The sequence below is a fragment of the Lupinus angustifolius genome, chromosome LG03, assembly GCF_001865875.1.
Source record: "Lupinus angustifolius cultivar Tanjil chromosome LG03, LupAngTanjil_v1.0, whole genome shotgun sequence".
Taxonomy (NCBI): Eukaryota; Viridiplantae; Streptophyta; class Magnoliopsida; order Fabales; family Fabaceae; genus Lupinus; species Lupinus angustifolius.
The window spans coordinates 14,397,516-14,469,604 of NC_032011.1; the positions used below are offsets into that span (position 1 = coordinate 14,397,516).

At 34.3% G+C, this 72,089-nt stretch overlaps 5 protein-coding genes across 15 annotated transcripts; 2 read left to right on the forward strand and 3 right to left on the reverse strand.

The window, feature by feature from the left end:
- On the reverse strand, positions 2,171-16,585 carry LOC109343463 (60S ribosomal protein L9-like). The gene is made up of 4 exons (XM_019581747.1): positions 16,581-16,585; positions 3,305-3,709; positions 2,410-2,532; positions 2,171-2,287 (listed from the first exon to the last, which is right to left on the reverse strand). Exons 2-4 carry the CDS (start codon positions 3,674-3,676, stop codon positions 2,204-2,206), a joined length of 579 nt encoding a protein of 192 aa, XP_019437292.1. The 5' UTR covers positions 3,677-3,709; positions 16,581-16,585; the 3' UTR covers positions 2,171-2,203.
- Positions 33,306-39,298, forward strand: LOC109343464 (NAC domain-containing protein 62-like). Of its 3 annotated transcripts, XM_019581750.1 has the most exons (7): positions 33,306-33,701; positions 34,326-34,603; positions 35,196-35,498; positions 37,922-37,957; positions 38,115-38,732; positions 38,812-38,927; positions 38,988-39,298. In XM_019581750.1, exons 1-7 carry the CDS (start codon positions 33,494-33,496, stop codon positions 39,082-39,084), a joined length of 1,656 nt encoding a protein of 551 aa, XP_019437295.1. In that variant the 5' UTR covers positions 33,306-33,493; the 3' UTR covers positions 39,085-39,298. The 3 variants fall into 3 exon arrangements, with proteins under 3 accessions (XP_019437295.1, XP_019437293.1, XP_019437294.1); XM_019581748.1 differs by having other exon boundaries at positions 38,812-39,298; XM_019581749.1 differs by having other exon boundaries at positions 38,142-38,732; positions 38,812-39,298.
- On the forward strand, positions 40,934-46,496 carry LOC109343465. Of its 6 annotated transcripts, none has more exons than XM_019581753.1 (7): positions 40,934-41,016; positions 41,184-41,810; positions 42,582-44,161; positions 44,910-45,098; positions 45,227-45,401; positions 45,533-46,305; positions 46,336-46,496. In XM_019581753.1, the coding sequence occupies exons 2-7, from the start codon at positions 41,192-41,194 to the stop codon at positions 46,342-46,344; spliced, it is 3,345 nt and encodes a 1,114-aa protein (XP_019437298.1). In that variant the 5' UTR covers positions 40,934-41,016; positions 41,184-41,191; the 3' UTR covers positions 46,345-46,496. The 6 variants fall into 6 exon arrangements, with proteins under 6 accessions (XP_019437298.1, XP_019437300.1, XP_019437301.1 ...); XM_019581756.1 differs by having other exon boundaries at positions 40,939-41,810; positions 45,533-45,911; positions 45,945-46,305; XM_019581758.1 differs by having other exon boundaries at positions 40,939-41,810; positions 42,582-44,057; positions 44,100-44,161.
- On the reverse strand, positions 57,990-64,635 carry LOC109343466 (nascent polypeptide-associated complex subunit alpha-like protein 2). 4 transcript variants are annotated; one of them, XM_019581761.1, is made up of 4 exons: positions 64,441-64,635; positions 60,160-60,262; positions 59,358-59,476; positions 57,990-58,592 (listed from the first exon to the last, which is right to left on the reverse strand). In XM_019581761.1, exons 1-4 carry the CDS (start codon positions 64,543-64,545, stop codon positions 58,242-58,244), a joined length of 678 nt encoding a protein of 225 aa, XP_019437306.1. In that variant the 5' UTR covers positions 64,546-64,635; the 3' UTR covers positions 57,990-58,241. The 4 variants fall into 4 exon arrangements, with proteins under 4 accessions (XP_019437306.1, XP_019437308.1, XP_019437305.1 ...); XM_019581763.1 differs by lacking the exon at positions 64,441-64,635 and adding an exon at positions 60,352-60,495; XM_019581760.1 differs by lacking the exons at positions 59,358-59,476; positions 60,160-60,262 and adding exons at positions 62,950-63,068; positions 64,248-64,359 and having other exon boundaries at positions 58,006-58,592; positions 64,441-64,623.
- On the reverse strand, positions 66,663-68,963 carry LOC109342582. Its single transcript, XM_019580538.1, has 3 exons — positions 68,570-68,963; positions 67,439-67,525; positions 66,663-67,314 (listed from the first exon to the last, which is right to left on the reverse strand). Exons 1-3 carry the CDS (start codon positions 68,840-68,842, stop codon positions 67,156-67,158), a joined length of 519 nt encoding a protein of 172 aa, XP_019436083.1. The 5' UTR covers positions 68,843-68,963; the 3' UTR covers positions 66,663-67,155.

A 72,089-nucleotide genomic window follows, 5' to 3' on the forward strand; every position in this document is an offset into this window, starting at 1 on the left:
ATGGAAATCTGTTTCCCCCATTCAGCAAGTGTCACCTGGAATCTCCTATCCACAAGATTCTACTTCAAGGAATTTCAAAATCTCCTCCTTATCTAGCCAACTGGGCTCCACGGGTCCTCCACCTAAGGACACGAATCCCATCCCATCTCCAATAGAGTCAACCGAATTGGGCTTCAACCTTGAGAACAAAGTTGGTTTTCATGGGGGAGTATTGATAAGCTAAATGAGTTTAATAATAAAAGGCACAGATTTCCCCATAAATGGATGACAAATTATATTGTCTAAAACTTTCTATTTTAATTTCCCTTTTAAGAAATTACCTTTTAATCAAGATGTTGTCAAGTGCAAGTGTAGAGCTAACATCATAATTAGAGTTTGCTTACTATATTTTAGTTGAAAAATATATAGAGCATTGTTTACTCTCTCTTGTTCTCTCTAATTTCCTGAATTATTAACACTTTATTGATAGAAACCCTTTATCAAAAACATTGTTCTTCATAGAACTACATTTTTACCCCAAACTTTATACCAATCTGTGTACCCTTTCTTTCTCATTAGTCAAAAAAGTAAAACGTGAATTAAATATATGTTAATTTTACATTTTCTGAACAATTAGAAACAAGATATGCATGAAGTGATATACATTTTGGGACAAAAGATGTGCTCCCTTCTTGAGGGCTAACATTTTTTGCTTATTAGGTATGGCGGTTCTTATGGGATGATTATGATGAAGGGAGCAGTTAGAGAATGAATAAGGGTGTTGTGGTTGTAGAATGAAGAACTCGTTCAAGGATTAGGGATTCAAATCCCTAAGGTAGGATTTGAAGGCAACATATAACTTTTTAAGTCATTTAAGAATGTGGCAACGCTGTAGATAAATGTGTGAACATCAGAACTTAACTAAGAAAAGTGGAGGGAGAGATGAATGGCAAAAATGACGGGGCTTTGAATGAATTAGTTAACTACACTAACGCTCCATGAGTTTTATTGAAATTACACAAATTATCTCTCACTTTTTTACACTAACGCTCCATGAGTTTTATTAATTTTGGTTATAAAGTGCATCAACAATTCTAAAGATATATTGTTTAAATTACTCTTATACTATATCGTAACGAATCAAAAATAATAATGAGATATCGACTCATTATTTGGATGGTCAGTATAATGAAAGTATAAAAATTAGGGGTCTGTATAGGTGTAAAAAAGTGAGAGATAGTTTATGTAATTTCGCTAAAACTCACGAAGTGTCGGTGTAATTTACTTTTAACCAAATACCTTAACCAAGAAGGTGACAATTTTGTACACAACAGTTGTCAAGAGGGCCAGTAAGACATCACAAAAGATTAGTTCCTTGGAAAAGGGCCCTTAGTATTTTAAAAAAAAATCCTATGCCTTATGAGGCATTAATATTCTAAGACCTTTCATCCTTCACCCCTATAGCTTTCAAGCTTTCTATTTTCATTCAGACCCCTAATAGCTTTCAGAGTTTTTAAATGAATAGTAATTCTATTATTAGAAAGGAAAAAGTGGAACGAAAAACAAAACCCTGAACTTTACTTAATATGCTGTTTAATACCTAACTTCACAGGAATAAAAAAACTCCAAATTTTACTAAATGTCATTTATTCCACGTAACATGAGTAACTGTACTTTTTGTTACCCACTAAACATACCAAAATTTTCAAATTTTATACTTTAACTTTTTAACCCATTGATAAAAGTTCAAAATTATGCAGCTTCTCACTTAATGATAATACAACAAAAAAGATTCCTAATTTACCATTCATTGCATTATTTAAACCAATTAATTCCACTAAACACCTATTCATTGACTTTAGCCCTCAACACAACGAGGCATGTTTGAAGATAATTTTTGGAAGAAAAGAAAAAGAAAGCTTGAAAACTATCATGGTTTCCAAACTTTCTATTCTCTCCATTTCCCTCCAAAGAGGAAGCATCACATGAAGAATTAATACTACAATAAATCTACTAAATATTTCATAACATGCAATGCATATAGAAGCAAGCAATAATTAAGTAAAGATCTTCCGAAATAATAAATTTTGTAACAATTGAAAAATTCAAAATCTCAAACAAGCTAATGAAAACTGTGTCCAAATACTCCCACTAAAAAGTAAACACTCCATGCAGAAGAGAAGCTAGACTCAAAATTAAAACCAATATGATTGTGTTTCACCATTTACTCTTCAACTATTGTTCCCTTCTCGCTAACATAGATACCATCAAGAAACTTCCTGATATCCTTGTTTTTTACATGGCATTTCTGTTGCAGGAAAAAAAGAATGTATTTAATATCTAGGATAAAAACTGGATTAAGATTTGAAATACAAACAAGTACAAAGAAGGAGAGAGAGAGAGAGAGAGAGAGAGAGAGAGAGAATTTACCTGGTTAATTAGGGCACATGACCTAGAAACAAGCTCAATATCGTTTCCATCTAGAACCAACTCATCCTTAACCTTCTCAGATCGAACAACAGAAACACCTTCAAGCATATCCACTTTCCTCACCTAAGGATAATAAGACCAACGTGTGGTTAGGCCTAGGAAACTCGTGCTAACATATATCATAAATAAGAAATTATATCTGAGGGACATAAAAATGTAACAATGATAGTAACTTGTAGGCTCATAGCTCCATAAAGTAAACAAAATCACAAAAAAAACATATTGCTGAAAATACACATGTTGTGAAAAGATTAATTTTGGGCATAATCTGTTTCATGCTTGACAAAAAACACATTACAAAAAATGATCCTTTTGGCAAAAGGAAATCTGCGGTAAAGGGTAGCCTAGTGCACAAGACTATTACTTAGTGGGGTCTGGAAGGTATATGTACTCATTCTTATACCAAAATGTGGAAAGGTGTTTCCCGGATTTCAACTCATGGAAGTCGAGGTCACTAAGCAACAACCTCACCATTGTGATGAAGTCGCCCTCTAAAAGAGGAAATTTGCAGTGCGGCTAAAAAACAGATTGTTTTGAAACCAATCATATTCAACCATTAAAAAAACAATCTACACAAACAACTAGACTAAAATGTACTTTTAAAAACATTTACAAACATAATCCCAATTCCATTGTAATCGATTGAAAATTAATTGCTTGTACATTCAATAATCTGTTTTATCATCTAATAAGAAAATTGAAAACAGCGTCCAAAACATCAATATAAGGTCGGCATCATAAAAAACAAACTATGAATTAATTAAAGAATAATACACAAATAAATCACTAGAGATCAATATACTTAATGAATTAATAAAAGAATAATAACAAGTACCTTCTTTTCACCAAGGAAATTACGAATCTCAATAGCCTTATTATCCCCAGAGATACTTGCATTAATAGGAAAATGAGCATAAACAAATCTCATCTTATAACGGTAACCCTTAGTAACACCAGTGATGAGATTCTCTACGTGGCTAAGCGCGGTGCGAATAGATGCAGAGGTTTTGCGAGAACCGAACCACGCATCAACCTTAAGCTTCTTCTTCCCTTCCTCATCGGTGATGAGTTCGAAATCAAGGTTCAAGTGCTTGAAATCACGAACCAGCTTGCCACGTGGACCTTCAACCTCAATCACCTTCGCGTTAACCTTGATGGTAACGCCGTCAGGGATGTTCATTGTTTCGGAAGAGAGGATTGTCTTCATTTTTTCTGAAGGAAGTGTTTCTCTCTGTTCTCTCTTGCGGCTATGGGAATGTGTTGCCACAATAAGAACGTAAAACCCTAATGCTAGTGTGTTTATAAAAGAGGTGTGTTATTTGCGTTTGGGCCAGGCCCACTTAACTACCATGGGTTGTGTTGAAAATAAACTAAACAAAAATGATTAGCGAGTAACTTTTTTCGGATATGCAACAATCCAGGGCTTGACTCCTATAAAAAGGTGGACTAAATTGTGTAGATTTATTAATTGATGTACTCATCTACTTTAAAAATAGAGTAAAATATGTATATATATATATATATATATACACGAATTATATATTATTACTATATTATTTATTATTTATATATAATTATTTTTGACTCCTCAAAAAAAATACAAATAAAGGTAATGATCTATTGATTGTGTGTAAATATTTGCACTCACAAATATAGACATTATAGTCTTAAAAATATCAAAGTGAGTTTAATAATATTATAATAAGCAATTGAATGTAGGTGATATATGAAAGAAATCATCACTAAAATGGTTATTCTTCTTTGCTGGTAGAGAAAATAAGTTTTGTAGAGCGGTTCTTCTTTTTAGCAACACACCAAGCAAAAACATTTTTGAAAAAGAAAATAAATGCTAGTTTGATATATTTGTTATTATATTGCTTATCATTTATGATTAGTTATTATTAACTCTTCAAAAAATTAAGTCATATAAATGAATAATAGAAAATATAATGAATGTATATAAATCTTTATATGGATGATGCATAGATATTATCCTCTTTCTTTTATCTACTTTTCTATCAATTTTGAATTGTTGAAGATAATTATCACATTTTAATACAAGGATAACAATGAGCATAGGGAAGCACGAGTATTAGCTACCTACTACTTGTTCTAAACACACAAAATTTACTCATAATTGTACGAAGTACCTCCATGCAAGTTTTTTGTGGGTTATAGTATGCACTCGCATATACAATAAGCATCCATGTGTATTTATTAGGTGCTTTAAAATTTGAGGATTTTTTTCTCTCTAAAATGGTTACTTTTTAGATATTTTGTATGTGAGGTAGGTGTTAGTCGAAAAAAGACAACGAAAAACATTGTTTCAACAAAGTGTGTAATGTGCACTACTAAATCAAACCATACAAATTAAAAAAATCAAATTCAATAAGATGTTAACATAATTTTATTTATTGCGGGTACTCACAGAGAAGGGTCATGCCTACTTATATATATCATTGTAGTTGAATGAATCCGTTTGTGACCAGTCGTTTGTGCTTTAATCTAATCATTTATTAAATTGATGAGTGTTGAGATATAATGTATGTCAAAGAACCAATTTGTCATATTTATAATAATAAAGTTATATTTATTATTATCTTAATATTATATTCATTGTTTGTCAAAATAATTAATATGGAATGTCCTTAATTAACTTAGAGATTTATTATTGTAATAAAGATTATAATAATGAGAAATAAATCTTTTATAATTTTAATTTGAATTGTTCTTGATCATGTTGAACTGACTCAAAAGAAAATTCTTAAAGGTTAATATATTACCTTTGAATTGTCAATAAGATATTCTTATGAAAAAGTATATATTTTCCTTAGACTTGAGATTATCATAGTAATTAACAAGTTATTTATTATGTTTTGATATCGGACACCAAATGTCTTATGGTTTTAGTTAAATGATTATTATGTATAATTAAATTCTTGAAGGATTAATGATTAATCGAGAAAGAATCAATCAACTCATAATAATGAGTTTGAGCTCTATATAAATAAAGACTTTGGCAAATGGGAATTAAATGAATGAATAAAAGAGTTTCTTAAATTATTCGCTGTGCGTTAACTTATTATAATTTGACAAATATACCATATTCTAGAGTTAACATAGAGCTCTAAAGATGGAAGAAAATAGTATATTAATCTTCTAATAGTTCTAAAGTAAAAAATATTACTTCATTTCTATCTGGTTGTTAATGAGTGTTGCTAGAAACCAACCTTGATTAGTAAATTAATGAGTTAATTTACTGTCAGTTTAGTAATGAACGTACAGGATCACACATTAACGAGTGTTGTGATTTTTGTTGGACGAGAAAATATTAGTCATTAAATTAAATAGTTTAATTTTATATATTTACTTTTAAGTGGAATATTATTGTATTTTTTGCTAGCACAAAAAATACAAATAATATTATTCACTCATCTATAATATAATTAAGTGAGACTTAATTGTAATATTTCAAAGGTTTAAAATTGATAGCCAGTTTTGAAAACAAAAAACAAAACGTTATACTAAATTAATGGGTTGTTAATTGAAACTAAATGGACTCAAGGAGGTTTTGGTTTCATATATTATAAACCGAAAACTCACGTAAATGGAATAGTAGTAAGCTACAGAGACAATATACAATGAAAAAAATTACTTTCTTTCAATCCTTTTATTTTGGTTTTGTTTGAAATATTATAATTGTATCCAACGACTCCAAGAAGCAATCAAACAACAATTATCAATATCAAACCAACACAAACAACTATCAACACCAGCAACCAAGAACCCCAAATAACACATACACTGCTACCATCCAAAATCGGGGATATACGCCTCAAGATAAGAGAACAATGTTTGATCCTATCCTCGTATCGTATGCAGACATATTCACATACCTTATGGGAGAAAGGATTATAGCTCCAATTCTAGGAAGAATTCCTAAAAATCCAGGGCCATGGTTCGACCCTAAAGTCTCATGTGCATACCACTCTAGAATCGTAGGGTATTCCATAGAGAATTGCAGAGCCTTAAAATTCAAGGTACAACACCTCATCGACTCGAAATGGCTCAACTTTAGACAATCGGCGCCAAACGTTAGTAATAATCCCCTGCCAAATCATGGGAACCATGGAGTGAATGTCAGTTAAGATGTCCATAAGGAATCTTTCCTGGAGGATGTGTCTGAAATACGCACCCCGATGAAAGTTATCTTCAAGGAAATGTGCAATTAGGATATGATTGAGGTGTTAAAAGAAACTGAATAGGGTGAAGGATTGAGATGCATGGTTTAGTAGGCCAAGTAATTGGGGATTGTGTGGAAATTAAAATGCTATTACAAAAAATGATGGATATCAAATTGGTGGTTGTGGGGAGAAGGTCGACATGCTTGAAAATCAATGTAGTAGAAGACAATGAAGATATAAAAACATTTGTTCCAATATTGGTTCAATTCGAACCAATGTTGAGTATTCCAAGGGGTATATCACTAGATCTAGCTCAACCGTAGAGGTTCCCATACCACACGAAAATGGAGCCCAAATTTACAAACATACCTCACCTTTTTCCCTACGAATTCGACAAAGCAGTACCTTGGAGGTATGGCGGGGATATATCACACCACCGGAACGTGCATTAGAGGTAACCAATGTCGTCGAAGTCAACAAAATTACCCAAAGAAGCAGAGTTTATCGACCTCTAGAGACGGGGAAAAATACAGTCACCATTTGTAAGGGGAAAGAAAAGGTCGATGCTCCAGCAATCCCTGAAATTGGCCAAGAAGGATCACCCATGGATGAATTGAAAGATTGTCAAGAGATTTTTAATGAGCAAGCCAATGAATTCCTGAAGTTTATAAAGCAAAGCGAATATAAGATGGTCGATCAGTTAAGGCACACACGTGTTAGAATATCCATACTTTCATTGCTAATGGATTCGGAGCCTCACAGGAATGTGCTACTTAAAATTTTAAGTCAGACCCATGTCAATCAAGACATAACTATAGATAAGCTAGGGGTATCATGAATAGTATTCTTGCTGACAATTTTATATTCTTCAATGATCAGGAAATACCCCGCGAAAGGATTGGTCACATCAACCCTCTCCACATCTCTGTCATGTTCCAAGATTGTGTGATTGGAAAATTCCTCATAGATAATGGTTCATCTTTGGATGTGATGACTAAGAGAATGTTGTCTAGGCTCCCTGTCAACTACTTGCACATGAGGCCAAGTGCCATGATCGTTAAGGCGTTTGATGGGTCCAAGAGAGAGGTCATGGGAGAAATTGAATTGCTCGTAAAAATTGGGCCTTGTACTTTCCAGATTCTATTCCAAGTGATGGACATAAACCCAACATACAGTTGTTTTCTAGGTAGGCCATGGATCCATGCTACAGGAGCAGTTCCCTGAACCTTGCATCAACGAATCAAATTCATCATTAATGGCAAGTTGTTGATAATAATGGGTGAGGAGGATATGCTGGTATATAGGCCCTTTGATACCTCGTATATTGAAGCAGTCGAGGAAGCACTCAAAATCTCATTCTAGGCTTTGGAAATTGCTAATACCGAGAAGCACCGATGATAGGGCCACATCCATCTAAAGTAGCCTTAATGATGATTAAGGAAGGATACCAGACAGGGAAAGCCTAGGCAAATATGGGCAGGGAGTAGAAGACATGGTGATACCCCTGGGAAACAAGAGTCGCTTCGGTATGGGCTATAATCCTCCCAAAGCCGACAAGACAAGGATACAGAAAGAGGCAAAAAGGAAAGGGTGGGCCCACATGGGGAAGTTTGAGTATAAGAAGGCATATTTCCCTATTTCACACATCAAGCCAAATTTAATCAGCGCGGGGTTTGAGTCTCAAGGATCAATGTCCATGCTTGAAGAGAAATGCTCAAACCAGTTAGAGGATTATGTCTTCCAATGCACCCCAAGCACCGCTCTCACCAACTGGGTTGAAGTCGAAGCACCATCATCAGTCTTCTAAGAAGACAAGTAATCTAATGTTGTACTCCATTAGTCATTCATAGGGCTCTTGGGTGTTGTTGTTTCTATGTTTAAGATTGAATTTTCATTTTTTCCCACTATATAATAGTACAATTTCAATGAATCAATTCATGCATTTACAATTTTCCCATCATATAACACAATACCATACGAACATTAGTCTTTCTATTTATATTTCCGTCTTCACCTTTTATTTTTCGTTTATTTTCTTTCCACAAAAACGCAAAAAAAAAATGAAAAAATGTCCAATTAAGTGCCAAAAAAAGTCAACATAAAAACTAGCATTGTCCTACTGTAATGCAGATTTAAAAATGAGTCCGAAAATAATGACCATATTAATAATCATTCATATAACTTTGACCATCCTGTAAAATTGGTAGGAGATGAAGATAGTGAAGATGATTGGGAAGCATCTCCTGAGTTATTAAGATGGGTTGAACATGAGGGCAGAGAGAATGAACCCCATGATGAGCCTATTGAGTTAGTAAATCTATGGATAGAGGATGACAAGAAAGAGACCGAAGTAGGCACTTTGATGGACCTGAGTGAAAGGAACAAGCTAATCAAATTACTACATGAGTACAGGGATGTCTTCGCTTGGTCCTATAGCGATATGTCGGATCGGGATCACAGTATAGTGGAGCACAAATTACCTCTGAACCCCAAGTCTTTACTAGTGAAGTAGAAACTGAGAAGACTGAAGCCAAGCCTCTCTCTTAGGGTGAAAGACGAAATCCAAAAGTGGTTAGCAACTGGACTCATAAAAGTTGCGGAGTACCCCGAATGAGGGGCAAATGTGGTCGTTGTACCAAAGAAAAGGGGAACTTCGAATATGCATTGACAACCGAGATCTCAACAAGGCGATCCCAAAAGATGATTTTCTAGTGCCCCACATAGACGTATTGGTGGACGACACAACAGACTAGGCACTATTCTCGTTCATGGATGAATATTCTAGTTACCACCAAATCAAAATGGCAGAAGAAGATGTAGAAAAGACCACTTTCATCACAATATGGGGAACCTATTGCTATCAGGTTATGCCGTTTGGTCTAAGAAATGATATGGCCACTTACCAGCATTCTATGGTTGCTCTTTTCCATGATACAATGCATAAAGAAGTTGAAGTCTATGTCGATGACATAATACACAAATCAAAGACCGAATGGGAGCATGTGGGAAACGTGCAAATGCTCTTCCAAAGATTACAAGATTATAATCTCAAACTGAACCTCGCCAAGTGTAGTTTCGGGGTCAAGTCGGGTCGAGTTCTCAGCTTTATAGTCAGTCAGAAGGGCATTGAGGTCGATCCGGAAAAGGTGAAAGCTATCACTGAGATTCCTCCTCCAATAAGAGAGAAAGAAGTTAGAGGTTTCCTGGGTCGGCTGAACTACATCTCTAGATTCATATTACAGTTGACAACTACATGTGAGCCCATCTTCAAGCTCATAAGGAAGAACCAGACTGACAAGTGGAATGAAGAATGTCAAGAGGCTTTTGAAAAAATTAAGCAACATCTATTAAACCCACCCCTATTAATGCCTCATGTACATGGATGATAATGTACCTAACAGTATTGGATGACTCTATGGGGTGTGTCTTGGCTCAACATGACGAATCTGGCAAGAAAGAGCGAGATATTTACTACTTGAGTAAGAAGTTCACGGACTGTGAGACAAGATATTCCTTACTAGAACGCACGTGTTATGCCTTAGCTTGGGCATCAGGTCGATTGAGGCAATATATGTTGAGTCACACTACATGGCTTGTGTCTAAAATGGACCTGATGAAACATATTTTTGAGAAATCGATGTTGACCTGCAGAATCGCCAAGTGGCAAGTACTATTATCAGAGTATGACAATGTCTATGTCACCCAAAAGGCGATCAAAGGAAGCGGACTTGCTGACTACTTAGCCAATCAAGAGTTTCCTGATGAAGGACATAGGTCAATGCATCAAGAGTTTCCTAATGAACGTATCATGAATTGTCCTCAAAAGATCAAGATGAAGACAAAAAATGGACACTCTTATTTGATGGCGACTCCAAACCAGTCGTGTGACCGGTGTTCGGCCGATAATCGGGGCGCGATAACCAACACAGACATTATAATGGAAGATAAACAACCATCTATCCATTTCCTCCATCTAACAGAGAATTCGAATTTAAAAAGCATATAATCAATGAACTGACAATTAACCGAGTAGGATCTACATGTTTGTCTATTTTTTCTAGATCTTACTAATGATCAAGATATGTCTATTGAGGAATCTCTCCCCTTGAATCAATGAGAACTTTGGACTTGCTCTGGCTTTTCTTATGAACATCTTTGATCGTCTGATCCCAAATAACACAACATCTCTACTTCTCACAACTTTATTGTTTATCGAATTGCACAGCCTGTACCCAAATTCATCCTTTGGGGACTCACAACATCACCCTAGAAAGACTTGGGGAGATTGGCATCTTGCAACATGCATTTGTTCTTCTCTTTAATTGTGTGGTTCTGATAGGAAAAATTGCAAGTGTATGATTAAGTCGTCAAGTAATAAAATATCGATCCCACGAGGATTGGAAAACTCCTTTAATTATAATAATTAATTTATACTTAACTCAAATAAGGAATAAAATTGAATTTAGAATAATTGCCAAGAATAATTATGAAAATAATCAAAATGGATTGAAATCTAATTCAGGAATAGTTCAGAGGATAAAGGTTACCACCTTTATACTCGCAAATCCTTGTTTTGCTCCTTTCCATGAACTTTAAGTTGTGAGGGTGAATTGCTCTTTGATATGTGTCATCCTCTCTCGAGCTTCGGCACATGTACTCAATTGAAGTTGCACCTACTCTCGTGGTATGATTATCAATCAAATCCTATACTTGGATCTTTCTATCTAATCGCTTCGTAGCAATCCAAGGTGAATTCCAGAAACCCCTGAGAATCCTAATACTACTCTCGTGAATTAGGATTCTTGTTTGAATAACTGAATGGTCGGATAGTTGGGTTCACCTCTTGGTCCTTCCCCAATGTATCTAAGAGGTGTAATTTGTTGACCATACAACTTACACGAATAAAACCCAGTTTAATGATTCAAATCATAACACTCAATGAAATAGAAGTAAGAACAAGTATTTATTGAATGTAAAAGGGCATAGCCCAATCCTAGAAACAAAGGGAATTACTCACTCATGATGTAGAAGAGAATCCCAAATTCTAAATTAGAGAATTGTAATGTAAAAAAAATAATGTAAAATCTTTGAGGGAGAACCCTTATTTATCCTAATTACAAAATATTGGGCTAGGCCCAACAAAACAAATCTAAAAAAATATGAATATAATATAACATCTATGACTTCTTTTGGTCCTTCGATTGTTCTTCGCATAGCCTCAACACTGAATTCAATCTTCTTGCACCCAATCTCTACTCCTTTTTGCTTTAATCCATCCAAACTGCACAACATAGCTAAAAACACCCGTTGAACCCGAACAAAGATAAATAAAAGCTAAAAACAATCCTAAAGTCCTAAATATATCCTAAAATGCAAGTTAAATGCAATGCAAATGTAGTATAATTTCACACTTATCAAATCCCCTCAAGCTTATCTCTTACATGTCCTCAAGCAAGTATTATGTCTAACTTTCACAATTATGAATGATGATATAGAAACTATGACCCAAAATAATAAGCAATCTCATGTTTATTTTGAAACAATCCAGACATCAAGACAAAACAATCATAAACAAATTTAATTCAAGTTAAGTCCTTAAGTCATAACAATTGCATGAATTAGGGTCACTCTTCTCTCATCACTCTCATGTGTTTAAGGGTCATAGTGTTTTTCTCAAAAATGTCCATGAAAGTAAATTATTATAGGTTTGATTATAGACCAAATTGACACTGACTGTATTTGAATTCATGCAAAAATCAAGAGGTCTTTAAATGGTTGTAATGGGGCCAAAGTGAATGATTTAAGGTGAGATAGTCAAAGAAAGGATAATTCAAAAGGCTTACAAATGTTTCCCAAAATACTTAAACATTTTAGACATCTGATTGAAATATTGAAATTATCTTGATAGGCCTTACTTTATCATATGACCTTTTTCAATCAACCTTTTTCAATCAACCTCTTCTCTTTTAGTATACTTTGTATTTCTTCTTTTTTTTCCTTTTTTTTCTTTTTTTTCTTTTTTTGTTGTTGAGATTTTCTAAAAGAGAATGGATGAAATTTATTTATTTATTTTCTTCTTCACCTTTTTATGGATTCTTTCATCACACATGACATTTTTACCTTTCTCATTGCTTCAACCAAACATAATAAATTACCCCAAACCCCATTTGAGTAGCTATGAAAAATCATTAAAGTTTAGGCTCAAAAGTGGATAAGTAATGAGTTTTCAATGTTTAAAACAAGCGGTTAAAGGTCACAAGAAAAAGTCTTAATTGCCTCTATCATTTTAATGCATATAGACAAGCTACAATCTTGAAACGGTCACAAATCAAGTTCTAGAATATACAATCATAGAAAATTATGCACTCGTGAAAGAAAAAAAAATGGGTTTTATGTAATTTTCAATTCAAATCATAAATCTTATTGTGTTTGGCTCAAGATTCTCACATTTGGTATATTCAGCAAAAGTTATGAAACAAAGACCTTTATTTAACCAAATTTAAATCACAATTGTCAAATCTAATGTCTTTCATGTTATTATTCTATAAGTAATTTTTTTCTTCAATGAGGGTCATAGGTCAACAATCATCATTCATGAATATATTTTCATTGAAAGCAGATAGACAATACATAGAACAAACTGGGGGATAGATGATATATGGGACATATGATAATGCCTGATATTATGAATATTCAACCTAAAAATTTAAAATCTATATGGTATACATGAAATGAATGAACTATCTAAATGCAAAACCCACTCAAGCTTAGAAATTTACATTGTCCCCAATGTAAAAATCTAAACAATAAGAGGAAAAAAAACTCACGGGTTAGGTATGAAGTGCCCTAAACTCATATGTCAATTATAAGTGGTTGGCTTCATTAGGTGTAGTGAAGTACCTGCAAAAGAAGAGAAAAATATCTCAAATGGCCATATGTCCTAGATGGACTAGGTGTAAATATCCTGGGCAGCAACACCATATTTGTTTTGTGGCCGACACTATATACATCCCTCTACAAAGGCTCCAAACTTAGGGAGGCACTAAAGCTGACACTAAAACACTAAAATTAATGAATTTAAAAATGTACCTCTAGTGTGGGTTGCCTCCCACGAAGCGCTCTTTTAACGTCATTAGCTTGACGATTGATCTTTGTAGTTCATGAAGGATCCAAGACGGCTATGTTTGTTTGTTTCTCCAGTCGCACATCTGCTAGATAACGCTTCAAACGTTGATCATTCACCTTAAAGTTTCCCTTTTCCTCATTCCATATCTCGACTATTCCATAAGGGTAAACCTTGGTGACTCTGAACGGGCCTGACCATCTAGACTTTAGCTTCCCTGGAAAGAGCCTCAATCTGGAGTTGAATAAGAGACCTAGTTCCCCTACTTGGAATTCTCTACGGAGTATGTGTTTGTCATGTTATCTTTTTATTCTTTCTTTGGAAGTACGAGCATTCTCATAAGCATCCAACTGCAGTTCTTCCAACTCTTGCAGTTGGAATTTCCTTTTTTCTCCAACAACTTTCAGATCAAAGTTTAGCAATTTGATTACCCAATACATGCTCTAGTTTCACTGGAAGGTGGCAAGGCTTACCATAAATCCACCTAAATGATGAAATACTAATAAGTGTTTCATATGCAGTATGGTAAGCTCATAAAGCATCATCAAGCTTTGAGGACCAATCTTTCCTACTCTTAGACATTGTCTTCTCTAATATGCTCTTAATCTCAGGATTTGATACTTCCACTTGACCACTTGTTTGAGGGTGGTAAGGGGTACCAACTCGATGAGAAACACCATAATTCTTCAAGAGGTTTTCAAACTGTCTTTCAATGAAGTGTGAACCTCCATCACTAATAATCAGCCTTGGGAACCTAAACCTTGGAAACATGATCTTGGTAAATAGTTTGATGACCGTTTTAGCATCATTGTGTGGAGATGAAATTGCCTCCACCCACTTAGAAACATAATCGACTGCCACCAAGATATATTTGTTGTTGTTTGAAGTATGAAAAGGTCCCATATAGTCAACTCCTCATATATCAAATATCTCCACCTCAAGGATGGGGTTCATTGGCATTTCATGCCTTTTTGATATGTTCCCCACCCTTTGGCAAGAATCACATGTAAGAACAAAATTCCTTGCATCTCTGAATATAGGTGGCCAAAAGAAACCACATTGGAATACCTTTGCTATTTTTTTTGAAGTACTGGCATGGCCTCCATTAGAGGTAGAGTGGCAACAACTCAGGACCTTTGACACTTCTTCTTCTGGAACACATCTTCTGTAAATACCAGCAGCGCATAGTCGATAGAGGTAAGGATCATCTCAGATATACTTCTTCAAATATGAGAAGAATTTCTTTTTCTATTGCAGTGTCATTTCAGATGGAAGAATCTTGCTGGCCAAATAGTTTACAAAGTCAACACCAAGGTGCCTCTACAATGTCAATGAGGAGGAGTTGCTCATCAGGAAAGTAATCATCAATAAGTATGTCCTCCTCCTCTCCACTTGGATGTTCAAGCCGAAATAAGTGATCTGCAACTGGATTATCTGTTTCCTTTCTATCAACAATCTCCAGATCAAATTCCTACAGAAGGAGAATCCATCGGATGAGACGTGCCTTGGCTTCTTTTTTACTCATCAAGTATCTCAGGGCTGAGTGATCAATACGGACTATAACTTTGGAACCTACTATGTAGGACCTAAATTTTTCGAAGGCAAACACAACAGCTAGTATCTCCTTGATGAGCAATATATTACACACTATTCATAACCTTAATTTAGCATGATTGATGATTCTTGGTGCCTAATTGACTTTGTTTCACATGGTTTAGTGTTTTAGACTTTATTGGACTAATATTCCTAAAATGAGTTAATTTAGGATTATTTGGTGTGATTAAATCTATTATCATTTTCAGATCACATTTGGCACCAACGACATTTTGGGCATTATGGAAGTCGAGGATATGTGTTGAAGTGAAGATTGAATTTTTATTTTAGGAGTTATTTTTATTGTAATTAAGCTTTGGGCCCATTGTTTAGGCCCAATTTGGTTTTATGTGTGTTGGATGGGTTAAATTCGGATTCCCCACTCCAAACACACACACTTTACTTTTTCTCACTTTGAAACATAAACACATTTTCGTTTTTCCCTCTTTTTTCTCTGCTAGGGTTTCACTCCTTCTTCATTTTTCATTTTCGGTTTGTTCTTCCATTGCCATGAAGGCTAAATTTCTGGACTAAGTTCCTTTGATAATGTATNTCTCTGCTAGGGTTTCACTCCTTCTTCATTTTTCATTTTCGGTTTGTTCTTCCATTGCCATGGAAGGCTAAATTTCTGGACTAAGTTCCTTTGGTAATGTATCCCAACTCTTGAGGTTTTGTTAATAATGCATTTTCGGTTTCTTTATTGTTGATTTCTTCTATCTTATTTCTGAATATGATTTGCTTAGTTCCATTGCTTAGAAACTGGTTGGTTGAGTTTATCTTCACTTAGTTGATTTACTCTCTCCAGTGCATGAATATTTAGTTCGTGTGAATTTGTTAATCGTTTCATGTTTATATTGATTTCGCCTAGTTTGAGGTTTAGGTTTTGGAACTTTGAATGGATTATCGCTTAGTTAATTGATTCTTAACAAATTCGGAAGTTAATGGTTGGAATCTAAAAATAATCTTTTGAAACCGAGGATTGAGTTGTGAACAAACGAACCAAATGGATTTAGCCATTTTATTACATTGCTTAACTATTGTTTCTGAATTTGATTTATGTTCATACTACACAACAACAAAAAAAACCCCCTTGTGTGTGTGAGTATAAGGTGTTTGAAGCTTTTCTTGAAAGATAATCCTTGGGAAACGACCTAGGAATCACTTCCTAGTACTGTAGTTTTAATTGTTATATTATTTGTATCGGGTATCACCTCGATCACTCCTTCTTTGTGGTGGCATAGTTGACTTGAGCTCCATCAAGTGTTTTGCTTGCATAGTAGATTTCATGCATCTTCTTGTCCTTCTTTTGGCCCAACACTGCTCCCACAGCATAGTCACTAGCATCACACATCATTTCAAAGGGAAGATTCCAGTCCGGTGATTGCAATATTGGTGCAGTGACCAATGCCTCCTTCAACCTGCAAAATGATTCTAGACAAGCAGCACTAAAATCAAATACAATATCTTTCATTAAAAGGTTAGAAAGGGGTATCGTAATTTTTGAAAAATCTTTTATGAATCTGCGGTAAAATCCTGCATGACCTAAGAAACTCCTAACACCTTTTTATGTTAATTGGTGGTGGCATATTTTCTATCACTATAATTTTTGCCCTGTCCACCTCTATCATTTTTCCTGAAATTTAATGCCCCAACACAATACCATCGCGTACCATGAAGTGACATTTTTTTCCAATTTAATACAAGATTCATTTCCTCACATATCTGCAATATTTTTGTCAAATTTGTTAAGTACTCATCAAATGAAAGTCCATAAACAGAAAAATCATCCATAAAAACTTTCATTATGTTTTCTATAAAATCAGAAAATATTGTAGTCTTGCATCTTTGAAAAGTGGCTGGGGATTTGATGAAATCCTGAGTACCCATTTAAATAACAGAAATATTCATGTGTAGCAAGCCTTTCAAGCATTTGATCAATGAATGAGAGAGGGAAGTGATTTTTCCTAGTGGTTGTGTTTAATTTTTTATAACCAATGCACATTCTCCAACCTGTGACTGTTCTAGTTGGTATTAACTCATTTTTCACAACAGTCAATCCTCCATTTTTAGGAACCACATGAATTGGGTTCACTCATTCACTATCATAAATAGGATATATTACCCCAACATCTAAAAGTTTCAGCACTTCTTTCCTAACCACTTCTTTCATATTAGGATTTAGTCTCCTCTGGTTTTCAATTGAAGTTTTATGGTTAGGTTCCATGAAAATTCTATGCATGCAAAAAGAAGGGTTTATACCTTTTATATCATCCAATGTGTATCTTATTACCTTCATGTGTATTCTCAGGATCCTTAGCAATTTTTCAGTTTCCAATTTATTTAATTTAGCATTAACAACAATTGGATAAGATGAATTAGGTCCAAGAAATTCATACCTGAGGGTGGAGGGGAGTGTTTTTAATTCAAATTTAGGTGCTTTCCCCTCCTCCCAATCTTCAGATTTGGGCATTACCTTCAAGGTCTAATCTTGCGGGTTGCGAGGAAGTGTTGGGCTTGCATTCAGAAATTTAATAACATTAGCCACTTCTTCATCAATATCCAAAGTGTCACCATCTACTATGCATCTCTCTAAGGGGTCCTTAGATTGCACTCTAGCTGCTTCCTCTTTCACAACTTGGTTCAGCATATCAACCTTGAAACATGAATCTTCAAGAGAAGGTTGTTTAATAGATTTAGAAATATCAAATTAAACTTTTTCATCCCCTATGCTTAGGGAAAGTTTTCCATTCTTTATATCAATTATAGCACCAGCAGTAGCCAAAAAGGGTATACCTAATATGATTGGGATTTGTTAATCATCTTCCATCTCTAGTATTGTAAAATCTATTGGAATGAAAATTTTCTCAACTTTGATAGGAACATCCTCCAAGTTGCCTATAGGGAATTTAACTGACCTATCTGCTAATTGAAGTGATATAGTAGTGGGTTTTAGTTCACCCACTTCCAACTTTGTGCACACAGATAAAGACATGAGACTCGCACTTGTCCCTAAGTCACGTAAGGCATGATCAAAACTAGTATATCCAATTAAACATGGGATATAAAAACTACCGGGATCTTTTAATTTAGGAGGTAATTTATTTTGAATTAAAGCACTGCACTCTTTAGTTAAAGCAATTGTTTCATAATCCTCTAGTCTTCTTTTTTAGATAAAATATCCTTAAGAAATTTTGTGTATGCAAACATCTCATGTAGTGCCTCAGTGAAGGATAAGTTGATATATAATTTCTTAAGAATATCCAAAAATTTCCCAAATTTATTTTCTAATTGTGCCTTTGCTAGTCTTTAGGGAAAAGGAACAGGTGATACATATGGTGGTGGAGCTACACACTGAGACATCTTTTCAAAATTTTGCTCCCCTTCAGGGGGTTGTGTCTTAGTATGTTCTTCGTCCACTTGTGCATTTTTCCTAATTTAAGGAATATCATTTAGTTCATTTCCACTCCTTAATTTGACAGCTTTACAATATTCATTAATTGAATTTTTTTGGTTGTCCTGGAAACATCCCTATTTGTCTATTAGGATTACTAGCTTGTTGGGAAATTTGTGTTTTCAGTATTTTACCATGGATGGTCAGGTTTTCTATTTTAGAATTTAAGTCATTGAGCATGTTTGAAAAACTTTTATTAACCGTGACTTGATCTTCAAGAAATTTATTTTGGTTAGCAAGCAATTTGTCCTGACCTTCCATTAATGTTTTAAGAGTGGGATCATTGTACCTGTGAAAACCTTGTTGGAGGTTTCCTGTTACCTGGTCCATCCTAGTATTGATGATTCAAAATGTTGTTACTCCTACACGAAAGGTTGGGATTGTTCTGCCTGTATGGTGGGAGGAATTGTTGCCCGCTCTTCTCCTTGTAGTCATAGTAGTTGCATGATTCAGGTTGTTCATTAGTCAATGCTCCATGTTCAGGTTCAGTGAAGTATTTGCATTCAGACCACTCATGTCCTTTTGCTCCACACCCCTCACTTATTGCAGTATACCCAATAGCATTAACACGATACGCTTCAAGTTTTCCAAACCTTTGATAAAGGTTCTCCAACGTGGAAATTACCTTCTCCATTTGATTGCCTGAATATTGTGCACCAGAGTCTCTTCTAGGATGGTGTCTCCTCTCATTCTCCCATTGGTGGTGATTAGAAACCATATTGTCTATGATCTTTGAAGCAACGTGAATTCCTTTGCACATAAAGGCACCACATGCTGTAGAGTCCAATAGTTGTTGTGATGGAAAGCCTAGCCCATTGTAGAAGTTCTAAACCAACATCTAAGGTGGAATGCCATGATGAGGGCAACCTTCAGTCAACTCATTTAATCTTTCCCAAGCTTCAACAATTGACTCCCGATCCTTTTCACTAAAGTTTTGGATGAGGTGCCTATAGTACACTGTTTTGGAAGGAGGAAAGTATTTGTTAGAAAAGCCTTCTCCAAAGTTTGTCATGTTGCTTAAATTTCAGCATTTTGATTCCTTAGCCACGTCGTAGCTTTGTATCTTAGGAAATATGGAAACATGTGGAGACGAATAGAATCTTCAGAAGCCCCATGAATCCTCATTGTCTCACAGAATTCCAAGAACTAATCAATATGTGCATTAGGATCTTCATGAGCTCCACCTCCAAATTGGTTTTGCATCACCATTTGGAGCAGAGCATATGGCAAAGAAAAGTTTGTTGCCTCAATAGCTGGGCGAATTATTCCAGGACGTGAACTACGAGCATTAGGGGCTGCATAGTCGCGAAGTCATTTTTCATCTCATTCGGTCATTGTTTGTACACGCGCACGTCTTTCTCTTGCTTTTTCTCTTTGTTGCCTTCTTCTTCTACGAAAAGTCATTTCTAGCTCTGAATAGTAATTTGAACTTTGCATAAATCAAATCTGTAACCTTCAGAGGTACCTAGAAAAAGGAAAACATGTAATACACTATAGTAAAGTAATGAATTAATTGAGAATTAAAGAAATTTTGACACAGTCCCCGGCAGCAGGATAAGGGTTATCGCCTTTACACTCGCAAATCCTTGTTTTGCTCCTTTTCATGAACTTTAAGTTGTGAGGGTGAATTGCTCTTTATTATGTGTCATCCTCTCTCGAGCTCCGGCACGTGTACTCAATTCAAGTCGCACCTATTCTCGTAATACGATTATTAACCAAATCCTATACTTGGATCTTTCTATCCAATCGCTTCGTAGCAACCCAAAGTGAATTCCAGAAACCCCCGAGAATCCTAATACTACTCTCGTGAATTAGGATTCTAGTTTGAATAACTGAATGGTCGGATAGTTGGGTTCACCTCTCGATCCTTCCCCAATGTATTTAAGAGGTGTAATTTGTTGGTCAGACAAATCACACGAATAAAACCCAATTTAATGATTCAAATCACAACACTCAATGAAATAGAAGTAAGAACAAGTATTTATTGAATGTAAAAGGGCATAGCCCCAATCCAAGAAACAAAGGGAATTACTCACTTATGATGTGGAAGAGAATCCCAAATTCTAAATTAGAGAATTGTAATGTCAAAAAAATAATGTAAAATCCTTGAGGGAGAACCCTTATTTATCCTAATTACAAAATATTGGGCTAAGCCCAACAAAACAAATCTAAAAAACAGGAATATAATATAACATCTATGATTTCTTTTGATCCTTCAATTGGTCTTCGCATAGCCTCAACACTAAATTCCATTTTCTTGCATCCAATCTCTACTTTTTTGGCTTTAATCCATTCAAACTGCACAACGCGTTAATCCATCCAAACTGCACAACATAGCTAAAAACACTTGCTGAACCCGAACAAAGAGAAATAAAAGCTAGAAACAATCCTAAAGTCATAATTATGTCCTAAAATGCAAGTTAAATGCAATGCAAATGTAGTATAATTTCACACTTATCAGGTTCATCTTCTCAGCTACTCCATTTAACTCAGGAGTCTTTGGTGGTGTCTTCTCCAGTTTGATATCATAAGCCTTGCAATAGGCTTCAAATGGACCACAATATTCTCTGCCATTGTCTGCTTTCAGACACTTCAACTTTTTCTCAATCTCACGTTCTGCTGGTACATGGAATTCTTTGAATGTTGATAATATTTGATCTTTACTTTTCAAGTCTTGCATCTTTTAACCTTAACCAAGTCTTGCATCATATCAATCTCATATACTCATATTACTCTTATTCATTCACCATAACCATATTCATACAATACATGTCCTCTTCTTTTGTGAAATTGTTTGGATTGTTCTTCATTAATCCAACAACACCAAGTAGCACTCTTCCAACTCCATTCTATTGGTTAGTCTTAATTCTTCTTTCCTTTCATAAGATTGAATTTTCATATGGTTAGCATTCAAATAATTTATTTTACCCAGATCTAAAATTGGTTGATAGTTACTGCTCCTTGTGGTATTTTAATGAATATAGTGCACTTAATTTTTCAAAAATATATATATGACGAAATGATTAACACGTGAGTGTAATAACCCGTTGATAGTGCAAGAACTATTATGTTGTGGAAGCATGTACTATCCTCTCTTAAAAATTATTATACCAATATGGATTCTGAATCTCTGATGAATACAGTGTAAACCAAGTATAGATAATAATAAAATCATATACTTGGTTTCATTCACTTTTTCATATGTTATAGAATAGGTTAATATTTATATGACTTAGATTTGTTGCGGAAATTGGTTAAGCATACCCTAGAATAACCAAACAAATACTTATATATGTATTATTATGTGTTTAGGTTTGTTGAAATTTATTATGTTTTGGTTATTGGTGGATGAAGTACGGCACTTGGGTCAAGTAGATGTTAACAGTTACGTTCATGATGGTGCAACAAGTTGAAGTTATGAGATAAAGTGACTAAGGTGAGGGAGAAGACCATTGTGATCTTAGAGTTTTTCATTGAAATTTTATTCTCTCTGATTCTCTCAAAAGTCGGAGAGTCTTATAGATTAGGAACTCACATGGGAACTTGTTTTCCATGTATGATTCTTTAATCTCTTTCATGACGATGTACAGAGTCTTGTATGTTTGTTTTGCTTGAAAATTTGCGTTTATGAATTTGTTTGTATTTATCATAATGTGATATACTCGCTTATAGTATTACATCGTCATGAAAGGTTGACAAATAGTTCTCTGTGTATGCATGTGAGTATTTGTGATAAAATTGATAAATATTTTATGTGCTAAATGTTTGTGTCAATGTTGTAATTTGGAAATATCTAATTGCAATGGGCATGTTGTTGTTGATTGCTATATTTTTGCAATGTTAAGAAATATATATATATAAGTTGATTGTCATATTGATATGAGAAATGCACACGTTGATAGTTGTATTGATGTTAGTTGTTATATTGATTTGGAAAATACATAAGTTTGAAATTAAGGTTTTACACATTGGTATTTGATCAATAAGTTAGTGTCTTGAGCTCGTCCTGATGACATGTCATAGTAAGAATGCAAAGGGGCTGAAACAACTAACTTATGTGCTATTTTTGGAAAGATTGAATTTGATGAGGGCCCCTTGGTATTCACACACTTGAAAGTGTAGTGAGATTTGGGGTTTTACCTAATGATCTTGGATACTAAGTTAGCGTCTTGATCTCGTCCATTGGACTTGACACTATAGAAATGCATTAGGGTTGAGATGACTAACTTCGGTGATATTTGTGGAAATAAAACTTATGAAAACATTGATTAAAAGATTTAATGGGCTAACTTTGGTTAGAGTACATACATTGTATTCTTGTAGTGGAGTTGGAGAAAATGGAAAGATACACTGATAGAAATGTCATTTGGATTTGGATAGGGGTGACAATGATGGTGATTCGTTAAGAGCCTTGAGAGATTGCTTAGGTGAGATAGTCCAGTGAGGGTCTGGTCTTATAAGTTGTATGACCAGGAGAGTCCTACATGCAAACTAAACCATCTTTGATATCCCCTTGTGCATTTCATTATCGGTAGAGAGGAATCCTGAAACGGGCTGAGCTTACCACGTAAGCACCTCAGGTAGAGGTACTGGATAACAAAGATAACTATTACTTGCCGTTGTTAAGGATATATGTACTCCCGGTTCCTTTCCCACTAGGGTCTTGGCCTTCGAGTATTGTATTTTTGGTGGTGATTGGTTGGTTGAATTGCATATTGCATTGCATGAAAGATATATTAATTGAGGATGTGAATACCCTCTTGTATAAGACACTAACTTCATGCATCATTTGCATATGTTTGACATTGTTTGATTATAGTATTGTTATAGAGTGTCTCACTTTAATGTTATTTCTCTATGCGGTCGCCGTAGTTGGTTCTTACTCCCTTTTCTTTGTCTTTTCTTTTGTCTATACTATGTGTATAAACAGGTTTGTTGCAGTTGCTCTATGGCATTCATTGATGAAAGTGTAGATTAAAAGAACTTGGTTTGTGTATTAGTTAAGTATCTTGTCTATGTTGGAATTATTGGCTCTGATTTAGGAATGTCCTTGATCTTTTGAAATGGTTTTTGTATAAGTCATGTTTTATGAAAAACATTTAAGAAGGATTCTTTCTACATAGAAAAATGTCTTTTATATATAATTATGTGATAAGACTAGATTAATGATTTTATAAATTTATAATTCAAATGGGATGATTATATAGATTATGGTTGATTTTTGAGGTTGAATATGATACCTCGTTTTTGGATAATGATAATATTGAATATTTCCGCATCTTGAACATGTTAATGAAAATGAATTTTAAATTAACTCTGATTTTCTAACATGTTACCTTTAATTTTCTATAAATTTTCATTATATTTTTATAATAAAGTCCTAATTTCTAAGTTGTAAAAATGAGGTGTTACATCATCCAACTTACCCATTGAGCCAATGTCTCACCTCCTTCAGTACAAGATTTCCTCTCGCATCTGTTAACAGCACAATATCACCAATTCCCGCAATCTTGCTAGTAATATGCTTTCTCATTTTCACAGTACCATAATCACCTTTCTTGTAATTTGAGAAGAAACTTTCATGTAGACTTACATGGAAAGAAGCACCATAATCAACGATCCAAGCACAATCACTATATGCAACGTTTAGGTAATTGTCTTCTTCAATGAGGAGAACATCATCGTCTATGGTGACGGCTGTGGTAGACTTATGACTATTTTTCCTTGGATCAACTAAATATTCATGAACATTTCCAGATTTTTTGTCTCTCTTCAGGAACCTGCATTTAGATCTCTTATGTCCTTCTTTAGGTAATTTCTTTTGCTTCTTCCATGAGATTCATTATTCCCATGATTTTCACTTCTTCCACGTCTCTCCATAATATTTGCTTCAGAATGGAAGGATGCAATCCTTTATTCCCTTCTTTATTCTTCATTCATTAGATTGTCTAAAATAGTGTCCATTGAGACCTTCCCATCAGGGATTGAGTTGTTGAGCTTGACCACCAATGTATCCCAGCTTTCAAGCAACAAACTCAGTAGTAGAAGTGCTTGCAACTCATCATTTATTTTCCTATCTATCTTTATCAATTGATTGGAAATACCCTTGAATGAATTCAAGTGCTCTATCATGCTCTGACCATCTCTATAGTCAAGTTTCACCAGCCTTCTGACAAGAGATACTTTATTTCTGGGAATTTTCTTTTGAATCATAGATTCAAGTTTCAACCATAACTCATAAGCATTTGTGTATTTGGACATATGCTCAAATAAACTTCTATTAATATACTTCTTAATCATTGCAACAACTTTTCGATTCGAAAGCTCTCAATCTTTGTCACCCTTATATTTTGGCTTGTCTTTGCAAGAAATAGGCTCATGCATATCCTTGCAATATAAATGATCCTCCATCATGGGATTCCAATAGGAATAGTTGTCACCTGTCAACCTGAACATGTCTCCATTAAATGAGATATTATCTCAGTGGCTCTTTCCATCTTGGACTACATAGGCTAAGCTCCTCGAATGAACTTGGGAGCTCTGATACCACTATTGGGAAATTCGTAATCAATTTCTCTCCTCTGTGTGATGCAAAATGGGCACTTGCAGAAGCGACAAGTGGATAAATAAAATAAAGAAGAGTAGAAGAATAACACTAAGAATTTTTAATGTGGAAAAACCTCCTCAATGTGAGAAGGAAACAACCACAAAACCTAGTCCAGAAAATATCTCCACTATAAAAAGTAGTATTACAATATTTGACTCTCTCTTACTAAGAGGATAACACTCAATCTCACCCAAAAAGGATGGAAATACAAACTCTATCTAGTATCTCACTAGGATACAAATATCACACTAAGTGGATATAAACTCTCTCATTTTCTCTCTATGTTGTTTTTTCTCACTTGCTTGTTGCATCTCTTCCTCACAAGTCCCCTATATATAGTAAAGGGAAGGAAGACTTCATCATAAAGACATAGTGGATGATTAATTATTGTCATACTTTTCAAGACACCTTGAAAAGTACTACTCCAACTTTCTAAGTTAGACTTCAAAGTTTTCAAGAGTCAAGGAATCATTCTAAGACATTGGAATAACCATCATTGAATGTAATCAATGGTTCATCTACCAAGATTCATTGATCTTGCTTCCAAATCAATTAGGAAGGATTCCCAACAATAATTAGTGTTGCATCCTAGACAATCGGACATCCCATTTTGGTCGAGTTGTGTTATTCTCTGACTGATCATGTTGCTCCACCTGACGGACCAAACATCCCATGTTGGTTGAGCTGTGTTATTTTCTAACCAACCATGATGCTCCACCTGGCAGGCTGCTCCACCGGCCGACCATGTTGATCTACTAGGCATGTTTATTGAATTGTGTTATTCCCTGGTCGACCATGTTGCTCCACCCGGGCGACCAAGCATCTCATATTGGTCGAGCTGTGTTATTCTCTAGCCGACTATGCTGCTCCACCCGGTTAACTGAGCATTCCATGTTGGTCGAACTGCCTTATTCCCTGGCCAACCAAGAACTAGGCATGGTCGGACAAAGAGCTTAACCACACGCCTTACAATTTCCCGGGCATGGTGGACAACTTCTGGGACCACTACCCTGACATCTCGCCTATCACGCAGCCTGAAAATCTCACTTACCCTCTAGCCACACGACAAGGACAGACTGCAATACGGTTACCAGACTTGACACCATCTATACGGTTACTAGGATGGTCGGCCATGCCAACAGTACCCTTTAGAGCCACGTCATCCATCTCAACCATTATAAATAGGTTCCCCAATAGGAAGTATCACTATACTCATCTCTATTCTATTTTATTTATCATCACTTGTCATTATTACTCTTTACTCTCATTTATTGTTCACGAGCATTACCTCTCTAGTCTCATACACACTTGATCATCAAAAAACATTTTCAAGTACCTCCACTAGAAGGACCAAGTCTACTTTCGTCCAGTTACCAAAAAAACTTTTGCCCAAACATTCAGTCCAACCATTCCGATAAACCACCAAAAGAACATGTAGTATATAAATAAATGCAATAACCAATCATCAACAATAGTACAACCTCAAAATGAGGACACATAAAATTATGATATGTGAATCAGTTTTTACATTGGAAGAAAATGGAAGCAATCATAACGCACCCAATTATCCTCATTCATATTCATATTGTGGTAAAATAGATATTACACAATTTAAGAAATCCAAATGAAAAATAATACTCTTACTAATAAAAAGCAAATTTAAGAAAGAAAAGTCTTATCTATCACTAAAAAAATATGAACTTGTTGGATTTTCCAAGTGTGAATGAAGAAGTCCCACATTGGGCAAAAATGGATGAGTTAAAGAGCATATAAGTGGATGGACCCATAGACCTAATACCTTAAAGTTTTGGGTCAAGATGTGGTGTCAAGCCCACTTATATGCTTCTTTCACTTAGCCCATGGAGAAATGTTGTAACTCATGGATGAAGATCTCCCAACAAGTGGTATCAGAGTCGATGGTTCGACGACTCAATGGAGTATTGAAGCGACAAATGGTCAGTAGATCCATGAGGGATCCTTGTGTTGAAAGTCTTCCTGACGAGAGGTCAAGGCGGCGTGTTCTATTGATAAAAGGATAAGCCAACAATGGTGCAAGTAGATAGAGAGTTGAGCTTTGGTGTATCCAATACTTAGAGGGAAATTCACACTTGAGGGGGAGATGTTGGGTATTCCAAGTGTGAATGAAGAAGTCCCACATTGGGAAAAAATGGATGAGTTAAAGAGCATATAAGTAGATGGATCCATAGGCCTATGTTCCAATATATCGAAAGACTTCCTAGCAATGGGTGGCTAGGCGGCATGTTCCATTTGATGGCAGTACAGAGATTAACACTACAAGTTTGGAGAGCTAGGCTTTTGGTAACATCGTCAAGGATACTCATAAGGTCTATGTTGTGGGGGAGTAGTTAAAGAGAATTAGACATTGAACAAGATGGAGCCATATATTTGCTAAGGTGAAGATTCTTATGTAGATTTCCTAAGGAGCGATATATTCGTCTATTTCAATCAAGGTGGAGATTGTTGGGATGCTTGAAATATATTATTGTGTTAGTCTCACATTGTCTAGTATTGGAATAGAGTAGAGTAACCAATGTTATATATTGGACTCAATTCCCTTGTTATAAAGTGCACCAGATATAAGTACCAAATAGAAACACCTCATGGGCAAGTAGGCCCATGGGTATGCTAGGGTTTGTAATCCTTATTCTCTAATGATATCTTGGTAGCCGCTCAGCGCTCCCGAGGACGTAGGCACAATTGGTCGAACCTCGTTAACAAATCCTCTTGTTTCTTCTCTTATATTTATTCTATGCCTTTTGTTTGATTACTTGTGGTCAACGCTGCGCAATGATCGCTTCCGCTGCACCAACAATTGGTATCAGAGCCAATTGGTCGATGGCTCTTAACCCAAACAGTAGATAATGGCTAAAGAGGGTGAAGGCGTGATGGCTAGACAAGGGGTATCAAAGGTAGTGGCAAAGATAGAGAAGATGAGTTGAAGGAGAAGAAAACATAACGAAACTATTGTGGGGGCGATATGTGTTGATCCAGAACCCCATAAGTTTATGTATTGGGTTAGGATCAAGGTGGAGATAAGGACTCATGTGTTGAGTTTGACCTAGAGACAAATGCTGACAATATCTCTCTAGATGTTGAGAGAATGTTCTCATTTGAGATGAGAAGCGATATATTCTAATGGTGTGTCTGAGACATTATAGTGAAGGATATTAATTGTTAGAAGATCCGCAAAAGCACAGAGGCACTGACTGACTTTGATGTAGGGTGTAACATGGGTATTGGCTTTAATGCAAGTTGTAACACGAGCATTGGTAGATATGCAGGGTGTGACATGGACATTGGCTTGGATGCAACGATGTGACACAGACATTAGTTAGCATTGACGCAAGGTTTGTGTTGTGGGTATACTCCTTATGGTGGAGTATCATAGTTCTTTTGAACTAGGATTGTCAGGGTAGACAATGGTGGTAGCGGTTGAGGTTTTCCAAGGAAGTTCCAAGGTTCAGTTTGACTGAGTATTGAAGATGACGATTATTGGTGAACTTTTGTGTAGATGTTCCAATATATTGAAAGACTTCCTAGCAATGGGTGGCTAGGCGGCATGTTCCATTTGATGGTGGTACGAGAATTTGCACTGCAAGTTTGGAGAGCTAGGCTTTTGGTAACATCGTCAAGGATACACAGAAGGTCTATGTTGTAGGGGAGCAGTTAAAGAGAATTAGACATTGAACAAGGTGGAACCATATATTCGCTAAGGTTGAGATTCTTGTGTAGATTTCCTAAAGAGCGAGATATTAGTCTATTTCAATCAAGGTGGAGATTGTTGGAATGCTTGACATATATTATTGTGTTAGTCTCACATTGTCTAGTATTGGAATAGAGTAGAGTAACCGATGTTATATATTGGACTCAAGTCCCGTGTTATAAAGTGCACCAGATATAAGTACCAAATAGAAACACTTCATGGGCAGGTGGGTCCATGGGTGTGCTAGGGTTTGTAATCCTTATTCTCTAATGATATTTTGGTAGCCACTCAGCGCTCTCGGGGATGTATGTACAATTGGTCGAACCCCGTTAACAAATTCTCTTGTTTATTCTCTTATATTTATTTTATGCCTTTTATTTGATTGTTTATGGTCAATGTTGCGTAATTGTCGCTTTTGCTGCACCAACAAAACTTAATAAAATATTTAAAGGAGAATGAAGCAAATGATAACAAATCACCCACGAGATTGTGAAAGATGAAAAACGAGAACACATTGAAACATGAAAAATTATGAGGATGAAACTATGAAGACCTTTATAATCTATGGGAGAGGTATAAGTATTGATACGGAGTTTTTTTATTTGTAGAATTAAAAGTGTGACAAATATAACCAAAGATTTATTGAGTCTTCAAATAAAGAAGTCGAGGAATAAGTGATAACCTCTAACGATGACAAAGTTATTATGATATAGAAATTATACTAATACAATTATTAGTATCTCATTTGACTTTGTACTAATGAAAATCTCATTAATGATAGAAATATAAATATTGATATTTTTAAGGCAAGCTTGAAAAAAGTAAGTTTTAAAACTATAAGTAGGTTTTACTTTATTATAGTATGATAATTAATCATTTTTTTGTGTCAAGTAAATGCAAATGAGAAGCCTAACTTAGGATCCCAAATTAATTGTGCAGCACCCACTTTCTCTCACATTCATATATAGCTTTTAGACCCTTCCACTACATGACATTTATATGGATTAGTATCATCTATCTTGAATAATGTTCTATTTTATGTCTTAAACTAATTAAAATTTGACTTTTTATTATTTTTTATTTATAAAAATTTTCTATTATTCATGTAATAAAATGTGATAGACTTGAGTAAGAAAATAAGACATAATTGATAACAAGTGATTCTTGTCCCATTCAAAGTGCATAACAAAAGAGATAAATTATGAGTACATAAAATATTTTTTTAAGCTTGACTACTCTTATTTATTTTGAACTTGAGTTCAATATATTTGTTGGCTTATCTTCTTAATTAACGATAAACAATCTCACAGCCCTTATTATTAATTACATATTAACCATATAATAATATAAAATATTAATATTTATAATGAATAAATTATTAAATGAATTTATGTGTAAAGTAATATTTGAAAACACGTCAAATCTTAAATTGAATAAAAAAACAATAACATAGTAAATATAAGATTAGTTGTGTATGTAAAATAAATTTTGACACGATTAATTATGGGTTAGATATTGCAACTTGACACACACTCTTACAACAGGGATGCCCATTCACTCCCAATAAATAAATATGTAAAATGTTTCAAAAATGGCTGGCACACTTGACGAAATTACATACTATGTTGGTTTACTAAGCTGAAAAGCCTGAAAGGAAAATAAATTTTAAATGGAAAGAGCGGTGTTATATCCTCTACTAAATTTTTGTATAAATATTCTTATTCATAAGAAAGTGGATATGAAAATTATGAGTATCACTTTTTTATGGATATAAAAATTAGTAAGATGATATATTATTTTCAAAATGGAAATGAAGGTAGAGGAATAAGGATAAAAACTTGCATATATGTTTAAACATATAGATATGTAGATATAGTTGTATTTATATTTTTTTAGTGATATCATTTAGAACTATAATTTAATTAGAATTAAATTTTTAATAGATTAACATGATTTTATTAATTATATTCATATATATATATAGATAACAACTAAGGCGTAAATTATCTTTTATTCATTTTTGGTCTTCAAGACTTTAAACTCTTGTTTCCTTACTCCCCACGTAACTTTGAGGGCTCCATCGCCACTATGGATTTTTGGAAAATAGTGTTACCCATTCAGAACTCACTATCTCATTTGCTGGAAAAAATGTACTTTTTATTTTGAGCATTTTATAATGCAAATGTTTAATATTTATTTAGATTAATCTATCATATCACTCCATATACCAACCCTTATAATTAATAAAACATACATTAAATTATTAAAGATTTGAATTAGGTAACTTTAAGATTTGGAGAATAAAAAAAATCGTATAGTGTGAGATAATAAATTTCATCCTTCGTTTAGAAAATAATCACAATAAAATATATGATTTTATTCAAAATTGTTATTACAATTCTAAATTTTAATTTTTATTCAATTCAAACATAGAATCAATTTCTAAAGAAATGAAATTGAGATTATACCAATCTTAATATTAATTTTGTTGGAATCACAAATATTATTAATTATTAATCAAAAACAACCATTATAAAGTTGACTAGAACTAATATCCATGACAATCTTTCTCAATACATATATGGTTTCTGAATTTGCTTAAAATTTTCAACAAATTTATTTAAAAACTTATGAAAATAGCTATTTATCGGGAAAAAAAATATGAAAATAACTTTTGCATACATTATAGTACAAAAATATGAATATTTACTATTCAAATAGACCTTTAATATATTAAAATCTTATATTTAATTAATTTTTATAAAAGAATTATTTTTTGAATTCCATAACCATTTTCAAGGAGGGATTTATGTCACCACAAACAGAGACTAGCGCTTGGTAAATTTACTAAAAAGGAAATTGATTTATTTGATATTATGGATGACTGGTTACGGAGGGACAGTTTCGTTTTTGTGGGTTGGTCCGGTCTATTGCTCTTTCCTTGCACCTATTTCGCCTTGGGGGTTGGTTCACGGGTACAACCTTTGTAACTTCATGATATAGTGTAGAATGTCAAACTGTAGAAGAAAGATCATATGTCCCTAATCATATTTTATTTTTTGTCTAAATCTTATCATATATTATCGTATAAATAAAATAAAAATAACATTCTAATTGACCCGAGATAGAAAATGAGACAATCATTCAAGACATGTAATTTCTCCTTCACTTTTATATACACCCGTCAAAAGCTAATTTGCGGGACAACTTGTCATTTTCTCCTTATGCTAACTGTGCCTCCGACCAACCAAAACTTGTGCAAGAAGTTGTCACTTGTCACTTAGTATGTCACCTCTACATGTAACTGATTATTATTAAGGAAAAAAAATTCACTCCAAAATAAGTAATAACTAATTAAATTTCTAATTATTGATGCTAGAGTGACAAAGTTTACGGTGTAATAAATGCATTGTCTACCTTAGATAAGCAAAGCATCATCCTAATTTAAGTGTAAGACATTCTAATGTAAATGCAAATTCTTACTTTCTTTTTTTTCTTATTCCCAAAAATTATTCCCTTGCCCTTTTACATAAAGTTCTAGTACTTTTTGAATGTGTATTTACCCTTTTTAATAAGTGACATTCTTAGATATCGAATATTTTATATTTTTGTCATCCTAAGAATCTAATAAAACCTTATATTATTAAATTAATATTGCAAATTCTTACTTTATCTTATGTAAAATAAAAGAAATAAAACATTTATTCTTATATTCTAATTCATTAAAGGTAGAAATCTAAACTAATATTTAAAGAATTCCAATATTAATTAATGATTATGATTAAAATGTTTTAAAAATTAATTATAATAATATTAAAAAACTAATTTATCTAACATTTTAAATGCTAAGTTACCATTACCAATAAGATGTTATTTTAATAGTGTAAGTCTTTATTAGATCTCAATATCAAAATATTAATGATTCGATTATTGAAAACAATAATTATTGGAAGGCAATTATATACCGTAAAATTGATGAGTAGCCAAAATGTTAAGAGATCCTTTGTAATAGCAAAATGAAAAACGAAAAATTCTAAGTCACCATTTTAAATTTTCATATTTTTTTTCTTTGAAGAAGATAGAAGCACGTACCAAGTTTTACTTATATAAATAAAAATGGTGGGTGGGTTGTGATGTCTCACTGCACACTCCATTTTTTTATCTCTCTTTTTACATGCTCTCATTTCCCTTTACCTGATCACACACAAAAAAGTTGCTGAATAAAATCATGAATAATAAGCACTTTGATTCTAATATTCTGCTTCTCTTTATTTCTTTATAAGTTTGATCTCAGCTTTTTTATAAGCACTTTTTCTCTCTTTCTGTTTGATACTACTACCTTATGAGTTCTGTTGACCGTTGTTATCCACCCCGTGAAGAAGAAATGGCGGTTTTATCTCTCAATTCAGTACCTTTAGGGTTTCGATTTCGACCCACTGATGAGGAACTTATTGATTACTATCTCAGACGGAAGATTAATGGTAATTCTCAACAAGTTTGGGTAATTCGAGAAATCGATGTTTGTAAATGGGAGCCTTGGGATTTGCCTGGTTCGTGTTTTTTTCTCTATCCCCTTTTTCAATTATTGGTGAAGTTCTAGTTTTTTATCACTATTTTTCTCTTTCAAATTCCCAGGTTCTAATTTTTTATATGTTGAAAACTTGAAATCATTATATTATTTTTGTTTGTTGAAGCAATTGATGATAATTAAAGGTAAGATTTTGGTTTAAATGATTTGTGTCAGTATTGATTGTTATTGATGCTGAAGCAATTGGCGAGAAAGAAAAAAAAAAATTACAGATAGTGTGAGAGTTTTATATACTATCAGTCCATTATTTACCATTCATTCTCGATCATCATTCACTCTTCCAGAAAAGTAGTATGTAATACAGATGAATGAGGATGATGTAACGAAGTGTATAAATCTTTTTAGTGACAGTGATAAATATTACACTTTTGGCCATAACATGAGTGTGCAGTTAAAAGATTTTGGTTTAAATTATTTGGGTTAGTTTTGATTGTTATTAATGGTGAAGTAATTGGTGATAACATGAGTGTGCAATAAAATAATATGTGGAATGAATGGTTTAGAAGTACAAATGTAAAGTTATGATTTTTCTTCTAAGGGTAAGTATGTTATTTCAATTGTTAATTTGTGTTGTGCCGTGTTGTAGATTTGTCTGTGGTAAGGAACAACGACCCAGACTGGTTCTTCTTTTGTCCACAAGACCGTAAGCATCCAAACGGGCATCGATTGAACCGAGCAACCGGTCATGGGTATTGGAAGGCAACGGGAAAGGATCGCAAAATCAAGTCTGGCTCTCTCTTGATTGGAATGAAGAAGACTCTAGTCTTCCACACTGGTCGCGCGCCTAAGGGAAAGAGGACCCATTGGGTTATGCATGAGTACCGTCCTACCCTCAAGGAGCTTGATGGTACCAATCCTGGACAGGTTAACTCTCAGCTCCTATTTTAATTTTGCAATGTTATCTTTTTATGTATCTTTGTTATCATTGCATGGGGTTTTGAGTTGACATTGGATCGTTGTGAACTGAATAGCTATATAATGCCCATTTTACACATAGTTTTGATTTAATAAAATTCTGCACAATTGAATCAATCAGATATGAATTTATGTTTTGGTTTTGTTTCTTGTGTTACTACTAGTGATCTGAAAATTATTGGTTTTAAATTTGATACTTCCTCAAGGTCTTGTATTTATCTGAATCTCCTATCTGCTGTGTTTGTGTTAACCTCCATGACATTGCATATAATATCGCTTTGAAATATTCCCGAACAGTTAGTTTGATTTTTAAAGTTTTTGGTGATGTTTTATTTTTGTTCTTGTTATTTCTCAGGCTGCAGCCTTGTACTTTTCATTGCCTCTGTTCTCTTCCTCATAACCCTTATGCTGTACTTCCGAACATTTTATATTTATTAATTTCTGCCAGCAGCATCACTGCATCACACACCTAGCTAAGCAATTACATGAAGATATGATGTGCTGCTAACTTATCAATTTGGTTTTTATGGCTTTATATCAGAATGCATATGTCCTTTGCCGATTATTTAAGAAACAAGATGAGAGTCTCGAAATTCCAAAATGTGGTGAAGTAGAACCGACTACTTCAGATCCTACGGCAGCCAATTCCTCTCCAGAAGAGATACATCCAGCTGTAGATGTGGTTTCAGGATCTCCATTGCAAGTTACTGATGATAAGCATCAAGGAGTTGTTCATGAGAAGTCTCAGGGTAAATTATCCAATGTCATAAACTCTGGTGATGGCCATAGTGACAGATATGATGCTTATGATGGACAAAATCAAACTCAGGAACTTGCTGCAAAGGTTAGATGGACTAACTGAGTTTTAATATATTTTTAGTCAGCATGTATTTGCAATGCCAGGAGTTTGTAGTACATATGACAACATTTATTCTTTTTACTCATCCCTTTTCAAAGATAGTTCTTCAAGGAAGACATCATATCATATCTTTAGATCATGCTGGATAATCCAGGCTATTTAGAGTATCACTAAAAGTTATTTAAATCTTTATTCACAGTAATGAGCACAATCTCTAAAATAAAAAGAATCTAGTTGTCGCAACTTGATTTTCGATTCCTGTGAGCGACACTTGTTGGGAGGGGTAGTCACTCACCCCAAAAGGGATTAGTTCCTTACCCAAAGGGTGAGGAGATACACTTGGTAGTACAAAAAAATACTTGATTTTCGATTAAAATCGGTTACACGACTTAGGAAGAGAGAGAATGAAATTCCACCCCTCTGAATGATTTAGAGTCATTACTACGTTTTTTGTGGACAAAGCATAGAAACCATGATATGCGGTTTTTTTGGTACGAGTACTTACTACGTGGTATGTTACTCTGTCAACATACCTATACGTCAGAGGTTAGTTGATATGTTCGGTATGCTCTTTATACTTATATCATTATCATTGACTATTAATTAATAATATATTTTAAAATGTTTAATTTTATTTGATTTAATTATGTAGTTAATTTGGTTCATTCATGATATAATGTGATTTAATAATTTGATTATGTTTTACTTAAGTGTATCACATTGATTAGGGCAAACTTACTAAATAAGACCATTTAAATTTTGAGAAAAATAACTCAAGATTTTTTTAAGTGTGTATAAGTACAAAATACCTTGGAGTGTCCAAATAAGCCCACACCACCTAATACTCAATCCTATCAAAACCCTAATTTCATTCCAATCCTATTTAGGTTGATCCGATGCTGCATCTTCTTCTTTTGTACTACCCCTCTCTCTGTTGCGATTGTTGCCTCCACTTTTCCCCTTCTCTTTGTTTTTTGCTTGGAATATCAACTTCCTTCTCATATGTGGTTGGAGTTGCATAATTGGAGATATGACAACTTGAAGTCTATGGACGAGGAAGATGTCGTCTTAAATAGTGGTTCACTTGGGATTGAATATTAGTATGCGAATTGAGACATATTGGTTCGCAAAAGCACCACGAACCAGTACTCGCAAACTGATACTCGATTCGGCCAAACCAACGAATCTGGTTTCTATGACATAGTCAATGAATTAGAGGTCTCAGTTCGTGAGTTGATTATGGATCGAGGAAGATATTAGCATCATATCCGTCCGTGTTAAAACAATAACCTCGCTAATTTTATGGACTAATTTATACCATTTGCTTGCTCAATTAAATATTTAATTATTAAGAGAACTACTATGTTTTTTATTAGGGTATCTCACATGAGTTTATCTTTCTCCTACCTATCCATAGGTGTAATAGGGAGATTAATACTGGTAATTGTGGATAGAAAATTGTTACAAAATTAATTAATAGATTGATTTTATTTATATTAATTGAGGCTGAAAGATAAGAAGTAGATCATAAACATTCCTCTCTAATTTGGGAGATGATAGAGACATTACTAATGATTGTGGCCGCTTCTCAATTCGAATTGAAAGGAAAGCGACCATGCTATTGGGACATTTCCTCATGTTCTCAATTCAATTTAATAAATGCATTTATATTAATAAATGTTTAATTAATTGCAAAGAGACAATATTGATCATAAACCTTCTTCCGCTTCGAGAGGTGGTAGAGACAATACTAATGAACACTACCGCTTCTCAACTCAACACACAAGAGTTAAGATATGACATGGGCCTTGCTATTAAATTCATAAATATATTTTTTATTAATTATTTAAGTAGAAACATTTATATTAATATTTATAAAATGAATTATTTTAAATAATTAAAAGAGAATTATAGCGAAGAGACAATGGTCTTGAACTGTCTTCCTGCTTTGAAAGATCACAGAGGCGATACTGATGACAACGACCACTTCTCAACTCGGAGCATGAATTATGATACGAAACGAGCTGTGACATTCCTATTAAATTTCCAAATTAATTTTATATAGAATTGTTTTTTGAGTAATTAATTAATTGAGTTAAGAGAAAGGGACAATATTGGTTGTGTACTGTCTCCCTATCCCGGGATGTTAGAAGCAATACTAGCGATCATATATGATTCTTATTCTTAGTCGGAAAGAAAGATAAGACATGAGTCGCTATCTCATTCTTAAACCCTTTAAAATAATGTTCAAAACATTTTTATGAGTTTTGAAAATTATTATTTCACTTTACTTTATTATTTAATTATCATTAGACCACTTCTTTGTTTCTTCTAATGTTTTCATTCCCCTTGATTTGATTGTACGTACATTGGAATTCTCGTTTTAATACTTATATTTCTTTCTACAGGAGGAAGAACAATGGAAAGAGTGGTTGAACTTCGATGTAATTTTCGACCCCAAAACTGATAGCATTTATTGAACTAAAGTCAATTTTACCATGTAGCCAACCTTCTCTGTTTCTACTGATGTTTTCATTCCCCTTGATTTGATTGTACGTACATTGGAATTCATGTTTGAATACTTATACTTGCTTTCTACAGGAGGAAGAACAGTGTTTGAACCTTGATGTAATTTTCGACCCCAAAACCGAGCTATTAGATGCCGATTTATTCTCTCCATTAAAAACACATATTCCAACAGATTTTTCTTTTCAAGCAAACAATGAATCAGATGGTCTTTGTGCAGATGAGACAAATATTTCAGACTTCTTTGATTCAGTTGTTAACTGGGACGAAGTGTTGTGTGAGAACTCTGCCAGTGATAAGCAGAAGAGCAATATTGGGTTATCTCAAAATGATCGGAAGATGGCTTCCCCACCGGATGTTATTAGTATCGACCATGTTTTCAATGTAGCCAATGATTCTGAGCAACCAACAAACTATAATAATACGGTTCCTAGCGGCGATACTGGAATCAAGATAAGGACTCAACAGATGCAAAACGAACAGGCAAAAGGGTGTATAAACTATCAAAATAGTATGGTTGCTAGTGCTGATGCTGTAATCAGGAGAAGGACTCGACAGGTACGAAATGAACAACCAAATAGGAACTTTGCAGAGAAAGGTACTGCACAAAATAGAATTCGCTTGGTTAGTCAGATGGCATTTCACTCAAGCTGTGCACTGGAAGGGCATAATTTAAAAGCAGACACTGAAGGGGTAAGGAGTTATTTTATTTAGCTTGCATGTTCTTAAGAGATTCTCTATGCATGTGTCTGAGATTTGTTTTCTTTTGTAGGAGAAGAAAGCTTCAGAAAATCATGCTGCTGATGAGAGTTCTACTGCTACTAGCATGGTGAAAGAACCCGAGTCAACTGACAGTAGAAAGATTTCTCTACAAGTTTCAAATGCCGGTTTGGTCTTGCGATTAAAAGACATCTTATTGCTTAGAAGGGTTCCTTTTGTGTCAAAGACGACCTCCAATCTTTTCATGTGGTCTTATGTTATTATAGTTTCTTCTGTTGCAGTGGTCTCATTAGTGCTCTTTGCTAGCATGTGGGGATATGTTTAATTTTGAACTGCTAGGAGATCATTAGTGAGTAATTTGCCTAATTTTCCTTTTCTGTTGGACCAGTTGAGGAAGCATGTAGGAGTGACTTTAATAGATTTGTTGATAGCTGAAGATATATGTTTTATGCATATGAAGTTGGTGCATGATATGAAGTCTGTGTACTATGTTGCTGTATAGTATGATTAGAAGTTTCCCCATTTTCATATCTTATGCAGCTCCATATTTTATGTTCATTTTACCATTTCATATGCAAGAGATAAATATTTTATATTAGTATTAGGTTAAAAGTATTAACTTATATGTAGAAAAATACTGAACTTTGGTAATGTTTATCTGGGTAACTAGTTTTACTTGTCAAGGCTTTCTTTCCAATTTAGGATTTGTCACAAAGTGGATGTTAGTGTAGTTTAAGTTACAAACATTATTATTTCATTGTTTTTTGAGTTAAATTTTAAAGAAAAATTAAGGTTTAAGAGTAATGAAATATATTCGTGAGATAATTTTAAAACTTTTTCAATCATTTATCTCAATTTCGAAACAAACCTTTAAAGCTAAAATTGAAAACTGATATTTGTTTTGAGTATGATAAGAACTAACTATTAGTGAGTGGGGTTATATTTATGCAAGTATAAAACCTTTTATATGTCTTGGTTTTGATCCTTTTGATATGTTTTTTTACATCCATTGTTTTCTTATTAGAATATTGTTAGATTAATTGATTAAAAATATAAATTTCAGATTACTATTCTTTAATTCTATGATTTTCTAATCATTTAGCCTTTATTTGGTTGGAGAGAAAGAGAAGGAGAAGAGAAAGTTCTTCTTTCTCTCATTTGGTTGAGGAGAGAATACAAAAGGAGAGAGTAAAAGAGGAAGTGAGACCCACCAAAATTTGTTCTTCTCTTATATGAAGAGAAAATGAGGGAGGAAGAGTGAAAGAGTAAAATTACTCATTTATCTCTTTTTCTATACAACCGAACAACACAAAACTTCTCTTCTTTTCTCATCTTTTTCTCTCTTTTCAAGTTTTTTTCCTCATATTTCTATTTTCTTACTTTCTTTCCTCCAACCAAATGAAACAGAAAAGTACATGAAACAAATCAATTGAATTTGATTGAAGGGATAAGATGAAACAAATCAACTAAACCTGTATGCCATCAAATCAAGTAATTAGTACGTACCTAAAAATTTAAATTTTTATAAAACAAAAGTGGCACTACAATTGAGCCTATACAGACGTTGACGTTGGTAACTTGGTATACATATTACTAGCCAAAATAGCAGTCTATAATACCTACTCTATGTAGAAACCCTAAAAGGCATAACCTACGGTGTTGAGTAAGCTTATATTAGTATTATTATTATGACCTTCAAAAATAAAGTATATTCTCATCACAGGAGATAATCCCTCATATAGTAAAATTATGATAGCTTTATTTAATCATTTTTATACAAATATTTCTAAAAACTAAAAATATATCAAATATGTTATGATTTTTTCTAGCGAAAGGAGATAACTTATTTACAGATATAAGAAGATATTTTATTCTCTATCACATAAATAATATATATTAAGCTTCATAGATTATAAATAGATAAAATAAAAGAGAAAAATATATGGACCGACAGAATATAAGTTTTATATATTTTCAGTGCATTATCCATCATTCTAATAATGATGATGTATAAATCTTTTTTTGGGTAAGTTATGCATTACATTTTTTTGATAAATTAATCTTTTTTAGAGTTTGTGACTACTCTGTCAACAATGTAACTCATAGGAATCAAATTCTATGACCTTATACTCAAAATAAAAATACAATTAAACCAGCTAAAATCTTAATCAGTACAAAATCCGATAACTAACTAGTCATCTTAAACACTCCTTTCTTATCTTTATTCCTACTCACTTTCCTATTAATCAGTAATCAGGTACAATCTCAATCTTCTATCGATCCCCCAATTTTCATATCCAATCTCAATCTCAATCTCAATTCTCACAAACTACGATATTTAATCTCACACCCTCACACAAAGCTGTTTCAAACCCTTCTCATAATTTCACCCAAACTTTCAAAATCGCTTTTCTTTTTAATCAGCTTAATCCATGAAAGGTGTTGGCTCATGTAACGATTGGTCATATTATGCATCACCTTCTTCAAATTTATCAGCTTTTGCTGCACCCTTTAATCGACCCAATCCCAATGATTCTTCAACCCCTTTTGTTGATTCATCTGAATCTGTTCAACCCCAATCTCATGTTCATGATTTCTTTGTAAACCCTACAAGGGAATTGGATTCAACTCAATCTGCAACACCATCTGTGTCCCAATTTCTTTATCTTAACCCAATGGGTTCGCCACCTGAACCTAAAGATTCGTTTTTTATGAACCCTAGAAGAGAATTGGATTCAAATCAATCTGCAAAGCCATCTGTGGCGCAATTGCGTAATTTTAACTCTTTGGGTACTCATAACCTTTCGGATCAGTTCTTTTATGATCTAAGTTCCACTAGCACAAAACCAAGTATTGTTGAAGCACAACCTTATTATCCTTCATATATTTCATCCCCAAATGGTGATCCTACTCCTTTGGTGGCGGCGCATAATTATTGGTCTTCGTCTGGGTTCACACATCTTGGTGAATATGCGAAAAAGTCACCGGAGATAGGGGTTCATGGCTTGTGGAATCATAATGGTTTGATAGGTGAAGAAAGGATGAAGCAAGGTATATTTGCCCTTATTTTGGTGCTTTTCAATTTCTTCAGCTCATTGTAGTTTTGTTGTATTGCTTTTCATTTATTGAGATTATATATTTAATCAAGAGGAAAAGCGTTTTTTTAAATTTTAACTGCTTGAGGATTATGTAACATGAGTAAGATGATGGAAGCATTAAGACTGAAATAATTATTGGAAAATTATTGCATTGAGTTTCGCAGTCCCGTGGACAAATTCTTACATAATCTAAGAGTTGTATATTAAATACCAATCCAATGAAAACATGTCATAATTGAACCTAGAGTATGTGTGTATCTGAGCATATATCTCACCCATTTGTGGTGTTTTAGTGGTAAACTGTAAAGTTTATTTGAACTAGGCACTTCTCTTGCATCTTTTACCCCCAAAGTTAGGAACTGGAAAGAATAAAGTATTTTATACTTTATATGCAATTTTTATGGCTATGGGATAATGTTAGTAATGTTAATTGCGAAATTGATGTTCCAAACTGTTAATGAAGCTTGTGCCTCTAATTGTAATGATATGATCCGAGAATAATTTTTAATTTTGACTTTCTTGAAAATCAATAAGATTAATGTTCTCTCTGTTTCTAATTACTCCCGACGAAGTTTAAAAAAAAACATTATTTAACCATGTGCTTAAAGGGACACTAAATAAAAGTAAGAGAAGTGAATTATATTTGTATGATTCTGGGTGGGAAGTCAACTTCTCATCTTCTTTGTCAAAACTAAGTGTGGAAAAAATATTTCATTGAATGCAGGATGCCAAGATTTGAATGGCGAGGCTCTGCTGCTTCCACACCAAATGTTTGGTCGGGAAAAAAGCTGTGTGCCAAAAAATGCTGATCATTCAGATGATAAACCTTGCTGGTGGGAAACTGTGAAACCCATGCCAGTTGAATTTACAGCTACATCTTTTACGGGATCCCCTTCAGCGCCTCTAGAAACTTATCTTGCAACTAACTCTGTTGCTATTGACTCTGGGTCAGGGAACCTTCACTTACCATACAGTGGTTCACATGACAAACCCTTGGGGCAGCATGATAAACCATCAAGTGTTAATACAGTATTTTCAACACCTATAGGAGGGTCAATTATGGATATTGGCAATACTATAGCAGATGGAGACCCTGGTAACAATAATTTCTATAATATAAAGCAGGCTTATCACATGCCTAACCCCGGAACTGCCGGTGGCTTTGATTTAAGTCATCTCCGCGCGCATTTAGAAAGAGACAAACATTCCACATCAACCAATGCAATGATTTCAGAGAAGGTTTCAAGGGAGGTTGTGAATGATATATTTAAAGAAAGGCATGGATTTCAAAACCCTCATGCAGGCCTGGATAATTTAAGTTTGACACTTAATGCTATTGAAGATATCAATTCTGCTGAGAAATCCTTTGAGGATGCTGATCGATGTAATCCTACTTTAGACTCACCCTGCTGGAAGGGAGCCCCGACTGCTCACTTCTTTCGTCGTGAAGATTATGTGGCACTGTCTCCAGAATATTTGCACAAAAAAGAAGAGTACATTGGCTCTGCCATTCAAGAGCCTCAGAATTATTCACTTGATAACAATAATTTGAAATATCCATCCGAAAACTCAAACAGCTATCACTGTCAGGAAACGGGTTTAGAAGGTTCTTCAATGAAACGTTCAGTTACAAAGGATGCATCTGAAGATTGCAATTCATATGGTGCAGCGAATGCTGGTTCTTTTCAGACCGAGTCAAGCCATGACTGTGGGCTTCAATATCTGTACGACACTACTGAAACAAAGGAATATAGTGTTCCATCAACCAGGCCAACTTATGTCTGTGAGTCTGGTTCTTCTCACACCTTGCATCAAGTTCTAGACGAAAACAATTTGATGTATAAAAAACAGCATACTTTATGCTTTGGAGGTGCAGATGCTGGACCAAATGTGGTTGAATGTGTGGAACATAGTGCACCTACAACAGGTGGTGCAGAAGGTGGATGCAATATGAATAAATGCATGGCTACACCTTATCCACCGAAAGATGACCAGTATAAGCGTTCTCTGGCATCAGATGCACTTAATACACTTGAAAAAACACCTGGGGAAGTATCAACTGAAAAATTAAATGTCCAAATGCTTGTTGATACAATGCATAATTTGTCAGAGTTGCTTCTTTGTCATTGTTTGAATGATGCCTGTGAAATGAAAGAGCGAGATCACGATATCCTTAAAAAGGTGATCAATAATCTTAATGTTTGTGCTTTAAAGAAATCTCAACAAATTATCCCTGCACGAGAATGTCTTTCCCCAAAGCCAGAAACTTCTCGGGGTGCTGGAGAAGCATGCGAGATTCAACAGGTAGTCTCTTATTTTCATATATTCAAGAATATTGTTCAGCTCTTTGCTGGACAGGTATTTTCGTAGTTTCTTCTAATTTATTTGCCTCATTGATTGATGTTAGGAATATAACAGAAATTAAAATTCACGCTTTCACACATGATGAATATGAAATGAAAATTTGAAAACTGACTTAGCCAATGGCCACTTTTACTGGTCATCATAGTAAGTTAACCGATTTCCATGTGATAATAGATGCTATGAAGTGTTCTGATTAAATACTTTGAAGTGCCAGACAAGGCTTATCTTTATGTCTAATATATAATTCATCATCTGTTTTTAAAGAATTAGATGCAACATGCTTGATGCTGCTGCTGCAAGTTTCTGAGCAAAATCTAGTCTATATGTTCATAATACTAACATGCAACCTCATCTCGGCTCTAAATTAAAACACAAGAATAAATCTTAACAATAAAACTAAAGAAATCATATAGCAGGGTTAAGACACATTTATTATATTGCATACAATGTTTTGATGGAATAGAGAAATATGTAGCTAAAGACGCTGCTTATAATAATTATTCTAATCTGTAGCATGTTAGATGCTTAGTTTAGATCATATTATTTACCCATTAATTTACAAAGAAAAGGACAGGTTTCTTGGTTGTTTTGGTTCCAGGATATTAAAGATGGTGTTTTATGTATTTTATATGCTCTTAAATTATTAGAGCTGCATTACAATTTCTGTATGTTTTCTGGTTGCACTCAGAGTTCAACTTTGGAGAAGCCCCGACTAACCAATATAGGACCAGAGAGCTCTAAGGTTGAGCATCAGAATCCGCTTGGTCAAGAGGCAAATAACTTGCATTTGAGATCTAAGAATCCAAACCGGAAGCTTTCAGATTCCTTTTCCTCAAGGGATAAAGCAGAAATAGAAAAGGAAGATAAGATGACTAAGGTGCTTTAATATCTAATACGATGTTATTTCTCTCTATTTACTAATACATGTTTTTGTACTAGAAAGTTGACAAATTACATTGGAAGGAAGGAAAAAAGTAAATATGGTGATATACTTTTGATTTGTAGGCTCTGAAGAAGATTCTTAGTGAGAATTTCCATGAAGATGAAGAATCAGATTCTCAGACTTTACTATATAAGAATCTATGGCTTGAGGCTGAAGCTGCACTGTGTTCTGTCTCTTATAAAGCTCGCTATAATCAAATGAAGATTGAAATGGAGAATCATTCTCACAAACAAAAAGGTTTACATTTATGACTCATCTTATAATTGTCTTGGATATTTAACCTTGGAATTTGATTATGTAATTGATTCATTTTGGTTCTTATAAGTGTCTTATAACAATCTGCCTTTGTATCTTATATAATGCTGTAGACACAGAGGAAAAATCAAATCCCGAGGTTGTTCCAAATTTAAGTGAAAATTCTGCAACCAAAGTGCACATTGATCCAAACCATGATTCTTTTGTCCAGGAATTGCATGAGTTCAATACTAACTTTCTAAATTGTATAAATGATTTGCAATTTTCTGCCGATATGAACAAGCCTAATGCAATGACACCTGAAGTAAATGTTACTCAAGACCTTGACAGTTCCATCTATAGTTCTACTATTCCCTGGACAGACAAAGAAGTTGAAGATGATGATGCTTCTGTTATAGCCAGGTTCCGAGTTCTCAAAGCTCGTGCTGAAAAGTCATGCATGAACACTTCCAACCTGGAGGAACCATCGGACGTAGCGGACAAGTTGGCACCTATAGAGAGAGATAATCAAAAGCAAATTAACCTTAACCAGGATTCTCCTATTCCTGGCAAAAACAAGGCTGATTATGAAACATCTGTTATGGCTCGATTTCATATTCTCAAATCCCGGGCTGAAGATTCAAGTACAATTTCCTCTGAAAGGATACTGTCAGATGATGACATGGCAATTACCAAAGATGATGCATCAGAGGGTAACAGTTTCAATGCCCATGTAAATGCTTCAGGGGCGGTATTCATGAAGTCAATTCCAAAGGAGGAATATGTTCTGGATTTCGATGACCGTCAAGAAGATCTGCATCGTGTGACATGTGAGGATGTCAGTCAGCTTCCGACCTATTGCATCGATGGCTTAGTATCAGACTGGGAACATGTTGAGAAGAGGAGCTTGTAGGGCTAGACTTTGAAACATCAGGAGTTGCAGTAAATAAATAAATGGGATGTTTATGGATCAGACTTTTCTTGTTATCCTTTATCAGACAGACATATTTTAGTATTTGGTCTTATGCAAGTCTCTACTGTGTCTGTCTTTAACTATGTCGAGTACCTTTTTATATCTATATTATGCATATTTGATCATTTGCATGTGTGGATAATATTATAGTAAAAATGATAATAAGGTTAAGTGACCATATTGACATGATCAAACTATTTAGTCATTTACCAACAATGCGTTGATCTAATGATGTAAGGCCCTACTAGATCCCCAAGGGTGAGAGTTCGACTCTTGTGAGCGACATTTGGTGGGTGGGGCGCAGTCACGAATCCTGAAAGGGATTAGTTCCTTACCCAAAAAGATGAGAGCGGTGTTGTTAAAACCGTACCGGTTATCAAACCGGTCAGGGTACTGGTATAGTGGTACAGTGGTTCAACCAGTGGTTCAGTAATTAAACCGCATGCCGGTTAAACCGAACATACCTACTTATATTTATATATATATATATATATAAACCTATAACAAAAAAATTCCAAATAGGTAGCTCAAATTTATAATCAATATTTATAATGTACTCAAAATTCACATAAATAAATAACTTTAAGTCTTTAACAAATTCAAAGTCTAAATTAAAAAACATATATCAAACCAAAAGTATCACTTAACAACTGCAAAATATAAATAAATGACATAAGTTCACAACTCATTCTACAAAACAAATAAATTTGGAGTTTTAACATTTAACATTTAACACTAATGAGTCAAAGTTGTCTTATATGAATATTATACTTTTCTACTAAATCCTATCTTCAGAAAGATGTGTCACCTTGTAATGAATTTTTAAGTTTTTAAGTTTTTTTTTTTAAAAAAAAAATATTTGTATAAACCGGCCGGTTTAGTAAAATATCGGCCGGTTCACCGGTTTTGACCGGTTTTGATACTTGACCGGTTCAACACCTGTACCGTACTGGTTAGAGGCCCGGTTCACCGGTTTTCTGGTTGAACCGGCCGGTACGATACAGTTTTAATAACTATGGATGAAAGGATACATTTGGTAGTACCAAAATTATTTAGTCGTTTCATAATCAAATATAGATGTGTCTAGTTGTTTTTCGGTGCTGATTTTCATGAACTATACAAGCATGCATAAATATTTTATAGATATACACTTACTTACATCTATATAACTTTCACTTTCTGGTTGTAATAGTCTTGATTTTGACACAATATATTTTGATTTTTGCACATTATGTAGAGATATAAAGTGGTGCATCCATGTGGTAGAGTAAGAAACATTTTGTACTTTCTACTTCAGAGTAATGCTAAACACCATCCTTGTGCGTTATCCTTATGTGGCAAGGTTTAGAGAAGCTCCGATGCATGTTTTTTATCATTAAGTTGTTGTAGTGTATCAATTAGATAGATTGTGAGATCCATTTAAAAATTTTGTTAAACTGTTTGAAGTATTGAGAAATCTGAAAATGTGAAGAAATATATTATGGGATCCACTTTTAAAACTGCTAAGAACTACCTCAAACATATATTTAAATCATACCTTAAGAGTAGAGATGGCAAAATGGGCATTGCTCGCGGGTGCCTGCATAGCCTTCATTTTTTTGCGGGCAGGGCATGCATATTTTTTCCCTCCAAGACCGCGGACATTTCCATTGGGCAATGTGGACGGCCCACAAACAATATTTAAGAAAAATTTAAGAAAATTTCAAATAAGTTATTACGTAATGTGATTTTTAATCCCTAAAAAATTGTAATATAATGTGATTTGATCACTTCATATAAAATATAAAAGTTTTTGTTAATTTTTTATCTTCAACTACATTATTTTATTTATTATATGAATTTTTAATTTTCTTTTAATTATTCAACAATGTCCGCGGGCCGTCCGCAAGCCCGTTAGCCCGTTTTAAAACAGGTAGGGCACTGAATTTTGTCAGTAAAGCCAATGTGGGCATGCTCGACCCGCTTAAATTATTGCGGGCATGGGCTAAACGGGTCGGGCAGACCGTTTTACCATGTCTACTTAAGAGAGGTAGAAGATTTGGGATTTATTTCTCAAATTAGTTCTTAGGGTGGAAGGCAGGGATGAATCCAAAGATGGTGTAAAATTGAATAATTCTGGTTGTTAATTAGTTTTAGTTTTTCCTTTTCTATTAGTTTATTCCTTTCCCTTTTTGGGTTTTTAGTTAGGGTAGTTGGATTTGTTTAATTAACAATCTTCCTCTTTTAGTAAGGGTAGTTTTCTTTCTGTTGTTATATATTCCTTGTTTTTCCTAAATTCATTCAATTCAATAAGAAATTTTCAGTTTCTTTCTTTACTCTCTTCAATGGCATGTTGTTATATCCATATTTTTTTTCTTTAAGAATTCGAAGATGGTATTAAAGCTTATATATAAATTTAACTAATATATCTCATTCATAAAAGATTTCTCCATAATAACCATGAAAAGTTGCTCCTGGAGTCGCCAAATAAGGATAGTCGATCTTATTACTACAAAATCACTTTGAACCATGTTTAACAGAAAGACGGATAATCCTTGCTCATTATTAGACAATCACATATTCGCAAACCCCGTGTGGGGCTAATAGTTTTCATTTCCCATCTCATGGGAAACCCTTTTCGCTTAGCCCTACCCCTAGGGGTATTTTAAGGATAAGTTCTATAGGAACTAGACGATCCTATTTGATCAAAAACCTAGCGAAAAACTCTCATCTTGTTCTTTCACACACTCTTCTTCCTATAAATTCTTTCTCATCTCAATTTTTTTCTTTCAAAAGCTTCTGCACCATTCTCTAATCCTTCCTTTTCCTATGGCGAATCAAGATTATACAAATTTCAATTCAAACTCGTTCAATCCCTCTTTCTTGCATCCAAGTTAGAATCCAACTTTGGTTCTTGTTTCACCCTCAAAATGACAAAAACTACCACTCCTGAAGCAGAGCCATGAATCTAGCCATTCAATACAAGAATAAAGAAGAGGTCATAAATAGAAGCTTGCTTCGGCCTCCTAAGACTCATCCCCTTTATTCTTAATGGAGCAGATGCAATACCATGGTTCTATCATGGTTACAACATTCAGTGGAGCACACCATTGTCAAATTCATCCTTTGGATGGACAATGCATCTGACGTTTGAAAGGACCTTCATGACATATTCTCTCAATGGGATGTCTTCCGCATTTCTGCATTGCTAGAAGAATTTTATAGACTAAGTCAAGGTGACCTTTCTTTTCCTAAGTATTTTACTCAACTGAAAACCATTTGGGAAGAAATAGAGAATTTTAGGCCAATAACAAATTATCATTTGGCATGGCTTGCACTTATGGAATATTGGAATTAGTCAAGCGTTATAGAGAGCATGAATATGTGATCAGGTTTTTAAAAGAATTGAGTGATCAATACTCAAGTTCGCTCACAGATCATGCTAATCTATGTTGATGCAACAATAATATCAAAATGATGCCTCCATCTCACCGCAACTAGACAATGACCTCAAGGCCTTGACATTTCGAGCTCAAAACAGTGGAGAATCCATAAGCAATGGTTTTTTTAATGCAAATAGAACTAGAGGTAACACCTCCTATAGAGGAAGAGGGAAGAGGATCCTAAAACAGATTTTGTACCTATTGTGAAAGAACTAACCACACAATAAATACTTGTTTCTTGAAACATGGCTATCCCCCTAGTTACCAAGGCGACAAGTGTAACACCATGAATTTTCAATGTATGTTGTATTAATTATGTATTTTAACAAGAATTCATTTTTATAAATTAATCGGTAATGATTTAGGCTAAACTGTAGTTGAGTGTTAGTCTTGTTTTGTGAATTCCTACTTTATGGTAAACTTTTGTAATTTTCTATGACGAAAAGGTTTTCAGCTGTTGTCGGGCCCAAATTCACCTAAATTCTCCCGAATTCGGTCCAATAATGTGTTTTTGAGTTCCGTAGCTCGAAATCGAATTCTGATTGCGCCGTTGGCTTTGAAATATTGTTTCGAGTCAAGATAGATATCAAGTTTTTCCATGACGCATTTCTAAATACTTTTCACTCCGAATTCTATGTTCCGAAGTTCTAACTGTAAACCGAAATCGGAAGATTTCTAATATCAAACCGAGTATTAGCCGATAATCCTCGGGCCTAGTTTAATCGCGAATTTTTTGCCGAAGAGGTCATTTCACTTTCACGAGTGAAACTTGCTTGGCAAACAAGCAAAAATACTAATCTCTTAATCAGATTCATTATCTTTAAAAGAATTCCCTCTAACTTAGAGAAACCCTTGGCATTTCATTCTTCTTCTTCTTCTTCACTTTGATTCTCAAAAACTCCAAGTTAAGCCTTCATTCTTTTTCGTTCTTCATATCTTAGAATCTAACCATTAAGTGTTTACGAGATTTCAGTATGATGTTTATACACATGTTACGAACATTTTTAACCGTGTAAATTTTCTAATAATTTTCCTAACTCTTGTTGTACTCAAGAACTCAAAAAAATGGGCTCTTGTGAATTTAGAAAATCGTTGTTTGGAAAACATGAAATATTGTTCATGTGGTTATTTTAGTGTTTAAAAATATGCATGTTGTTGATTTTGATGGAAGATGATGAGTATGAAATCAAAGGATGTTTTGATTTAAAATATCATTTTAAGTATGAGATCAACCCTTATAAAGAAGGTGTTGAAATGACCATGAACACAATGAGAATCGCGAACGAGAATTTCGAGGATAAAGGATGGTCCAAGAATATGAATCTTGGACCAGATGGATGAAAGTCTCGGATGTTCTTAAAATAGATTAACATGATGGCTTTACCTTAAAGTTAGTAGGTAAAAGATTTAACTCGCAAATCACTCATTGGTTTTTGTGTTTAGTTTCGAGGCGTTCGAAGTCGGACAACCTACCCATTCATTTAAAAGAGATAATCCGCTCTACAACCCAAGGTGAGGGATAATACATCGTGACATAGTGGTGTCCGAATATGACGCCCGGATCTCCCAACTACCTCAAAAGTTGGGAGTTATATTTTTTTTTAAACCCGTACTTAACCAAATGATTGCGTGCTTGGATTAAGTACGGGTGATTTTTTTAAGTTTTATTCCCAAGGATAGTTTAAAATATCAAGTATTGTGGTAGTTATCCATGAAGGAACATCACTCGAGAAACTGAACTGTGTATGGATCGGAAGTAGTCCTGGCAACTGGACAGCCCTCGCTTGGGCGAGCAAGCCTCGCTTGAGAGAGTGGTTCTCGCCTGGGCGAGGGCTAGATATGCGTTTTGCCTGTTCTGGGCGCTCGGGCGAGACCCAGAGGGTGATTTTGACTAGTTTTTTGTGGATTTTTCACTTGAGCGGTAGACTCTCTCTTGGGCTATAGCCAGGCAGGGAATTGATTCTGTTTTGATGAAATCGTCACTTTAGTGGCAATCTCCTGCTAGGGCGAGAGACATACAATGTTTTTTATTGCTTTTGATTGGTTGATTGCTTAGATAATAACCCTAACTTGGGTGAGAAGTATATTTAATAATTTGGAGAGATCGTGACTCGAACGAGGAGCCTGATGCCCAAATCAACAAACTTATACAGTTACCCTTTATTCTCGCGCCTTATTCAGGCAAGGATTCCGACGATGACGTTGTGAGCAAGGCGATACCTAAAAAGGATTACATGATACCACACAACGAGGTTTTCTGACCGTAAGAGACTTGGTCATGTGGCCGTCTAGGATAATTCAGCGATGGTTCGTAGTGGTAGGGATGTTATTCATATATTACGTGATAACGTAAGATCGAGTCCCACAAGAAGCATTCCTTTGGGAAATGTCTTAGGATGAGCCGATTGATATAAAATAATGATTAAAAGATTTAATCGGCTAACCTCATTTAGTGTACATACTCATTATGAATAACGAAGTAGTAGAGAGGAAATTTGTGGGAGACGAACGAGTCCCGCGATGTTGAGAGGGACGACGATGGCGGTGATTCGCCAGCAAAGTCTTGAGGGCGAGTTTAGGTGAGACGAGTCCCTTGTATTCATGGATGAGGTATTCTATTGGATTGGACATTTCTTATAGTGCAAACTAGACGATCTCTAACAACCCCTCTTTGCAATTAGGATCGATGAGAGGGATTGGTCGAGGCCATACCCGATACAAATAATATAACAATTAAAACTGCAGTACTAGGAAGTGACTCATAGGTCGTTTCCCAAGGATTATCTTTCAAGCAAAACTTCAAACACCTTATACTCACACACACAAGGGGGTTTTTGTTGTTGGATAGCATGAACATAAATCAAATTCAGAAACAGTAGTTAAGCAATGTAATAAAACGGCTAAATCCCTTTGGTTCGTTTGTTCACAACTCAATCCTCGATTTCAAAAGATTATTTTCAAATTCCAACCATTAACTTCCGAATTTGTTGAGAATCAATTAACTAAGCGATAATCAACTGAAAGTTCCAGAGCCTAGCCTCTAACTAGGCGAAATCAGTATAAGCATGAAACGATTAACAAATTCACACAAACTAAGCATTCATGCACTAGAGAGAGTAAATCAACTAAGTGAAGATAAACTAAACCAACCAGTTTCTAAGCAATAGAATTAAGCAAACCATATTCGGAAATAAGATAGAAGAAATCAACAATAAAGAAACCAAAAATGCATTAATAACAAAACCTCAAGAGTTGTGATACATTACCAAAGGAACTTAGTCCAAGAATTTAGCCTTCCATAGTAATGGAAGAACAAACCGAAAATGAAAAGTGAAGAAGTGAAACCCTAGCAGAGCAAAAAGAGGGGAATACAGAAATGTAGTGTATTTCAATATGAGGGAAAAATGAAGTGTGTGTGTTTGGAGTGTGGAATTCGAATTTAACCCCTCCAACACACATAAAACCGAATTGGGCCTAAACAATGAGCCTAAAGCTAAATTACAATAAAAACAACTCCTAAAATAAAAATACAATCTTCACTTCAACACATATCATCGACTTCCATAATCCCAAAATGCCATTGGTGCCAAATGTGATCTGAAAATGATAATAGATTTAATCAGGCCGAATAATCCCAAATTAACTCATTTTAGGAATATTAGTCCAATAAAGTCTAAAACACTAAACCATGTGAAACAAAGTCAATTAGTCACCAAGAATCATCAATCATGTTAAATTAAGGTTATGAATAGTGTGTAATATATTGCTCATCAGGGATGCCCAGAAAGTGTTTGATACGACACCGTCCTGAAATGGACAGTTCTTCGGAACAAATTGATCATATATCCTTGCGAGGAATATTTTTGGTGCGTTCAAACCGGCTTGTTATGGGACTTGTACTTTCGGTTATTTCTGAATAGTGTATTGGGAGGATATTGGTGTAAGGATGAATGAAATAAATATAACATTCATATATTGAGTTCATGGATATTGATTCTCATAGTTTCAGATATAATATCATTTATCATTTGTATTAATGTGTGTGAAATATATTGTGTATATTATGTGTGTCTATCTAGATGTGATATTCTGTGTAATTTCATACCGTCAATGAATAATATTCTTACTCTCTTTTATTTATGCTTGTCTTCGGTTCGCGTTCTCATTTAGATGGACCGTACCACGAGGATTCGGAGCTACCGATTCTCGATGTCCCAAGAGGGGACATAGAGTAGTGACAGACACTAATACGCCTACGCAAGCCCTTGTGCCTTATAGTTGGAGATGGTTTGTGATGGCTCTACGATGCACTTCCCCTTACATCATGCGGACTCAAAGGCTTCTTTCACTTTACCTACTCGGAGACTAGCACCTGCTACACCATCCATTCAGTCTATGATTACTCACGGACCCACTACTACAAGGCCATCTACTCGGAGACGGGGTTGGGACGACGTGCTCAATTCCTCACCGTAGAGGACAGTTGCTCGATGGACGATGCCCGATCTTCAGGCAGATGCGGGAGCGGGAAGTAGGTCATAGGGTTCGTCCAACGACTTGGAAGAGGAGATGGAGGCTGAAGAGGAGGGGCTGGAAGCCGAATAGGAGGATTGTGTGGAGTTAGTCTGTATAGAAGACTCCATTGAGGTGGTAGACCTCTCCTCCGATTCTGAGACGGAGGAGGACCCAAGCGAGTGTTCTAGCGTACCCGCGAACACTGGAGCTAGTCACTAGCAACCATTTCCATTTCTATTTTAGTTTTGACGCGGGTATCTATGTAGGGTACTTTTAATGTGTTGAATAAATCGGTCTACTTTGTATATTTTCAGTTTATAGAAGATTTGATTCTGCTTTGTTTTTCGTACAAACATTTTCCGTTATGTTTAATAAAGAATTATTCAACGATATGTTAAGTGGCTTTTGATTACCATTAAATAACGATTGATGTCTTTTCTGCAGTTTAGGTTACTTAACATGATGTCCCGAGAAGGAATCAATTATAAGGAAAATAAGTTCATATTATACTATTAAAAAAAATTACCTATTTTTTGGCAATGTTGTTGGAGTAATTATCGGGGCGTTACAACAAGTAAGGAAGATTTGCCAACAATGTTGCACACAATGTAGATGGAGGAAATGACTCAAGTAGAATGAAAGATTTAGAAGGACAAGCTTTTACTAGCGATCAGATCAAGGATATCTTGGATCTTCTTGAAAAATCAAAAGGAACTACAAACATCGTTGCAACAAATTATGTCTTCAGCACCTTGCCTATTGTCAATTCTATCATTCTTCTCTCATATACAGGTAAATCGGGTGAGCAATGGATCCTTGATACTGGTACTATTGATCATATCAGTTTTGATCCAAATAATTTCCAAAATTTTAGAACCATTTCTCCTATTTTAATTACCCTTCCTAATGGTGAAAAAATTGCTACAACTATAATTACAACTATTATTATCTCTGATAATTTGATGCTTCCTAATGTGCTCTACGTGTCTGGTTTTCATATAAACTTAATTTCAATAAATAAACGGGTCCAGTCCTTGGATTGCCACTTGATCTTTTGCTATAAATCATGCTCAAATTTTCAGAATGCTACCAAGAAGAGATTGGTTCAGCTAGCATGCATCAAAGCATCTACATGATAGACTCATCTCAATCATCATCTTGTGGCATTGCTCACTCTGTCCATCAAACTTCTACAGATAAAGCTGAGATTCCAACGCTTTGATATCTCAGATTTGGTCATGTCTCTGACCCTATTATGCATACTCTTTCAAATCTTTATCCTTCAATCTCTATTAGTACTAAAAATAGGTCACCATGTGATATATGTCACTACTCAAAACAAAAAGGATTGTCATTATGCAGTAGTGTTACTTAGTCCAATAAATGCTTTGAAATTTTATATGTTACATTTGGGGTCCCTACTCCCTTATCTCTATCTTTGGACACAATTATTTTTCGACTCTTGTTGATGACTTCACACGTTTTACTTGGGTGATTTTGATGATATCAAAATCAAAAACCAGAAAACACATTATGCACTTTGTTGCCTTCATAGAAACTCATTTTAAAACCAAATTAAAACATATTGAGAGTGATAACGGTTCTAAGTTTTTAATGAATGATTTCTACTCTTCAAAAGGAATCATCCACTAAAGAACCTGTGTCTATACTCCCCAACAAAATGAGATAGTTGAAAGGAAACATCAACATATTTTAAGTGTTGCTGGAGCAATCTATCTCCAATCGAAACTTCCCCCAAACTATGGAATTTTGCCATACAACATGATATCCACATTATTAATAGGTTACCATCACCCCTCCTACATGACAAGACTCCTTATCAATTACTCTATGAAACCTTACCATCCCTACACACTCTTAAAGTGTTTGGCTGCTTGGGTTATGCTAGCACCATTCTTGTCCATATAAGCAAATTTGACAACAAAGCTAGAAAATCGGCCATCTTGGGCTATAGGGATGGTACCAAAGGCTTTGTAATGTATAACCTATCTTCTGATAATATTTTTGTCTTTATGGATGTCCAATTATATGAGTTCATTTTCCCTTTCATCTCCCTTTCCACCTCCAATTCCTTCCCTTCTAGTCTTCTCCTCTCTCCTTGGATCATGATATTCATCCTTCTGATCATGTTGCTCCTCCCCGAGATCATAACCTTCAACTTCATGCTCTGCTTCCCTCCCTGCTCAACCTTCTCCTTCCAAAAGTCCCACTCACAATCCTATTTTTACCAGACACTCTCAGAGAATAAGAGGTCCCCCTCTTATCTCCGTAACTAGCACTACAATTTAGCCAAGTCTCATAGTCCCCAAGCCTGAGCCCTTCCCAATATAATTATATTTTCATATAATAATTATATGTGAAGTATGTTAAGTGTTATGTGCATGTATTTTGGATTAGAACCTTGTGGATTTGAGCTTTAGGTATCGTATTTTTGGTGAATCTTTGTTTAAACATTCGAACTTCGAAGGCATTTTCAGGAAGTAACATGCCTACAAAACTGAAAGTTATTTTAGGCGGAGTCATTTTTTTTAGGGTTTTCACGGTGTGAATTTACTTCAAGAGAAAATGGCTCTTATTCTAGTTATTCTTTGCAGGCTCGAGGTCTTGGCTATGATGTTCCTGCAGGAAGAAGAGATGGCAGAATATCACTAGCTTCAGATACAAGAACAGACTTACCTTCTCCAACTTTTAATGCTAACCAGCTCACTCAACTCTTTGCCAAGAAAGGGCTTACACAAGAAAAAATGGCCACTCCGGCAGTACATTTAAATTAACTCCTTTTTTGTTTATTCTTTTTCTAATAGAGGGTGAGCTTATGTACAATAATACGGTTGTTGACTGCTTATGATCTGAAAGTTACGGGTTCAAATCATGAAAACAACTGCTTATGAGTAATGCAGGAGAGCACACCATTGGCTGCTCTCATTGTTCAGCTTTCAGCAACAGACTATACAATTTCAGTGCAACTTGAAGGCAGGATAAAAGTTTAGATCCCTCATATGCAGCATTACTGAAGAGGCATGTCCACAAGGGAGCACAAAATGCAGGGTACGACTATATTTGACATCTTGGCTAACCGAACCCTGTTCACATCTGACCAAACTTTATTAACCAACACTTAAACACAACATAGTGAATCAAAATGTAAGGGATCCTTACCTTTGGGCAAAAAAATTGGCAGATGCAATGGTGAAGATGGGTCAAATTAGTGTCTTAACATGTAACAACGGAGAATAAGAACAAACTGCTGGGTTGTCAATAGCTAAAGGTGGATGTGAAGAACTTTAGTACTTGAAGCTCTAAAGACTTACAAAATCAATGACATGCTCCCATCTTGTTTTTCATGCTTAATCACAAACATTTGATTTGGTTTCTTCTTTTTCATTATTAGGACCATATGTGGGTGAATCAGTTCTTTTTTCTCTATGACATTGACATGTCATATGTAACAAGAATTTATCCCTATCAACAACCAATACATTTTCCTAAGTTGAACATCCTCCTAGACCAATGGTATATTAGCAAGTTTTCATTTGTTAACAAACACATTTCAACAGAACTAATTACCTTTATGTACCCCAAAAAAAGAATTAAATTACCTTTTCTAGTTTTAATTACTAAAATATCACCTTATAACATAAAATGTAGAAATTCAATTTCACATCAATCTCAATCAGGCTAAACCTTCATATCATCATCAACCTATCTGGCAAAAAGAAATAGAGATCACAAAAGGCTGATTATAAGTAACAACAATCATGTGATTACTGTTATGTAGTACCACAGATTTAAGAGAGAGCAACAAAATTATAAATAAAAACCAACCATATGGACCGTTGGTGTGGACTTCTGGATGGCAATACTTCAAAAATCATCCTAGAAAAACAAATAAAAGTAGAACAGGAGGCATAATTAAGTGGTAAGCTCCATGATGGCACCAACGATATCCCCATCATGAGTTTTGAGAGCCTTAACGGCCTTGCTTCTTGATACTCCAGCCTGTGTCATGACCAGATCAATGTCGTGTGGAGCCACGCCGGCTTCATCAACCTCCTCTTCTTCCTCATCAGGCTGTGTTCCTGTAGCTGAAGCACCGTGATCTGGTTTTTCTGTCAGTGATTGTATATCTGGCATCCTGAACTGCTGAGCAGCTTGGTTCTGCAACTGAGAGCTCAAGTCCTCTATCTTTGCCTCCCCAAATATGACGTAGGTCTCAGAATTTGGACTCTTGAAGACATCGGGCTTTGAGATGAAAAAGAGAACCTAATGCATAATCTAGTTATTAGAGGCCATCCATCTTCAAGATAAATCACACAACAATATAATATGAATATCAAACGTTCGCCTAAAATGATCAGCAAATATATTCAAAAACAAAGCTGACAAAGTGATCAGATGGATAAATTGAATATGAGGGACTTGTTCCTCCTAAAACTACACGGATACTGGACATAAAGTCCAAAAACATTCAAATGGCACAAATGCAACCCACAATAATTAAATAAAGAAAGCCACATATTTTTGTTTTCACTACAAAATAGAACAATGGAAAAGTGACCAAACAAAACAAATGAATTATTAAAAAACAAAAGTTCACAATGAGTAGCATGGAAATTATGAAGGGATCATCAGATAGGAGTGAAAGACTATAAAAATTAATAATCACAGATAAATCATCTGAACTATGCATTTTAAATCATCATATGACCCCTTCCACAACAACCATCAAACAAAATAATAAACTAGGGAAAATAAAACATAATTCAATAAAACGTAAATATAAAAGTTTCCATTAGTAAAAAGTAAGAGGCAAGTTCATAAGGAGCACAACCGATAATAGCAATCTGCCAAAAAAACTCAGAAGGAAGGCATTAGGTAATAGTAATGATGAATTATCATACATTACATGTTGATCATATCTTTCATCACTGGCAAAACAAAGCAATGAAGCTAAAAAAACCTTTGAAAAAATATTAAAGCTAACACCCGGATCTAAACAAAAAAAGACAAAAAGGAGACATGGCTCACATTTTTGGTTCTATTGATTGTGACCCTACTAACACCAGTAACAGGTTTTAGCCCCAGCTTCAGCATTGCTTTTCGACTCTTCTTCTCACTTCTGCTTTGTTTTGAACCCTCGGTACCACCTGCATCTCAAAGTACAATAGAACAGATCAATAGACAACAACAAGAAAGGTTAAAATGAGAGAATGCATGAAAAAGACGTAGCAAATGAATACATGTCATAAAGAGCACATATACTTTGTATTATCTCTAGGAAAAGCACAGTAATTTGCCAATATTATCACCATAGAACACAATTTTTCTAATCAAAGAGAAAGCCAAAACTATGCAAAAGTATTTAGAAGTAAGCACATAAAGTATCATCTGAGCCAAATCCCTTCCTGTTCAGGCTCCCACTGGTCTTCTTCAGCACCTTTTTTTTTAAAACAGGTGCTAGCCCATTCTCTCACATCATTATTCCTAACTTTATTTTTCTCGCATCATAAATTATCAAATCCTGGAACCAACATCTTCTCTTGCGAGGATAAGGATGCATAAATTCACCCTTCCTAGACCCCACCACATGAGAGTCTCGTGCACGAAACTGCCCTTAATCAACTATCACGGATAATTCTACCGTGAATCTAATCAAAGCTCATGGTTTCCACCATTTAAATTCAAAACTCACAACCTCTTATACAACATTGTAATAATGAGGCCACTCAGTTGCATAGCAAAGCACATAGTTGTTCGCTTATTCCCGCATTATTACAGAAAATGTCGATGAAATTGTATAAAAGAAACAGTTACCAATATATATGAATACCTAGAGCGCCATCATCCTCGTCATCATCATCCTCGTCCTCATCGTCATCACCTTCATCTTTATCATCATCCTTAACGTCCTCAACGACAGGAGCATCGTCTTCCTAGAACAATAGATCATAAAATGCAAATGAGATGAATATAAATAAAATGAAAATAGAAATGAAACGGAAAGGAAAGGAATGCGTGAAACCTGTGGTAGAGGATTCTTCTTGAGTGTAGTTTCGTCGGCGGAGAGGAGCTCTTGAACGGTTGCGGCCACGGCGGCGGGTTCAACAACTGGACCTGGAGACATGGTGATAGTTTTTTCACTCAACACACTTAGTTCGAAGATAATAAAAATGAATGAATGGTAGGGAAAAAGTCTGTTCCATTTTCCACATGTCTTTCAAGGGTTTTCACATTTCTTGGGCCTTTTCCATTGTTGGGCTCGCTTTACGATCTTGTTGTACTCAGTCCATTCTGTATTTATTTTTTGTTAAGTTATTAGATTAGATGATAATTATATTTACATCCAAGTCATTTTTACTTAATCTTGTGTTTTAAGGTATTGACTTTTTTGTCTCAGAAAATATGTCACTTCAGAAAATATGTCACTTCATGTGTCACTTCCTCTTATAAGTCATAAGAATACTTAATTATTAATTTTTTATTTTTCCAACCAAAATAAAAAGTGACACATATAATAATAAATTTTTTGGGACTCCATATATTCTCGGATGTTTTAACAAATTTTGCACCAAAGTTCCCATTTACCCATTTCAACTCCACTCCAGTAAATGACGTTGCAGAACACACTGAAGCATGAAAAATGTACTTATGATTTCTTAAGTTCTTAAGCATGTTCTTATTCACTTGTTAAAACTGCTTTGGTAACATTAATGCATGTATTGTTCTATACTTTGTGTCACTTCATGTACCATGGACATGTGATTGGTCAGAAAAAATATATTTAAGTTAAAATTTAATTATTAAATATTTTTCTAACTAATCATAAGCTCATGGTACATGGAGTGGCACAAAGTGTGGACATATGTGCTCCCAGTATATCTATGTGTCATGTGTGTGAGAGGAGGGGAGCATATCTGTTGTCCCATTTTTTGTATTACTCTATGGATCATAATCTCTAATTTGTTTAAAAAAATTATTTAAGTCAAAATTATAATTATTAAATATTTTTTTAGTCAATTATATTTCCTGACACATGAGTAACACAGGAGTGGAGCACAAGATGTTTACCCATTAAAAAGGTAGTTAACATAATATTTTGTCTCTGCCTCCTGCTATTTCAGTTAAATTATTCTCTCTTTTTTATCCCAACAAAGTCCAATATAGTTGGTAGTAATTTGGTTTTTTAAGGTGTATAATATTTGATATGAAAAAATGTACCGATAAAAGACAAAACTACAGTCCTATATAGGGATGATAATAAAAACCGAACTCATGGGTACTCGTCCGAACCGAACCCGAATTTAACGGGGAAAACTCAATGTGATTGGGTTCGGGTTTTACCCTGGTTTAAATTTCGGGTTCGAGTTTGGTATAGCAAAGACCCTAACCCGCCCTGAAGTAAGGTAATTCAATTTAAAATTGAAATTTCTATCATTTGTCAATTGTTTTTAATTTCTAATGTTACTTTATATACTATTGGATCTTCAAACATAAAAGAAATGAAATAATACAAGAGAAAATAGAAATGTTAGAGTAAAATTACACGAAAATAATATCATATTTTCCTTAATACTTTATCATTTTTTCAGGTTCGGGTTACCCGAAACCCGACGGGTTCGGGGATGGTATTTTTATTTTCAACCCCGTTGAGTTTGGGTTCGGGTTCGGGTTTTGAATTTCGGGTTCGTACAAACCCGACCCCGACCCACCCCGTTGCCATTCCTAGTCCTATAAAACTAAAAGCCTCTCTAGGCATCAGTTGCGAAACAAGTTGGTGTTCCAAACAAAATAAATATATCTTTTATTAAAAAGAAATCAGGCAAACTAAGAGAAGACCACCCACCACCTTCAATTGAGACTTATATAGTAAAATTTAAATGCAAGTTAATTGAATGGAGAATATAAGAATCCAACTCAAAACAGAACCAAGGTGGGCAAGACTAACATTTTCTAAAGATGTTATAATGTAAAAAACATTTTTATGAGGCAATATCCATGTTAGTGGAATGCTAAGATTCAATTATTATATTCTTATCTGATGCATAGAAAGGGTTATGGAATGTTGTTTATAAGTTTTTTCTAATATAAAAATAAAAGGAAGATGAAGAACAATAATAATGTGATCATCATCTAGTCCCAGAAATTTTTGACAAAGCAATAAGGTAACAGCAAACATGTAGCCTGATTAAGTAGTGAGCTCCATGATGGCACTAACAATATCCCCATCATGATTCTTCAGAGCCTTGACGGCCTTGTTTCGTGCAACGCCGGCCTGTGTCATGACCAAATCAATGTCATGGGGAGCCACACCAGTTTCATCAACTTCCTCTTCTTCGTCATCAGGCTGGGCTCCTTCAGCTGCAGCAACTTCATCTGGTTTCGCCGATATAGATGCTATATCTGGCATCCTGAACTGCTGAGCTGCTTGTGATTGCAACTGAGAGCTCAAGTCTTCTATTTTTGCCTCCCCGAATATGACATAGGTCTCAGAATGTGGACTCTTGAAGACATCAGGTTTTGAGATGAAAAATAGGACCTGCAGGGATAAAATAATATAGTAAGAAGTCATCCATCTTCTAGATAAATTAGTCAGAGAATGCAATATAATATAATCACAAACATTTTTTGTTCTCTTGATTGTGACTCTGCTAACACCAGTAACAGGTTTCAGTCCGAGCTTCAACATTGCTTTTCTACTCTTCTTCTCACTTCTGCTCTGCTTTGAACCCTCACCAGAACCTGCGTCCGAAAGTCCAATAGAGCAGATTTATCAACAAGATCTAAAGATAACGAGCCAAACAAAGGTAACCCAGCATAGGTATGGATGGCTGCTGCAATGGAAGACAAGAATTGAAGTGCAGAAATATATTATCTTCTCTTGGTAAGGCCTTTTAGTCCCTTTGGGACACAGTTAATGAAACGCCAATACTGCAACAACTATAGAGCAGATTATTTTTCCGTCCAAACAAAACACTTTACCATGTAACAATCAAAAGCAGAGAAAACTAGTACCGACTAGAGTTAAGATTTTTCATTAAGGAAAAAACCATACCATCATAATGATGGAATAAAAAGAATTAAACGATTGAAATCAGTGTCATTAAAGACTCATGAAGGGTCAGAAATATTGCTATTTTAGCTACTGGCCATGAAATGACACCCTCACTTTTAGCACCTTCTTGGTATTTGTAGAACTCCCCATGGAAGGAGGCTCCCACCAAGTGGGGCCTACAAAGGATAGATGTATACAGCCTTACCACTGCAAGCGAAGATACCTTTTCAGTTTTTCAATGATTTGTCATTCAGTTCATTGGCATTTATATGCTAACGCTTGAATTGTTACAGATCACAAGGCAAACAATCTTACCATATGTTACCGACCATACACACTCTGTGATACTTTAATGGCAACTTAGATCTCAGTATCAACTGAATCTAGCTTATAGCAACAATTCAAGCGTTAGCATACAAATGCCAATAAACTGAATGACAAAATATTAAAACTCTTACATAGCCTCCTATTAACTCCTTTAGTTTCCTAGTTACTACTATAATCTATGTAGACAATCAAAGCCTCAATTCAAAGATTTCTTAGACAGCCATTGTTAATAAAAACACAAAGGGCAGGGTGCCTTTAAACACAAATGAAAATACTGCTTTTACTTATCCGCTCAGCAATCATCATTCCCAAATTTACTGTTTTTACCATTTTTACATCTATCAAGATTTATCATAGATATCCACTATGAAAAATTATAAAACTAAGCCAAGCTAGTTGTCAATTTTTTTACATAAAAGTAAAAGTTACCAAATTCAATTTGAGGACCAATTAACAAAAACATAATTAAATACGAAATAGCCATTTTAGGTAAATGAAAACAGAAAATAAAACATTGTGCAAACAGAAAAAACGAGAACCTTGAGCACCGTCATCCTTGTCATCATCATCCTCGTCATCATCATCTTCATCGTCATCAGCATCATCTTTGTCATCATCTTTCACGTCCTCAACAACAGGAGCATCGTCCTCCTAACAAAAAAAACCATGAGACACAAAACCAAAATAGAAATGAATCGAATCCAAACACTGGATTAAGAAAAAAGAATAAACCTGGGGATGAGGTTTCTTCTTCTGGGTTGTGATATCATCGACGGAGGGAAGTTGTTGGTCTGTTACAACCTCGGTGGTTGTGTCAACAACGGGTCCTGGAGACATGGTTTTTGAGGATCTGAGAGGGTTTGGAGTTTCAGTACTGTGTGAGAGGGTAATAGGGATAGGATATGCAAATGGGGATAACAAACACACCCGAATCGAGGCTACATCGGGTTGAATGTTTCTTGGGCCGGACCATGTCATATTTGGGCCTATTTTACCACAAGTAATATTTTATAATTTTTAATTTTTTTTTCAAATAAATTTTAAAAAATTTAAGGAGTCATGGCTCCTTCTAGAGTTGCCAACGGGCGGGGACACATAATACATAATGTGTCCGACAAATATTTATTGGTACTTATGCAGATAGCAACTATTTGTAGAAATCAAATAAATTTTCAAATTTAATTATATTTTTAATAATTAATATATACAAAAATAATTACTATACGAATAATAACATATGTATATAATAAATTTATTTATATAGTCTAAATACTAAAATTTATCATGAAATAATAATAAACGTTATCCACAATAATAGCTTATGAGTGATGATAAATATCATAATACACATTATGCAAATACTCATATATTTATAAATTCACTTTTTTAATTATTATATTCTTTTTTTGTGTCTCTAACTCATCCTATCATAAAGAAGGCACCATAGTTATTAATTGTCACATGAAACTTATCATGGTAGACTATATAAATTAAATGACATAATAAATGTTATATTATAAATTATCTTATTTGACAAGAAGCTCATCTCCAAATCCTCCAGATATGTTTTTTCTTCATCTCTACCTCTATTAAAAACAAAATATATATTGAATAAAGAATTGAAAATTGTATTTTGGCACCCTTCCTCTTTTTGCATAATGTACTAGACTTAATTTGACTCCCATTAGATTTATGGCAATTCCATCGGTTATTCTTATCCATATTAGAGATGCTCACGATTTGATTTAGATCGTTTTGATATAAAAATTCATTTGATCCAGTTTGGTTGAATTAAACATCCAAAATATATTTGCAATTTAGTACATTATTATTACTATATTCCAATTAATATAGGGATTTGATGTATTAGTTTTTATATATAGCAAAAGAAAATATAGTATGATCAATTGTCGAGATGAAGAAAAAAAGAAGTTTAATGAATGACATACAATAAAAATAGCAAGTCAAAGTAAAAAACGTAATCTTAGTGTATAATAATTATATTAATATATAAGTTTGGATTGGTTTAGTTTTGGAAAGAAATCCAAAACATGAACCAATTCTATCAACTCATTACAATCTCAATCCAAAATGGTGCAAAAGATTTCGATATAGATAGGTTTTTTAGTTTTTAAATTGGTTTGCAAATTTATTTTTAGATTGACTTGGATGTGAACACCATAGTTCTGATTATGGACTACATAGATGAAGTTCAATAAATTTATCTGCCCTTTAAGTGTCCTTACTATTTGCCAAACATTTGGCATTTGGTATATATCAATGAGATAATCTAGTAACTAGTAATTATAGTTGTATAGTGTTAATCATTTTATAACGCTGCTAAGGCATCTCCACACAAACAATAATCTGATGTCCCAAATTATGTCACAAACTATATTCAACACTAATAACATTGAAGCAAAAATAGAAAAATAACGAATGTTTAATTTTAATTAACATGACATGTTTCTGTTGATGCGAGGCATGATTTGAGATAAACAATATACCTTGTTCATTGGCACACACCACATCTGCAGTTATTAATGCTTCTTTCCAGATCAATGCCAAACATAGATGGCTTATATTAAATGCAAGAATTTACAATGTGCTGCATTGCTCACAGAAAGTTGTACTGTTGTAGTAACCCTTTTGGCTTAAGCTTCACTTCCAACGATGACATTGAATCCTACCCAAAGTGCTAGAAAAAAAATTCCTTACAGTTACTAGAGGAACCACATGGCCAACTTAAACTTCCAACTATGACATTGAGTAATAAGGTTTGTATGCGAGTTGGATTTTGAAAGTCATCAAATACACTGCTGAGATTATGGCTCTGAAGCCATTCATTTCCCTTGTTCCTCCTTCAAAACTCAACTTACAAATGACCCTAAACAACAATATGGATCAGAAAAAGGGATATGAATAAACCATTTAATGATGGTAATTTCATTCTTTCTGAATAAAAGGAAGCTGAGTTTTCTCAACATAGACTCAATAACCTCTATACTTATAAATTAGTTTCAATCATAATATAGTTGATCTAATATTTGAAACCTGTGCACTGTTACTTGTAGTTTCACATGGCACAATTAGTTATGACACGAAACGGCTAAATGTAAGAATGAAACAAATTTGTGAAGAATCTGAAATAGACCTCTTCACAATTTCTTGTTCACTTCATGAAGAATCCAATAGATCCAGTAACAGCAGATGCTGACATTCACCTAATACCAGTCTACATTGGTCATGTAAATAGACCAAAAAACAAGCTATCCGGGTTTCACATACTTTTTATAAGAGAATATCTAGCTATACAATATCTATAAAACAGATCATTTATGGACTATGGTACGCCAAAGTGCCAAATTCCAAGTTTGAATTTGACAGCATGATACCATTTGAGTCTCAATTACCCTTTGATTGTACAGTTTAACTTCAAACAAGTTATTATATTTTAGGCAGATAAGGAGCAGCTGCCGCAACTGGAAATCGTTTCTTCAAATTCTTCCTCTGATCATTCCAGCAGCCAACATTCTCTGCATTGCAATGCATGGCAAGGGTCCAGTACCTACAGGGCGCAGCCGTATCACAAACATAACAGTAGCACTGCATTCAGCCAAAGAGTTCAAAACAAATTATTGTCACAGGTAATGGAGGTAAAAAATGCACAATCAATAGTACATGCATAATAGTGTCAAGTGTGTATATATAAGAAAGCAAGTTACATTACCATTTCACAATGTTTAACATGAGGTGTGGTCTTAAAAGGAAACTTGGAACATTGATGCCTTGAGTGCGGGAAATCTCTGCAAGCGACCTGTTTGACATTATCATCGATCAGGCAAATGGCTATTTTTCTGATAAAAAAACACAGACATAAACAAATTGGGAGGATTGTATGGCATTATGCTATTGTCCAATAATAAAAATAGGATAGAAGGTGAGGACACCAATAATTTAACATTTTGGGAGTCACCAAAACCATATCGTGACCACAGTTGTGGCCACATTGGCCGCGTTTACCCATAATTATCCGAAACTTCAAGGTTTTGGGAGTTTCTGAAACTGCCGCTATTTAAAACCTTGATAGTAGGTACAGCTCTTTCCGTGTTTGCAGTGTTATTTCCTAATAAAAATATGCAACATCTAGTGTTATCTTTTTACTGACTATTATGAGCTACATGTTATCATGCTTTTTAATAATTAACAACACAATCACCTAAAGAAATATTCTTATCTAAATTGTGCATAAAAATAACATTGAAGGACACTCTCTTTCTGTGAAACTGAGAAGTGAAATCCACCTGGGTCACATTTCAATTTCACATTTAGTTTATCAAATTTTGAACTCCATGGGTATGTTTTCGAGTTAGGTTTTGAAGGGGAAGAAGGGAAAGGAAGACTTGAGAGCCATGGAATACATTAGTGAGAGTTGGCCGTAAAATCTTTCCTTTCCTTTCCCTCCGAAAAGTAACTCGCAAACCTAAGGGTTTGTTTGAGAGTTGAATTTTGGAGGGGAAGGAAGGGAAACGGAAGGCTTGAGAGTCATTTCACAGATATATTTCATGGCTCACAAACTTTCATTTTCCCTTCTTTTCCCTTTCTTCATCTCCAAAATACAATTCCCAAACTGACCCTAAATTTCCAGTGCTCATAAAATACTGCAAACCTAAAAATTTCTGAAATATGATAAGCAACATCAACAAAAATTCCAATCAAAGCCAAAACCTTTAAGATACAATAGTTGATGAAATCAAAGCAATTTTCAACTAGTCCAAAAACCGATCAAAAAAATTGTTGAAAATGATCATAAAAGATAAAAACAAAACAAAACCTAAAAACCGAAGGGTTTAAGTTATACCTGTCCCTTTTCACAAATGATGGAGACATCATCAGAAAGAGGGTAACTTTTGTCCAAAGAGATCTTGGACTTAGCAACAACCTCATCAGGATCGAATCCTAGGATGAAACAATCCTCAGTATCCTCGAAACGTTTCATGTCATCGATATTTTTCAAACAAACTATAGCCCTGGGGCTTTCGGATTCTGGGGAAGGTGGTGGAGTTGTTTTCTGAATCGTCTTCTTCGTCGACTTCACGTTGCTTCGTGCTGTTCTTTTACGTTTGGTAGCCATGATTGAATCTCAAGGAAGGTTCAATGGCGGAACGATCAGAAAGTAGAAGAGTAAAAGAGTGTTGTGCAGTGGAGGGAGACGAAATTATGTGTAATAGAATTCAGAATAAGAGGGTTTTGAAAATTGGAAGATAACCGTTGAGATTTTATATTTTTTAAATTATAATTTATGAAGTTTCATGTTGAGAAATTAATTTAGGTCAAAGATGATAATTTATGATTTTTCTTATTTGAATGGATTGTAATAAGATTCTTAAATGTTGATATTACTTTCAGTTTTTTAAATGTTAAGGTGATACATGTTTGATTTCTCTCAAACAAGATCTTGGGTTCGAGTTTTGTAGATGAAAAAAATACTTGTTGGAAAAGACAGCCCCACATATTTATGAATATTCACAGTTCGGACATAATTATCTTCAATGTGAGGATATATGTAGGAAACAAAAAAAATATAATTTATGAATTTCTTTCTTGTAAAATAATAGTTTTTGAATTTCTTGTTAGGATTGTAATAAGACTCAATTACTTATTGATATTATTTTAGGTACATATTTGATTGATATGAGTCCTTACAAAATTGGAGGTGTACTATTTTAGTTTTTTGGTATTATTAAAGGTATTTTTCCATCATTTTTAATAAATAGCTAATTCTTTTTGGGTTTGTCGTTATTTCTTCTGACAAGTATTATTATCAAGAATCAATTAGTATTTTAGTTGGATACACGTTTAGACTTTTTAGGAATTTGAGATTTTTCATTTTTGAGGACTAAACTATTACATAGAAAAGATTTATGTAATAACCACATGAATTTTCATTCTTGGTGATGTAATACTTACTCTGCATGACATCATATTTTGAGATTAAGCTTAAAAGTCCGATGAAATATCCTATTTTTTCTGAACAAAAGCTAAGATTATTACAAATATAAAAGATGATTAATACAAAAAAGTCCATCTTTACCTTTAATTTTTTTTTTCTCTTAGTAATTGACATGCTTATTAGTCCATCTTTACCTTTACAAATATAAAAAGCTATACACAAATAAAATTAGGAGTGAGGAAGACCCAACCCGTCTCATAGACTTGTCTCAACCCGATGACTTAGGGACGAGTCTGACATGTCCAAATAAATAAAAAAATGACAAACCTAATTAATTATAAGAGACAAACTCGTCGTCAAAAAATGACGGGTTCAGATCTATGTCCAGGTCACTCGACCAATCTCTTATAGTTATATATCAAGAATAGTTAAATAAGTATTTATTAATACTCATTATGTTCAACCCACATAACTCAAATACATACCAGTTGTCCCTTATTTTATTCACTTTTTGTGTGAACTTTTGAGTATTGGCATGTTGTTGTCATTTCAGTTCTCATGTATTTTTTATCATTTACAAGAACACTTCAGTTTATGTTGACACTTGACAGTTTAAATTGTTCTGAAATTTTCAAATGTCTTCTATAATTTTCAGTCACGTAATTGTGATAGTTTTTAGTTTGAAGGATGCAATTTACAATTTGTAGTTTATATACTCATGTATGTGAGATGCATGTTTTAGTTGATTTATTGATAGATTATGATAATTTTGATCGTGCGTGCTTAAAGATTTGAGAAAAAATCTACGTTTGTCATTTTGCCCTTTTCCAACCCATATTCGTCTCTATCTTGACTTGTCTTATTTTGGACTTGTCCCTCAAACATCTCATCCTAATTAGGGATAAGTTCGGGTTCAAAAATTAACCCGATCAATATTTAAGGACGAGTAAGAGACATGTTTAATCCATCCCACACTCACCCCTAAGGCTTTATTTCGGAGTTACGAGGAAAAAGAATGAGAGAGATTAAAGGGGGGAGGGAAAAAGAACGAAATAATCTCCATTATTTGATAGTACGAAATTTAGATGAGAAAGACTAAACTAATAATAACGTAAGAATATTTTTTATTATTCCTTTAAAAATGTAATTAACAATTAGTAATGGACAATAATATATAATTATATAATATTACTACAAATATTTAGCTAATTTTGACATTTTATCTCTAAAAAATATTTTCCCCTCCTTCATCCAACTCCCAAATAAGGGGAAGACTTTCCAAAATCATAACTTCCATTACTCTCTAAAACCTCACTCCCAAACAAAGTCTTATATTAGTATAAACGAGTGAACATTTCCCTAGAAAACCTTTTTTATAACATGTTTGTCTACCCATGGAAATTCACCCAAACCCATAGCAACTCTTGTTTCATGATCCAAATATAACTTATCGTTTTATTAATGAATAAGCAAAAAATAAAAGTAAATTATATTTGTGATTACATTGTGTATATCCCAATTACAGGAAAATTCAACCAATGTGATTGCAATTCGTAATGTTGTTGCAAAGACTTTCAAATGCAGTCATAATTGTAATTCTTGTAAGAAAACAGTATTTATTGAAAGATATAATTACATACACTAAATTATTAATTTATTACTTATGGAGTGAAGAAATGCAATTAATAATACCAAAAGGTCCAATCTAAAAGACTGTTTAATGTTGCTTGAGGTGGAATTGTTGTTCATTTCTATCTTGCCCTACTGTACTGAATAAATGCTGGTTCGAGTTCATTGATGGTGCAATAACTTTTCTAGCTAGTACTTAAATAGTTGTTCCATGTTCATTTATTTTTTAGCTTGTTTGCTATGAAGTATCTACTTTTTTAAGTGCTTAATTTTTCTTTAGTTTAGGATGCATTTGGATACGCTTTGAAAATGTCATTTTAAGCTTGCTAATTTTACACCTATTATTTATTTCTTAGACATGTCATTATTTATTTATTTATTGCATAGGACAAATATTTAGACTCAACCACAATGATCTTATCAAATAATAGTAGTACGCAGAAAACACAAATACAAATTAAAATAGTCTATGTTATTCGTCATAAAAATGGTCAAAAAAACTAATTTAACTTATATATAATATTTTTTAGGATGTTACACATTTCCATTAAATAAATTGAACTTAAAAAAATTTAAAGTACCAAATTAATTCTTTATTCAAAGAATATCATATAACTTGAGAAGCGTATGTTATTCAAGGTACATTTTTCAACCAATTACAACTCATAACACATAATGTCAGAAATAAAATATGCTCTTATATTATTTAGGTAGCACATTCGTTATCTCATACGTTGTGGCACTGTATGTATCATTAACTTGTTATTGGTTAAAAAAATATATTTAAATTAAAAAATTA

Excerpts from the sequence above, each read along its gene's own strand:
- LOC109343465 (XM_019581753.1), top strand. The coding sequence starts at position 41,192 with ATGAAAGGTGTTGGCTCATGTAACGATTGGTCATATTATGCATCACCT. Across the intron at positions 44,162-44,909 it reads AAGCATGCGAGATTCAACAG|AGTTCAACTTTGGAGAAGCC; the intron begins GTAGTCTCTTAT and ends GGTTGCACTCAG. Across the intron at positions 45,099-45,226 it reads AGGAAGATAAGATGACTAAG|GCTCTGAAGAAGATTCTTAG; the intron begins GTGCTTTAATAT and ends TTTGATTTGTAG.
- LOC109343463 (XM_019581747.1), bottom strand. The coding sequence starts at position 3,676 with ATGAAGACAATCCTCTCTTCCGAAACAATGAACATCCCTGACGGCGTT. Across the intron at positions 2,533-3,304 it reads ATTTCCTTGGTGAAAAGAAG|GTGAGGAAAGTGGATATGCT; the intron begins GTACTTGTTATT and ends TATTATCCTTAG. Across the intron at positions 2,288-2,409 it reads CATGTGCCCTAATTAACCAG|AAATGCCATGTAAAAAACAA; the intron begins GTAAATTCTCTC and ends TTCCTGCAACAG.
- LOC109342582 (XM_019580538.1), bottom strand. The coding sequence starts at position 68,842 with ATGGCTACCAAACGTAAAAGAACAGCACGAAGCAACGTGAAGTCGACG. Across the intron at positions 67,526-68,569 it reads TCATTTGTGAAAAGGGACAG|GTCGCTTGCAGAGATTTCCC; the intron begins GTATAACTTAAA and ends AATGTCAAACAG. Across the intron at positions 67,315-67,438 it reads ATGTTAAACATTGTGAAATG|TGCTACTGTTATGTTTGTGA; the intron begins GTAATGTAACTT and ends GGCTGAATGCAG.
- LOC109343464 (XM_019581748.1), top strand. The coding sequence starts at position 33,494 with ATGAGTTCTGTTGACCGTTGTTATCCACCCCGTGAAGAAGAAATGGCG. Across the intron at positions 33,702-34,325 it reads GGAGCCTTGGGATTTGCCTG|ATTTGTCTGTGGTAAGGAAC; the intron begins GTTCGTGTTTTT and ends GCCGTGTTGTAG. Across the intron at positions 35,499-37,921 it reads CTCAGGAACTTGCTGCAAAG|GAGGAAGAACAATGGAAAGA; the intron begins GTTAGATGGACT and ends TTCTTTCTACAG.
- LOC109343466 (XM_019581760.1), bottom strand. The coding sequence starts at position 64,545 with ATGTCTCCAGGACCCGTTGTTGACACAACCACCGAGGTTGTAACAGAC. Across the intron at positions 64,360-64,440 it reads AGAAGAAACCTCATCCCCAG|GAGGACGATGCTCCTGTTGT; the intron begins GTTTATTCTTTT and ends TTTTTTTGTTAG. Across the intron at positions 63,069-64,247 it reads CAAGGATGACGGTGCTCAAG|GTTCTGGTGAGGGTTCAAAG; the intron begins GTTCTCGTTTTT and ends TTTCGGACGCAG.